The 60948-nt window shown below is 37.8% G+C and overlaps 2 protein-coding genes and 2 long non-coding RNA genes across 8 annotated transcripts; 1 reads left to right on the top strand and 3 right to left on the bottom strand.

Annotated features, from left to right (window-relative positions):
• Positions 1-12418: 12418 nt before the first annotated feature.
• On the bottom strand, positions 12419-14430 carry LOC131539415 (gastrula zinc finger protein XlCGF8.2DB-like). Its single transcript, XM_058774002.1, has one exon. It carries the CDS (start codon positions 14368-14370, stop codon positions 13432-13434), a length of 939 nt encoding a protein of 312 aa, XP_058629985.1. The 5' UTR covers positions 14371-14430; the 3' UTR covers positions 12419-13431.
• An 11256-nt stretch (positions 14431-25686) lies between these two features.
• On the bottom strand, positions 25687-44979 carry LOC131539436 (gastrula zinc finger protein XlCGF8.2DB-like). 5 transcript variants are annotated; one of them, XM_058774051.1, is made up of 5 exons: positions 44937-44969; positions 28074-28208; positions 27428-27989; positions 26542-26861; positions 25687-26418 (listed from the first exon to the last, which is right to left on the bottom strand). In XM_058774051.1, exons 3-5 carry the CDS (start codon positions 27448-27450, stop codon positions 26132-26134), a joined length of 630 nt encoding a protein of 209 aa, XP_058630034.1. In that variant the 5' UTR covers positions 27451-27989; positions 28074-28208; positions 44937-44969; the 3' UTR covers positions 25687-26131. The 5 variants fall into 5 exon arrangements, 4 of the variants coding, with proteins under 4 accessions (XP_058630034.1, XP_058630033.1, XP_058630031.1 ...); XR_009270850.1 differs by lacking the exon at positions 44937-44969 and having other exon boundaries at positions 28074-28676; XM_058774050.1 differs by lacking the exons at positions 25687-26418; positions 26542-26861 and having other exon boundaries at positions 27335-27989.
• Positions 44980-50788: 5809 nt separating this feature from the next.
• Positions 50789-54209, top strand: LOC131539468 (uncharacterized). Its single transcript, XR_009270873.1, has 3 exons — positions 50789-51956; positions 53846-53923; positions 54190-54209. It is a non-coding gene; the product is annotated as an uncharacterized LOC131539468 (long non-coding RNA).
• On the bottom strand, positions 52117-55236 carry LOC131539465 (uncharacterized). The gene is made up of 3 exons (XR_009270870.1): positions 53777-55236; positions 53601-53674; positions 52117-52134 (listed from the first exon to the last, which is right to left on the bottom strand). It is a non-coding gene; the product is annotated as an uncharacterized LOC131539465 (long non-coding RNA).
• Positions 55237-60948: the final 5712 nt, after the last annotated feature.

Below are 60948 nucleotides of genomic sequence, written 5' to 3' on the forward strand. Positions count from 1 at the left end.
TCTAATTGAATGCCTAGAAATTCGATGGATGTGGTTGGGCCCGAGGTTTTGTCCTGGGCGAGCGGAATTCCGAGTTTGGAAAAGACTTCCTGGACTGTCGAGAGATGTGCGGCTGGGATGGAGCCGGGCGGCGAGATAAACAAAAAATCGTCCAAAAGATGGACGAGGTAAGGGATTGCGTAATTGTTGGAGAGGATCCAGCAGATGGCCTCTGATAGCATGTCGAAAATGTTTGGGCTGCTTCTGCAGCGTGCCAGCGTATGCCGAATAAATGCCAAAAATCTGGGTGGATGGGCATTACCTTGAAGGCGGAGGTGATGTCGACTTTGGCCAGCCACGCGCCCCGACCCGCGTCTTTAATCAGGGTTATAGCCTGGTCAATGTCGTGGTAGTGGAGAGAAAATTCTTCGAGCGGAATGAGGCTGTTAATGCTCGGGAAGGGGGAGTTATGCGGGGATGAGAGATCAATTATTAGACGTTTTTTACCTGAACATTTTCGGGTAGCGACGCCAATCGGACTTACGAAAGCAAGGGAAGGGGGGAACATTGAAGGGGCCGATCATGAAGTTTGACTCGACTTCTTTTTTAATTAAGAGATCGACTGTGTCGGGTTCGGCGAGGGTGGACTGGAGGTTGGCACAAATGATGCTTTGTCGCGGGAGGCTTTCGACGCCGGGATTAAAGCCGTAGGTGAGCCCAGACAGCAAAAAATCAGTAAAGTTGGCGTCAGGGTGATGAGACAGTTCAACAGACAAACGGTAAATATGCACAGGAGTCGATAAGTAGGGTTTATCATTTTTAATGGTAGATTTAAACACCGGGCATATGATCCGGGCGTGTGCGCCGCCACAAAAGCTGCAGACGTGCATATAGCGCCAGCGCTGCCTTGAGCACCTGCCACCGTTGAAATTGGAGCAGACCTGGTTGTTGGAGAAGGAAGAGGGGTGGTGTCGGTGGTCTGTAAGGGAGGGTGGTGGGTCGGCTGTAGTGTTTAGGTGGCGTGGGACGTAGCTGGTTGATTTGCGCTGGGGCGGTCCGGGGCAGGGAGGGATGGGCGGGGTGATGAGGGGGCATGCTGTGGTGGAATGGGCGACAGATCGGCAGACTGAGCATGTGACGTTGCGGCAGCCCAGGAAAACTCTATTGTGGAGTTCAGTGTCCAGGGCCCCCCAGTAAGGACACTGGTTCCACTGGGCCACCCGGATGGCGCATTTTGCTGAAAACAGCTTGTGATAGGTGTAGAAGTGAGTGCCTCCGTAAGATAATGCGAGCTCGGCGACTAGTGCGAGATAGTCGCTGAGCTCGCGTCTCCTGAGTGGAAAAACTGAGCAAATTACTTCGGAGTAACGGGTGAAGGCGATCGTGAATTCGGAAAATGATAAAATGCGTGACGGATTATGTGCTGCATTTTTTAGTGTGACGGAGAAATCGCCACAATCAATTTGGCGGTCTGAAGACGGTGGTGAAAGTGGTGACAGGAGAGAAAAAAGGTCTATGTCCGCACCTGCTAGGATCTGTGTCCTGATGCTGCCAGCGACTGGGGGTGGTTCCAGGGCAGGGGCGTTCGGTGGGACGGGCATCGGTATGGCGGATGCCAGCGTGAACGAAGGGTGAGCCTGAGGAGGAGGAATAGAGGCCATTAGAGCCGCTTGCGGAAGTCTCGGAGGAAGTCTGGGCCTGCGCCGCTAACGGAGGCAGCCTCACGCTAGGATTTGACGGCGGGGCCGCAGGCCATGGGCCGGGGAGAGGATAGAAGAAAGGAGAAAGGAAAGACTGTGGGAAAGATTGTGGGCGGGCCGGAGATGCCGGCGGAGCCATGCTCGCGCCGCTTGCGGCTGGGGGGGCCGGCGCGGTGCCGGGGGCAGCCGAGGGCTGAAGCTCAGCTGAGCGGAGAAACGGGCTAGCGGCGACGGATTCCGGGGCATGGCCCACGCTTGCCGAGGGCCTGCTATGGCGGCTTGAAGACCGGAGGCCCTTCCTCGCGGGCGTGGTATTTGGAACGGGTCGTGAGTACGGGCTGCTACGGGCCGGACTTGGTCTGCCGGCGGTTTTTGAAGGAGGAGTGAGAGTCGGTGATGGCTTTCCTGGCTGGAGAGATGAATAGAGGCTGTAGAGCTCTGCCTTGTTCATCCGCCGTGAGAAGTAGACGTCGGCGTTGATCAGAGTTTGCCTTAGGCTTAAGACTGTCCACTTCTCGATAGCGGGGATGGAGGAGCTGCCTGAGGCATAGGAGGATGCAGGAGAAGGCGGAGGGCGCCTGGAAGGGGGAGTCAAGGGTGTACCTCGGTGTCTCGAAGAGCGAGAGGCGGCGCGGGAGGGCCGGCGGCCCCTCGGTGTAGCCGCGGGTTCGGTCGCGGTGTCTTGGCGGGCGCTGGTGTGCTGAGCGGCGCCGGGAGATTCCGGCGGACCCTGGGCGACGAGGGAGTCGTCGTTTGCAAATATTTCGATCTCTGACATCGTGGCGATTGGGAGTACCAATGTTGCAATACTGTAGAGAGGACGAAGGTAAGATAGCTTGGCTATTTATAGAGATCTCCTCTTGGCTGATAGGATAGGCTGTGTGATTGCTGATGGTGTATTGGCCGTGTTAATTATCTGCGCGCGCTCCTCCCGAAATTTGTTAATAAAACATCACTTGGCGATCACCTTTATACCGAAGTAGGCCTCACCATCCTGGTTCATCACCTCAGGGAAAAAAAGCCTGTGTCATTATATCTTGATGCACAGGAGGTGTGGTATCAAAGATCCCAGAGCAAAGCAAAAGAGTGCTGTATTATGCACTCACATTGCCTGGAGGAGGCAGAGATGCTCCACCTCTTCCTGTGTGTGAGATGCTCAGCAATGAACACCGTATTCCACCACTTACATTTTGGCTAATGCAGTTTCAGCTGAAACTGTCGAAGTACACCAGGCTCAAAGTTCAAAAGGTGGAAACGGACTACAGTTGGGCGTTACATAGCATTGACGCATACCTGGAGTGGACCCATGCCGTGTACATGAAGACCAAGACATGGGCAGAGATTAAAGGAATTACTGTTTTGCATCTCTGTTCAGCCCACATCATCAAGGCCGTCAGTGCCACCATTGGCAAGAAGACTGACGACAAAGGACTAAAAGAGTTTTCTACATTTGTGTTTGCCAGGCTTCAAAACACAGTAATAGTGGAAGCAGCAAGTGAAATCTTCAAGCACTTTTGTGTTGTGCTCCTGGCCAGATATGAAAGTGCAACAGTCCATAAAAGCCGTCAATTTCTTGATGACCTGATTAGAAACAAACAAGAAGCCATAGAAGACTTTACAGATTAAGAATACATTGACATGTAGGAGAATGAAGAAGAAAGAAGTTCAGCCAATACAATTGTGGGCCGATCTCCATATTCAAGGATGTTCAAAAAAGTGTTTGAGGAAGCAAAACACACCGTGGATTCTGAGGAACATGGAGATGAAGATAACAGGAATGTTTACCACTGTCCAGAAGTCCCCATTGTCCTGATGGATAATTATATGGGAATCTACCCATTGTGGAATGGTGCATTTCTAGGAGATTTGAGGAAACATGCATCGGACAAGGAGAACACCAGCCACACATCAGATTCTGGCAAGACAAGGGACACCAACTGCCATGTGGAAACATGGTTCGGCATTGTGAAACATTCAATTCTTCACAAAAAAAAAAATTCAGGGGAGGGGAGGAAAAAAAAACTTGTGCCTAACTGTGGTGAAGCAATTACAAAATTCCTTTTTTAGAAATTCTGTTTAAGTGCTCTTTGTACTGCATTTCTAAATATTTTAATGTTTATGTCTTAAATCCTATAGATGGCAAAACAAACAGTTTTACAATTTCCAGATATTCCCGATGCCTTTGACATAAATCCATCCAAAACTGCCATTTCAAAGCTCCGAAAAGAAATGGCTGCATTCTTGCTTTCTGCCTCAGGTGATGTGAAGAAACAATTCATACATTATACGATAGAAGTTAAATATTGTATTACAAAAAGTTTTTACAAAATGTTATTTTTTTACTCTGTAAATATTATTTTTTCTTCTATTATAGATTCATTTGATGAAGTCTGTGTGTTGTGTGGACTATACCAGCTTCCACAAAGCAAGTAGACTGTAAACACAGCCACTGACTGGGTAAATGGCCTTTATTGTATTATGTAACATCTGTTAAATACAGTTACACCTTAGGAATTGTTAGATTTATGCTTTATAAATGTGTAGTGTTATCATCTTTCAAGCCATTTTTTCCCCTCTTTTTGGCAGACTCAGTGCGACAGTTGTGAACACTGGTTTCACAATTCCTGCCTGACTTCACCTGTCCCTGATGAAAAATCTCCATGGCACTGTGTCTTGTGTGGAGGAATAGGACATGTTCCCTAGAAAAAGCATAGGCAGTGTAATTTATATCCAAATGTATATATTTTTACAATTGCACTATTTTCTGTTTTATAATTGAATGCTTTTTTTTTTTTTTTTTTTTATTCTTTGGCACTGTTTTATATTGTAGAACTGATTGTTTTTTAAAATGATTTTTTATATACTGTTCCTTTAGAAAATCATTTTAAAAAGTGCCCTTTTTTGTACAATTGCACTCTTTTTGTTTTTAAAATGTAATGTGTGTTGTTATATACACTTTTTTTTGCACTATTTTGGGTTTTGTAACTACTATTTTGTATATGAATCTTTTGCACTATTTTCTATTGTAGAACAGATTGGGTTTTGATTTATTCTAAAATTGTCTCTTTTCAATACTGTTCATTTAGAAAAACATTTATAACAAATTGCACTATTTTGTGTTTTAGCACTGTTTTGGGATTTATAACTTTTGTGTATCATTCTTTTTGCGCTGTTTTCTATTGTAGAACTGTTTTTTTTTTTTTTTTTTTTTTTGGACCTTTTAAATACTGTTCCTATAGTAAATTATAAAAAAAAAAGAAAAAAAAGAGTATTCTCAGAAATGTACAGTTGGCTTAATTTCTTCAGCTCAAACAGTGTTTAAGTGTAATGGATTTATACCAGTTTTACTGTATATATAAAATAAATCAAGGGTCAGGATGTATGAGATTAATAATCAGGAAAAAAAGCCTTCTGCATCAGCCAGAATAATATTCAGAGTAATTTACAGTTGTTTTGATTAACTTTATCTCAAACAGTGTCAGAGTTTAATGATCTTAAGTAGGTACAGTATATACAACATATGAAAAATATGGATCCAGTACTGTATATAAAAACAATAAAGTTATAATATGAAAAACCAAGCCTTGTGCATGATAGGGAATAATATTTAGATATTTTTACAGTTGGGTTGATACCTTTATTCTAAACTGCTTTAGCGTTTAATGAATTTAAGTGGGTACAGATGTATAAAACATGAAAAATATGGATTCAGTACTGTACATAAAAACAATGAAGGCATGATCTGAAAAAACAAGCCTTGTGCATGATAGGAAATAATATTCTGAATATTTTACATTTGGTTTGATACCTTTATCTTAAACGGTGTCAGAGTTTAATGAATTTGAGTAGGTACAGTACATAAAACATGAAAAATATGGATTCAATACTGTACATAAAAACAATAAAGGCATAATCATAAAATGTAAGACTCGTTGGCGAAGGTCCTGAGGAACATAAGTTTGATCGTTGGGGCAATTCGGTGGAGTAGGGTCATTAGCTTGAGCTTCTGTGATTTCAGTGAGAATATCCCATTGGACTGGAGCTACGATTAATGTTGATGGAATGATGGTTTCATTGATGCTTCCCAGAGAAGGTGAAGAGTCATGGAGTCTTGACAATGCATCGGCTTTGCAGTTCTTGGACCCGGGTCTGTAGGTGACTTTGAAATCGAAGTGTGAAAAGAACAATGACCATCTGGCCTGCCGGGGATTGAGTCGTTTGGCTGAGCGGATATGCTCTAGATTACGGTGATCTGTGAGAACAGTGAAAGGAACTTTAGCACCCTTTAGCCAATGTCGCCATTCTTTGAAGGCTGCCTTCATCGCCAGCAACTCGTGGTCTCCAACGTCATAATTTCTTTTGGCAGAATTCAATTTGCGTGATTAATAAGCACATGGGAACAGCTTAGGAGGGTTGCCCTGACGTTGAGAGAGAATGGCTCCAATGCCAGTGTTGGAAGCGTCAACTTCAACTGTGAATTCTAGATCTGGGTCTGGGTGATGAAGGATAGGAGCAGTGGTGAAGCGATCCTTGAGCTGTTGGAAAGCATTCAAAGCTGACGGTGACCAGTTTAAACGCTGTCTCCCCCCCTTGAGCAGCGAAGTGAGCGGAGACGCTATAGTGCTGAAGTTACGTATGAATCGCCTGTAGAAATTGACAAAGCCCAGGAATCGTTGCAGTTCTTTCATAGTCATGGGTTGAGGCCAGTTTAGCACTGATTGTACCTTGTTATTGTCCATAGTGACCCCGTCGGCGCTGATGATGTAACCCAGGAAGGATACTCGTGTTTGATGGAACTCACACTTCTCCTCCTTAGCATACAGCTGATGTTCTATTAGACAATTTTAACACTGCCCGGACCTGTTGAACGTGCGTTTCCAGAGAATCTGAGTAAATTAGTATGTCATCGATGTAGACTACGACCCAGCGATTGAGCATGTCCCGAAACACATCATTGATGTAGGCTTGGAAGACAGATGGACTATTGGAGAGACTGAACGGCATAACGAGATATTCATAATGCCCAGTGGTCCTTGAGAAAGCTGTCTTCCACTCATCTCCGTCCCGGATGCGGATTAGATTATAGGCGCTGCTGAGATCGAGCTTGGTAAAGTACTTGGCAGTACGAAGTTGTTCTAGGGCGGCTGGAACCAGAGGCAGTGGGTAATGGAATTTAACGGTGATGTCGTTGAGACTTCGGTAATCGATGCATGGTCGTAGACCCCCGTCCTTCTTTTTGACAAAGAAGAACCCAGCTGATGCAGGAGAGGTGGATGGTCTAATGAAGCCCTTAGCCAGTTCCTCCTCAATGTATGCTTTCATAGCCTCTGACTCAGGTTGTGATAGGGGAAATACTCTGCCTCTCATTGGCATAGCTCCAAGAAACAGATCGATGGCGCAATCACTGGGTCGATGTGGAGGGAGTTGAGAGGCCCTTGACTTGCTGAACGCTTCAGAGAGATCTTGATATTCTGCTTGGAAGATCTGATATGACTGGGGTTTCTGTCAACAAAGGAGATTCAGGGTTTGTGGCATGAAGCTGGAACTGCAGGCATTTCTTTTGACTCTGACCATTTTTGAATCTGCTTAGTGGTCCAGGAAATACGAGGGTTGTGTCTCTCCAGCCAGGGTAAGCCGAGAATCACTGGATTCTGTGGTGAATCAATGGCGAAGAGACGTATGAGTTCGGTGTGGAAAGAGCCGACTTTTAGAGTGAGGTCTTGGGTGGTAAATTTGATCAGTCCTGTGCCCAATGGGCGTCCATCTAACACTGCCACTGCCACCCGGGATTCACATGGAAGGAGATGAAGTTTGTGAGAATTAGCAAAATTAATATCAATGAAGTTTCCCGCTGCCCCAGAGTCGATTAGAGACATCGTCTCAACCGTAACGTTAGCATTAGCTAGAGAGACGGGTACATCTAAAATATTGGGAGAAGCACTCACCGCAGTAGTATCTTTGGTTGATGGTCGAGTGGGGCAGTTGACTCGCAGGTGCCCTCAGTACAGGCAGAGGTGGTTTTGCATCCTTCGTTCCCTTTCCTCCGATGACAAACAAGTGACTCCTACTTGCATGGGCTCAGGTTCTGGGGTAATAGTGAAGGTGGACGTTTGAATGGGAGAGTGTTATGAAGGACGTTGTGAGCGCAGTAGATTGTCGAGGCGGATAGCAAGATCGATAAACTGTTCCAGCGTTTTTCCTTCATCACGACATGCCATATTTCACAGGCTTGGTTAGGAGTTTAAAGGCCAGGGTCTGGACCAAAGTCCAGGCGTGGTTGTGCACTGGCCATAGTTTAACTGACCACTTTGGACCCCTTTAGAAACCAGGTTAAGCCTCAAAACAAGAACCTCCAGTCACAGTTTGCTACACAGAGAGTCCACTTATTAGTGCTTGTTTGACTAAGGTCCCAAGGAATTTTAAATGAGATATTTATTGTGCTGTTTTAAATTTTTTGACTGTGATATACTATATTAAGTATATAGGTGTTATAAGTACTGTTTAAATGTATCCTTTTGTTTTAACCCTCTGTGTGTTCCTCTTTCTCAATCATGTGTCAGTTAAAATGTAGTTTTATAAAATCATGTTATTTATTAATATTTACTTATAATAAAATTAGGGGGGTACCAGCACAAGGGTTCAGACATTTAGGGCTAAATTATTATAAACAAACCAAGAACCAATAGGAGCACCGAACCTGATGATGCAATTAGCGCAACAACTTCAAACTTCCTCAGGGAAAATGTCGAAACAAGTCAGGTGGACAGTACAACAAGAAGAGAAACTTATTGAGTTATGGAGGGAAAAGGAGCGTTTGTATGACCGCTGTATCATGATACATCTAAAAAGTAAGTGGCTTGGAGAGAGATTGCTTTGGAAATACAAAAATCAGGTGAGATACCTTATCACCGTTTGACATATGCCTGCTAAGAAAAACAATAGAAGCCCAATAGAAACCATCACAGAAATTCCAATGGTTTCCATTAAATTACCATTATAAACATTCCTTTTTGTAGTGTGTTTTGGGCATTTTTCCAATAGGATTTAACATCGCACCAATAGAATCCATCACATACCAGTAGACACCATTATAGTTTCCATTAAACTATATTGGGTTTCAACAAGCTTGGCCCCCCTAAATTTGTAGTTTGTCCTGTAAACTGTAAAAAAAGGAAAACATCACCAGCTGCTAAATTCAAATTTGCCTTCCGTGGCTGGCACACAGCCAGAGAAATACAGTACATGCTTTTACAGAGCTGCGCATTATCCAATCACCTACGATTTTGTTGAGCTTATGAATGCAATGACCAATCAGAGGCATTCAGATGAGTCATCGTCGCTGACATGCCACTGTTTTGTTCACCACACACGCTCGCTGACTGAATTCTCTCATCAGAAACAACAAAGTGCAGATGTACGAATGTAAGTAAGATATTCATTCACAGTGTAATCAGCTTTAGTGATTATAATGTGAGTTTGTGAGAGTGCTTGAATTCGCTAGACTGAAGCAAAGTCCTTTTCAAGGAAAGTCTGTTCACTCGGCGGCCATATTTGCAAAGCCTCCGGGCAGCTCAAACAAGACCAAGTCCTATTTAAATGAATAGGGGAATCCTGAAATCTCAAAAACTCTTGCTGAACTCGCGATTAAATTACAGATTTCAAATCAGCAACAAAATCTGAAATGAACTGCCCTATGAATGTTTCTTATGCTCAAATAGCGTTTAAAAAGCTTATTTTTCAGGCCAGACCTTCCAACGTGCTTATGACTGCGCATCGGCTGGTCCAGCCTCAATTTTCTATGGGAACCAGAGCTTCTAACGGCTGCTGCAGTGACAGCAATGACTTTACCAATTAACAACTGGCTCTTTCATTTTTCATTTCATTTATTAGGCGGAACTATCCCGCCATATTGCGCATTGCAGTTTCTCCCATTCATAAGTATAGGAGTGAATCGTCTTTGTTATTATTTCAAAACTGCATTTTGAATTTACTCGGGTTATCTTTGTGTAACATTAAAATTAGTTTGGTGATCTGAATCTTTTAAGTGTGAAAAATATACAAAAAAAAAAAACAAGAAGGGGGCAAAAACCTTTTCACAGCACTGTAAATGTCAAGCCAAAACAAATTAATTTAAAGTGAAACTGAAGCCTTCTATCATTAGGCATGAATCTAAATCCATATTTGCCACATATTAGATATACTTACTTCACTCACATTTTTGCCCTAAAACATCATTCACATATAACAGCACTGTGAGGCTGTGGTCACACTGAATGGTACAGATTTTAATGACATTGACATATATATTTTTCAGTGATTTTAATAAGAAAACTACAGCTAGCCAATTTAACAATTTCATAATAATAATAATCTTTATTTTCTAGCACCTTTAAATGTTACATGTCAAAGCACTTTACAAAAATTAAAACATCAAAATACACCATTAAAGACTATGACATAAACAAAAAGATGAGAAATGCGTTCTAAACACTTGAAAAAAATAATAATATGGAAATAAAATCATTTTCAACCAAAAGAAAGATAAAAATTATTCAGAAAAACATATCCACCATGACCCTCACAAAAATCCCAAAAAATATTACAGCTGTTACAAGTCAGTCCCTGTCTCCATTCTCTTTGGACTACAAATCCCATAATCCACCACACAGCACTAATTACACCTACACCTGCTTCCTATCCGGCCCCCTATAAAGGTTGCACTCACCCATAGTTAGGTTGCAAAATATTGTTAACTCTGTTACATACCAAGCATCTGCCCGGTTACCTTGTCTAGTCTAGTCTCGTTCCTGTGTTTTGCCGTTGCCTGTTCTCTGTTTGATGATCTCTTGCTGCCTGCCCTGACCATTTGCCTGTTTTCCCGAATTACTCTACTGGACCGCTCTATTTGACTCTGTTTGCTGGTGATTCGATCCCTGCTTGTTCCTGACCACGCTGTTTACAATGAAAGTCTGCAGATGGATCCACACTCTGGTTGTCATGCTTGCTCTGTAATAACAGCCACAGTTTTAGAATGGAATTGTTTATTTATTTGGTATGAAATATTGACGGTTATAAATAAGAGTTTTGGCACACCTGACTGAGTGGCATTGTTCTAAAGAGTTTTAATTCACACAAGATAAATTAACCTTGGACGAGCACACCGGCGTATTCACTTGAATTATTTTCTTATAATAGCATAAGAACTTAAATAGTTATTTTTGGTCATAATAGTAGAACATCATTCATATAGCTACTTTTGTATATTAGGCAGTTTGTAATATGGAATTGAAATAAACCATCAAATCAAAAACAAAATATAAAACGTTATGCAAATATGCAATATTTTTAAATGTACTTTTAGATTAAAGATTTTCAGATAAATATTTTTAATATATACACATTACATATTTTTCTTAAATGTATACATGTATGTGTGTATTTATATATACATAATAAATATAGACAGTACACACACACACACACACACACACACATATTATGTAAACAAAATCTTTTATTTTGGATGTGATTAATCACGATTAATCATTTGACAGCAGTAATATATTATATAACGTTATAAACACTATTCTCTCACTTCTGTTAACTGTCGTAGGCAAAAGCTGTTCCGTCGGATGACGTTGGTGTAGTGACGAATGCCGAAGAGGATGGTAAGCAAAAAATGAGGATTTGTAAAGTAAAATGTTGGAGGATTTCAATATAAGCCAAGAGGAGACTGGTTTTCCTTTGGTAAGGAAACTTTGCTTCCTTTTGCTCCTGTAAACAAACGTTGGTTTTCGTGAGACTCACACGCGCATGCGCTATGCCTACGTCTGCCGGAAAGGCAGTCTCTCGTGTACGACAGTTAGCGGAAGTTACAAAACTGCTTATGTCGTTTTAAATATGGATTTTTCTTTTTTACAAAAATGCCTATGACTATGTGTTCCTTGGCTACCATGCTGACCAACTTAACAATAGTCGCTTAACAATTGCTACCACAAGCATTAGCCAAATATTTTAATGTTGAGCAGCGAGCTTATTGGCTACCGATACAGGAGAGAACCAATCAGCCGTGACATGTGATAATGATATATTGAGTTATATCTATCGGACTGCGCCATCTAGAGTTTCATGCCAGAACTTTGTATTTATTTATATATATATATTCCCCTTTTGAGCTAATTTGCTACAGGACTGCAGGCTATACAGAAAGCGAGTAAAGAACACCCTTTTTAAAATAACTGAAGATGACAATTATTTAACTACAATCAATGAATCTGCCAAATGAATCTCTTATTTACATTGTGTGTGCACTTTGAATTTAATGAGATTTTTTATTAAAAAAATGTATAAATCACACATTTACACAAACTACATGTAAGATGTTTGAAAGATTTTTGTGAATATAAATCAGAGTATAAGTTTGTGAAGTTAAACAGATTAGCACAGGCAGAGGTTAATGTATTCCTCAACTTTAAAGGGCACCTATTATACCCCGTTTTACAAGCTGTAATATTGGTCTTGGGTGTCCCCAGAATGTGTCTGTGAAGTTTCAGCCCAAAATACCCCACAGATAATTTATTATAACAGCTGGAAAATGTCCTTTTTGGGGTGTGTCTAAAAAAAAAGCTGATTTGGAGTGTATGACTTTAAATGCAAATGAGCTGCATATTCCCGCCGCGTATACGTCTCTCTGCATTGCAATAAACAGCGAGTATAAGCAACATAACTGAGAGCGAGAGAACTGGTGTTAAGCCGTACATATGGGAAGTCAAATGTACTGAAAGTGGGACAAAACAGCGCAACGTTACAGAGCTTGCGCCGTGCTGACCTGTCATCGGCGCGGATGCGCTACCGAACAGTGCGAACTAATCTCACATGCACAGCGCTGATCAGTTAAAAATACTTAATGTACGCACACAAATACGGTTAAAACGCTAAGCACTATAACGACATGACATTCACAAAGGAGTCTGGAGTGATACACGTATTTAGGTAGATTTTGAGGCGCATTATCTTGAAAAATTAAAGTAACCCACTGCGTCCTCAGCAGCTCAGATGTTGGGAGAAAATGAAGACTCTTATGTTCATTCTTGCACACAAACACAGAGCACCGGGATTGCTTGCGAGACATTGTTGACGTTACAGCTGCTCGAGCACGGAGAAAATGAAGAACAGGGTAACTGCTGAGGGAGGAAACTATAGCAACGCAGGGCTGTCAATCAACCCCGTGGCCCGGCCCTCCGAAATGTGATGTCACACTGCGAGAGAATCAAAACAGCAGGCCTAGTGAGACTGAATTGGTTTAAAGGGGATTAAAAAATGAGGAGTGGGTGGATTTTTATTATTGTAGGGTGGTTGTGTTCACACACTGCCAACACACATTTATGTCCAAACACCATGTAAAAGTGGATTTTGCATAATAGGTGCCTTTCAAGTCACTTTGGATAAAAACTTCTGCCAAATGAATATAACTAAGAGTGCATCTATTGTACACTTAATTTGCCCTCATAGTGACGCTGTGACCCAATCGCACTTCAAATGTGGCTTCACTTTGGGACGCAACTAATGTAATGCTGATTGAGTTAGAATAACAAACTGGAAGCTTTAAAAGGAAGGTGGTGCTTGAAATCATTGTTCTTCCTCTGTTAACCATGGTTATTACCTGCAAGGAAACACACACAGTCATCATTGCTTTGCACAAAAAAGGGATTCACAGGCAAGGATATTGCTGTTAGTAGCAATCACACTGGTTCTACTTAACATCCAAACTCTGATCACATGTAAACGGCTTCTTTTCAGTGTGAATCTTCATGTGTTTCTTAAGGTTTCCTTTTTTAGTGAAGCTCTTTCCACACTGGCAGGTGAAAGGTTTCTCTCCAGTATGAATTTTCATGTGGCCATCGTGGTTTTGTTTATGTGTAAAACTTTTTCCACATTGAGAACATATGTAAGGCTTCTCTCCAGTATGAATTCTCAAGTGGTTTTTAAGGTTTGATTTTCGAATGAAGCTCTTTTCACACAGTTTGCAGGAGTAAGGCTTCTCTCCAGTGTGAATTCTCATGTGGTCATTAAGGTTTCCTTTTTGAGTGAAACTCTGTCCACACTGTTGGCAGGTGTAAGGTTTCTCTCCAGTGTGAACTCTCATGTGGCCATCAAGGTGTTGTTTATGTGTAAAACTTTTTCCACATTGAGAACATGTGTAAGGTTTCTCTCCAGTGTGAATTCTGACGTGGTTTTTAAGATTTGATTTTCGAACGAAGCTCTTTCCACACAGTTTGCAGGTGTGAGGCTTCTCTCCAGAGTGAATTCTCATGTGAAGATCAAGGTTTCCTTTTTCAGTAAAACTCATTCCACACTGTTGGCAGACAAAAGGTTTCTCTCCAGTGTGAACTCTCACATGGTATTTAAGGTTTGCTTTTCGAATGAAACTCTTTCTACACAGTTTGCCGGTGTAAGGCATTTCCACATTGTGAACTTTCATGTGGACTTTAAGGTTTCCTTTTCTGCTGAAACTTTTTCCACACTGTTGGCAGGTGAAATAACTTCTATTTGCTGTATTTTGAGCTCTTTTTTGTGTCTTTTCAGTATTTGAGAAACTAAATGATTTTTCTCCAGTCATGAAGCCATATTTCTCATGGTGAGCATTAACTTCCTTTTTACTGAATTCTTGACTCTTCTCTTTTGTTGTCATCAAGTCTAATGCAAGAAAACAAACAAAAAACAAATCCAAATTAACACCATTTTTAATGGCACAAAGAACAAACATCAAAACCAACAACATTTAGGTCTGACCAACACTAAGCTATTAAAGGAGGTTTTAAATGTAATCTCAAAAACTCTTCCCATTATTCGAAGTGATAATAAAATGAGCAAAGTTTATTGTATAATCTTAGTTGCATATTTTTCAGTGCTCATTTTCGAGGTAATGGATGTGATCCAGGGGCATATAATTAGGGGGTGACGCTAGGGTCATGTCCCTAAAAATATCCAGCAACTACCAAATTGTCCCTAGCAATAATTTTGATCAAACAATTAAATATGTATATGTTTTTGTAATTTCGGATGCATCTGAAATATATCATACTATTGATATTACCTAAGAATTTTAAATAAATACGTTAGAAAACTGTGCACTTTTTATATATTATCAATTTAATACATAGATGGAGTAAGAATGTAAGGCAGTCGCACACTGGACAAAAAGCGCAGCGTCGTGTTTACAACAACTCACAGGTAGCCTATTGCACCCAGTTCAAGACAGCAGTCCAAAACCTTAAAAAAAAAAAGTTCAATTAACAAAGTTGCGTTGATGAGTTTGAAATACTGTGTTTGACAAAACAGCAAACAGAAAAACAAAGTGTGATCTATGGGTATTATAAGCTCTCTATATAAAGCATACAGACAGAAAGACAAACGCTGTGCTGAAAGATACACAACACACAGTCTTCCACCCTAGGATGAAGTCATTATGTACATTAACATTAATTTGGGACAATTATAATGTGATTTTATGGAAACTATGCGAGTGGTGCTCTGCGGTGTGGCAGGATTTGGAAGAGCGTCTTGGATCGCTGCGAACTTTAACTTCAACTGAATGTACAAAGTTAGCTGAAATATTATCAAAATAAAAAAAAAACACTGAAAGAAGAGTGTGCGCTTTATCTGTCAATCAGATGCCCATAACAGTTTTGTTATACAACAACAGTAGAATTTCTTTCAGAATCATCCTGGGTCCAATTCGATTAATATTAAAATAAAGTTATGCGTAATTAAGACACCTATGAATTCAGATTTCATAATGAAAACCAACCTGTTTGTTCCTCAGTATCTTCATGTTTGACTCTGAATGTTTCTTCAATCTGCATGTCTTTACTCTCCTCTTTAATAAATGCGATCTTAGTTTGTTCCTCAGTATCTTCATGTTTGACTCTGAATGTTTCTTCAATCTTCATGTCTTTACTCTCCTCTTTAATAAATGCGATCTTAGTTTGTTCCACAGTATCTTCATGTTTGACTCTGAATGTTTCTTCAATCTTCATGTCTTTACTCTCCTCTTTAATAAACGCCATCTTTACAATAGTGTCACGTGGATCTGTAAGAGATGAATCACAGATTCCTCAAGTTATAAGCAAGTGTGAAGTGCTCTCAATTCACTATTAACTGCAGAGCATTTGTGATATTTCTAGTTAAGAATTAAGTATCTTTATATGAGCTTTTTTTTCAGAAGAAAGAAATATTCACTGATTAAAGCTGTACATGTTCAGTTTCATCAACCAGCAAAAGTATGACAGTATACTCAGGTGTCATGCTGCCTTCACATGCAATCAGAAATTTCCTATTTCCCACATAGGAAGTCATGATTACGAGCTTGTCGTATTCAAGTGCTTTAATGTCGTAAAGAATAAAATGTAGCATCCCACTGGTTGATAATCATATAAACAATCACCGTGCTATACATGCAGTTTGCTGACAATTCTGGAATTTCGGTCAAATACATGCTTATTTCACTGCTTATAAAATATACAATATGCTTCGCGTGATCGTTCATATCTAGCCTATAAATACACTACTTTAGCAACAAGACAAAGGGATATAGTTGTTGTGAGAACAGCATTGACAGCATCAATGGTTGTTCCCTCCACCATGTTTAAAGTTTATGACCCACCCAACTCGGAAACTCTGATATCGAAATTATTTCTGAATTTCCCAGTAGTAAATACGACTTGAGTTCACATCCAATTTCCGATTAGGAATCTCGTATTTGGGCGTTTCTTCAACTAGGGTCACTTTTAGCTTTTTTGAAGTTGAATAAAAAAAACAGTAAGTAACACAGTCTCATAAGTTTAAATAATTTGTCTAGTTTTAAGGTCTGTAAGAGAACAAACTTAGATTACAAGAGAAATTGTTAATATTTTAAATTTTTTCCAACCTGCAATGAACAAATGTCATTTCCACCACATCTCAATATACAGCTGTTATTTAAAAATAGAATAACTTATGCCACTCAAGAATTGTGTAAGATCATTTTTGTAACTAGTTTTACCAGTTTTTCCACAATGTACAATAATTATACATTTGCCAATGAGATAAATTAACTGCCCTAAGGACTAACTGCTGAACTGTACACCTGTCACACTCTGAAATTTAATATCGGTTTGGGTAAGAGCTTATTAGAAAATAAATATAACTTAAATAACTTGAATTTTTATATTAAGTAGAGCATGATCTCATAAATTGTGGATACATTTTTAATGTGCGATGAGAACTTTTTCAATATTTTTTTACAAATATGTGTGGTGGTGGAAATGACAGGGTATTGTGGAAATGACAATGAATTAACGTGAATGTAGAGAAACAGCAGAAATATTTATTAGAAAAAGTCTTAAACTCATCACACTCATTAAACTCAATTCACAAAGTCATTAAACATATCAACTGTACTTTGTTACCATAAATGTCATTTCCACCACAGAGGACAGTGTGGTGGAAATGACATTTCTGTAGTTTTTTGTGAAAAAATGGAAGATAGCTTCACTGATTAGCTTTGAATTAATACTTAGCATTTCATGTATGCAAAATACTCTTATTTAACTTACAATTTTTAGCTTTTTAAAAACACCCTTGAAAGTACAGAATGTTTGGAAATGACGTAGAATTTAGACAAAGATATTAACTGATCAAGAAATATTTACCTTGATTTTTCTTCATTTGTTGTTGATGAAAATTTAAATTTCCTCCATGTCCAACATGTGCTCTGATGTCACTGAACATTTCCATAGAAACCACCTAAACAATCTTTCACACAAACTTTTTAAAGGGACATTACAGCGTTGTGGTGGAAATGACACCAATACTGTGTGACAGCTATATTTTGTATAAAAAGTAATATTGATAGTGGTCTCACATTAAATACTATAATGTATTTTAATTATTTTACTAGTGCTTCATTCAGGTACATTAATTACATTCTAAATACATTCTACTAACAGTACGATTTTGACACCTATAAGGAGTTTGAAAAGTATGAAAAAATCATAATAGAAAGGTACTAAATAGTTTTTAAGGTGGTATTATTGTTAGTTTGACAAAGAAAGAGGAATTTGTCCAAAATTATATGTATTTTAAAAAACATGACCAAAGAACATAAAATTGCCCATAGTCTAAGAATCACTAATTTACAATAATTCCGATAGCACGTGAAGGCTGCATTACTACTTATCTGTCATTGTTAGGAGTGAATGATGTTCAGTTTCTATATGTAAGATACATTAAGCAGTTTGTTAGAAACACTTAAAAGTATAGAAGTATATCCGGTAACACTTTATTTCAATAGTCCACTTTAGACATTCTACTAACAGTAAGTAACTTTGCAACAATATGTCTAGCAACTAGCAGTCATTAGAGTATTAGTAGACTGTCTGCTTAATATCTTCTAACACTTTACTTTGATGGGTCCACAACATACAACATACTGAGTATGAGAAACTTTGCAAGTATATGTCAACTTATTCGACTAAACCTACCCTACTGAGAGTTAGTACACATGTAGTTGCAAAGTTACTTATATTTAGTAGAATGTCTAAAGTGGACTATCAAAATAAAGTTTAACCATACATCCTTCACATGGTATTACAAAGTACAAATAAATTTGATTATATTAGTGAAGTTATAGTTTTAAGGCAAAATACCTACAAAATCCAAATATGCCTGTAGGAAACTTGGAAGTGAAGATCAGGAGTCTGAGTGAGTCTTCAGCAGGTTCTTGATTGAGATGGTACTGTGTGGCGCTGCAGTCATCAAGACTGACTAAAGCACTGAATCACTGCAGTTTATACAGATTTCAGGAGGCCGTCATTTGAATATAAAGTATGCAAATGATGTAAGCAGTTACAGTAGTTTGCTCAGATTTTCAGCAACTCTAATCCAATCAGCATAACTATAACACTCATTAACAAAGAAATCAGGGAGGGTCACACCTACAGGCATTACATTCACACTCAACCCAGAGACTGATTAGCATGAACAATGATGATCACTTAAAGTAATGGGACAGAAGCAGCGAGAGGCAATAAAGACAAAAGGCGACAGACTCACTTACCGTGATTTTACATCTGTATTCACACACACCTAAAATAAGAGATTCATTTTAATATTTATATCCAATTTATCTTTCTGCTAACTTTCTATGGCTATGGTTTAATTTTGATCAAAATAATAGTATCTTAATTCATGTGCATTTGTAAGAAAGTAAATATGTATTATTTGGAAGTATTTTGTAGAATACAAATATACATTACATAAATTAACAGTGATTAAATAGTGATTATATAAATTATTCTTACAAAATTACAGTAACAAAATATACCACCTGTTGCATGTGTGTGTGACATCAGCACTATTTAAAATATGTGACCCTGGATCACAAAACCAGTCATAAGTAGCACAGGAATATTTGTAGCAATAGCCAAAAATACATTGTATGGGTCAAAATGATCAATTTTTCTTTTATGCCAAAAATCATTAGGATATTAAGTAAAGATTAATATCCTTATTATAGTTTTTCTTGATTGCTAACACACTATAACTGATTCATTTGGCCCAATTTTCCAAACCATTCATACAGTTCCCAAAACAAAGACACGTTTCTCAAAACTTTTAACACATTTCACCTGCTTTCACACACGTTCCAATTTGCTCAGTGTTTTCTGCAAAACTCTACACAAAAACACCATCATTTTGCACAGGTTTAACCATGTTCTCGTTCAGAAAACACAAACACATAATATAATTAACTCAAGCTGTCACAAGCTGAGCACAATCAACACACAATTATGCACGTGTTAACACTAAGTAGCAAAATTGATGACACACACATCAGAATATCAGGTAATATAAAAAGGGCCACAGGTGATCATTTGCTTTGGAAAATGGACCCTAACGGTGAAAGAGCAGAAAGAGGTGGGAGACAGAGAGGAAGAGGAAGAGGAAGGGGCCAAAGAACATTTGTTCCTGACGAAATACGGGCAACACTAGTTGACCATATTCTTGTGCATGGGATGACCGTGAGGGAAGCTGGCCAACGAGTTCAGCCGAATGTGAGCAGATTTACAGTCGCGTCTATCATTCGAACATTTAGAGAAGAAAACAGGTACCTGATATTTGCCAAAGACACTACAGGGTTTTTATACTATTTAGACATACAGTTACAAAAAAATTTAGATAAGAGAACCTTCATTGTTCTTCTGTGTACAGAACTGTATCATGCTGTCAATCCTTAAACTCATAACTGTTAAATTTGTGTTGCTCAGTATTAGTTGTCCTTCTATCTACTGTATTTTTGCAGAGTTGAGAGGTGACTGCCTGGGGGAGGCATACAACGTCTTCTGACAGAGGACCAAGAAACTGCAATTGTAAATATGGTCATTGCTAATAATGCAATTAGACTGCGTGAAATTCAGAGAAGAATTATTGAAGATCAACAAGCCTTCTCAGAAATTAATCATATAAGTATTTCTACAATTGACCGTATCCTGCATCGTAACAGACTTCGAATGAAACGGGTATATAGGGTGCCTTTTGAAAGGAATTCAGAGCAAGTCAAGAATCAGCGAGTGCAGTACGTACAGGTACTAAGTGTAACTCACTAATGTGTTATTTAGTGCTTACAGGTAAAGTTATTCTTATTGCTTGCACATGTACTCAAAACATATTTTTGCAGAACATGTTCAAGTTTGATGGAAGAGATGCCCTGCATGAATATATATTTATTGATGAGGCTGGGTTTAATCTAACTAAAAGGAGGAGAAGGGGGAGGTCCCTGGTCAGCGTGGGGGCAATGTGACACTGTGCGCTGCCATCAGTCACCATGGGGTTCTCCACCATCATGCAACCTTGGGCCCTTACAACACACATCTCTTGGATTTTCTCAACCATCTCTATGGTTCCATTATCCAGCATGAAGCAAGAGAGCCAGGTCGGGCCGAGCAGCCTCAGTATGTTGTAATTTGGGATAATGTAAGTTTCCATCGTGCTGCTCTGGTCCGCAATTGGTTCAATGACCATCCCAGATTTTCTAACATGTTTCTACCAGCATACTCCCCATTCCTCAATCCCATAGAGGAGTTTTTTTCTGCATGGCGGTGGAGAGTATATGATCGAAACCCTTACGAATGGGCAAACCTTTTGCAAGCAATGGAAGAGGCCTGTGGTGACATATCTATAGAGTCGTTCCAAGGCTGGATAAGACACAGCAGAGCATATTTTCCCCGCTGCCTTACAAGAGAAAACATTTATTGTGATGTAGATGAAGGTATGTGGCCTAATCCTGCCCAGAGACGTGATGGGGTGTCGAGGGTTCTAATCAGTAACTGATCAGTGGTTTTTTTTTTTTCTTTTTGCGTGTGTACGGTAACTGACAGTAAACAGTCTTTTGTTGCATACTGAGTTCATACTCAGTTCTTTTTTTTGGAAAGTGTATATACATATTAAAGTCCTGTAATAAAAAATAAAAACAATTCTAAATGCTTCTCCTTTTATTTTATTGTACCTCCACCCTTCCGCTGATTCCTGATTACCAGTAAGAGGTTTTAGTAACGGTGTTTTGAATTGAGTGCAAGTTGGTGTGTAGTTTTGAGATTGTGTTTATAGTTGTGAGAAAATGGTGAATTGTTTCATGAATTGTGTGTTAGCAATCGAGAAAAACTGTAATGTTCCATGAAGATGGTTTGTAAATTTCCTACCGTAAATATATTAAAACTTAATATGCATTGCTAAGAACTTCATTTGGACAACTTTAAAGGCAATTTTCTCAATATTTTGATGTTTTTTTTTTTGCACCCTCAGATTCCAGCTATTCAAATAGTTGTATCTCAGCCAAATATTGTCCTATCCTAACAAACCATACATCAATGGAAAGCTTATTTATTCAGATTTCGGACAAATTTGAAAAATGTACCCTTGTGACTAGTTTTATGGTCCAGGGTCACATGTGTCAACACAGAATTGAACTTAAAAAAAATAGGACTCTTACTTTCCACCTTTTATTTCCTTTTATGGAGTGATGTGACCAAACTGGAAATGAATCCAAATTTTGGAACCAAAAAAGGCAAAACTCATGAGCAGAACAAACATGGGGGTGGACCAGTCAACACAGGGGTGTTATGCTGCTTCAGGAAGGGCAAATCTTGACTGCTTGAAGGGCATCATGGATTCTTTGAAGTTTCAGGCCATTTTGTCAAGACTTGTGATGCTTTCAGTGCAGAGACGGAAGCTTGATGATCAATTGAATTTCCTGCAGGACAAAGTACACATCCAAATCTAACTATTCTTGGTTCAACGATCAATCGAAGAATGTTCTTGAGTGGCCAGTTCATTCTCCAGATTTAAATCTCAGTGAAAATATTTGGTGGGATTTGAAAAAAAAAGAAGTGAATTTGAAAACCAAAGATTATCAGTGACTTTGAAGTTTTTTCAAGTGAGGAATGAGCCAAGATTGCAGTAGAGAGTCTCAGAAGCTTCTAAGCACTTACAGGCAGTGTTCATTGGAGGTTATAAAGGATAAAAAAATAATTATTTATTAGAGCTGATTAAAAAACACATATACATACACATATGTACACACATTCCTATGTATCAAATAAAAATAAGCATAAAAAAGTATAATTAATAAAATGTATAAACTAATAATTGCCTGGAGTTAACTTCAACTTTTGAGAAGATGTTGCATCTTAATAAATTTGCCTTAATGTAGAAAGAATTGATACATAGTTTACGATATAATCGCTATTTGTATTCTCCAAAACACTTCCAAATCATACGTTTACTTTCTAACACAGGCACATCACAAAAAAGTCTAGAAATATAAATGATGTTTAAATTCTAAACGTCTCTTTTGCTTTTGGTGTGTAAATACAAATGTAAAATTACTCATTTGTCTGTTAAGCTCTTGGTGTTTCTGTCTCATTTCTTTAACTGGTGTCATTGTTAATGCTAATCAGTATGTGAATTAAGTGTGAATGTATCTGAACTTTACCTGATCTCTCTGACAACGAGTGCTATAATTGCTCACATCCTTTGCACACTGTGTTTAATCTGGTGATCTGAGTGCTTTGTCTTCAGCTGTAAGAACAGCCTCCTGAAATCTGTATAAACTACAATGATTCAGTGCTTTAGTCTTGATGACTGCAGCGTAACAGTACGGTCTCAATTAAGAACCTGCTGAAGACTCACTCAGTCTCCTGATCTTCACTTCTGAGTTTTCTATATGCTTAATTGGATATTGGTCATATTTTTGGCTAAATGAAGAAACTGAACAGGCACCGCTTTAATCAGTGAACCATATATTCCATTCAGCAAAAATTATATTAAAAACTAAATTCCTCATATAAAAGAACATTAAATCAGAGAGATCAAGCACAGACTATAATTATTACATTTGGATTTATTTTTCTGTCTGTTAATTATTCTGATCTTAAACAGGACAAAGTGTTCAAACACAGAAAAACTCCTGGTGAATCGACTTAGATTCACGTGACACACTATTATAAAGATGGTGTTCATTAAAGAGGAGAGTGAAGATTGAAGAAACATTCAGAGTCAAACATGAAGATACTGAGGAACAAATAGGTTGGTTTTCATTCTCAAAGCTGAACTCACTCATTTGATCTTTATTAAAATGTCCAGCTCTACAGAAATAAAGATCTAAAATTAATACATACATAGCCTAAACAAAACCATTATATTGTGTAACATTAAACTCAGTATCTACTTTTGAGGGGAAAAAAATTAAAACAATCAGCACCACAGTGGAAAATGAAACCGTATCTATGCTGACTGGCCCAGATCGGCACGGAATGGAACGGTTAAGCAAAGAGAAGATTTTGGCCCAATAAGCAGCTAAAGATGCTGCATACATGCAGCATGAGCAGTTTTTAATCTAAATTAGATTTTATCATTTCAAAATTTCAATCAAAAACGGAATCTGACTTCAGTTTTGTGAAACTATGCATAAATATCTGTAGAAAACAAAAACAGCAGACGGGCTGAATGAGACGCAAATTCACTCTCTGACAGTAGGTGGTGCTTATGGAACAGCAGCAACATAATATGAGGCGCCACTTAGGATTTAAATCAAACTTCGCTTATCAATACATGCATACAACACGTGCATATACACCTACAACAACACACGCACATACATATAAACTCGCTGCACGCAGACACACCTATACATACTCACAAATCCATGCATATACACCTATAAACACTCGAACATAAATATAAACTCGATGCCCGCATATACATCCGTGAAACACTCGCGCATACATACAAAATAAAATTCACTAACGTATACAATTCAGATAAGAAAGACGTATGCTTTAGTCGTGCATTCATATATATATGCAAGTGATTTCATATGTGGATGTGCGTGAACTTTTCAGTGCAAACGGAAGGCATTTCAGTGTAAAAGGAAGTCTTCAAATTATGTCTTCTTCATGCCGATCGACATGAATTTCAGAGTGACCTTAATAGCTGTGACGTTTGTTAGTGCTTTATTTGCCTGTGCAAGTTGCAATGAAGACGATACAGTCGATTTCTTTAATACCGCATTACAGTGCCTAACGCGTATACAGCAAGAGCCGAGAGACACACTTTATCGAGATTTAGATAACCTCGTAACGAGCCACGGACAAAAGACTATTCTCGAGACCTGCTGGAGCTAGACTAGGAGCAGTCCCACCACCTACATCTATCACAGGCCACAGAGGTCGTCCGAGATATGACATTTCGCATGAGCAGCTGTGCCATTTTCTGCGGCTTGGGTTTAACTGGCAGGGAATCGCATCCTTATTAAGAATAGACCGCCGCACGTTGTTCCAGCACAGGCAGCGTCTTGGAATCAGACCGTTGGAGTTTGCAGAACTGTCTAACTATGAGTTGAACACACTTGTCAGACAGATTTTGCAAAGAACCCCAAATGCAGGCGAGACTTATATTCTGGGCAGTCTTCGGTCTCGCTCCATCCGCATCCAGCGTTGGAGGATGAGACAAAGTTTACATGAGATAGATCCTATTGGAAGGTCACTCAGGCGTTTATTTATTTACGAAGAATTTATTCTGTGCAGACTCCTAACCAACTCTGGTATGTCCAGCAGTTATTTGACAACTTCATTAAATTATCCCTTAAAATGAACTAATGTTAAAGAATTTATGAAAAAAATATATATATATTTTTTCAATGTATTTACGTTATAATATAAATCATCCTGGAAAAATCATGTAAGCAACACTCTAAAGTAAACGATGGTTAATTTTCCTATTCCACATGATTATAAAACAATTAGAACAGTACAATTAAACACTAATATAAAATATAAATATAAGCTACTAATGAATTATCTCTCTTAACAGGCATATAGACGGAAACCATAAACTGGTCAGATGGAGGCTGGTTTTCCACGGGTGTGTTGATGGATATAGCTGCACCATTATTTATCTCCACTGTCTGAACAATAATAGAGCATTAAGTGTTCTGTCTTTGTTCCAAGAAGGGGTTCAAAACTTTGGATTACCAACAAGGGTTAGATGGTATCGGATCCAGAGCGCAGTTAGGAAATTTAGGGACATGTGGAATAATCATGGACTTTCAACTGAAAGAGGACAAACCCCTCGGCAGTTATGGCACAGGGGTATTGTTAGTCATATTGGAATCAACAACACAGCTGGTGTTTTGGACAATGATGAACATTTTGACATTAATGAAAACAGACCAGATCCTGAACTACAGACCAGGAATAATATAATAGTTCCTGAAAACATTTTCAGTCCAAATGACACTACCATGGAAAACATTCGGGAAACATTTAACCCATTACAAAATGACGGAAATCATGGAATTGATCTGTTTTTGGCACTTGTACAATTATTGGGAAGACAACAGGCTAGAACACAGTAAAAGTGCTTTATTGCGATTGTTCTGAATTAGAACTCATAAACAAGTGTTGACAAATGTTGCATTAAGGCAATGCTTGTAAAAACTGCAACGGTTGAAAACTGTTAAATTCTACAGTTAAGGCTTAAACAAGTACTGTTTGATTCTAATATTGCTGAAAATTATTTAATAAAGTGTTGTCATTAGACTAAAACAAATGTACAAAAGATTCATCCAATGTACAGTGTATATTTCTGAAGTCCTAACAAACCTTTCAAATGGTCCACGAACACGATTCACCACCTGAAACATCAGTAAGTCTTCAACCAGCCTGTCCCTGTCGGCAATGCTTCTTAATGGCCTAAGACAACCTGCGTTGGCAAGGTAGTCCATAATGGGCTCAGTTGAGTGTTGTAGCTCTTCAAGAGTTGTGGCTTCAGAAACCTGTATGTGAGCAAATGGCATGTGCATTTCAAATTTAAGTTAGAAATATTTCAGAGAAAGTTTTCTATAAACAATATTGTTATACTAAGCTATGGCTTTTATAATGGAACACATTTTTAAGTAAATCTGAGAAAGCATGATGGTATAAGTAAATGAAACGTTTATACTGCAGTTTTAAGCAAACCTTTTTGATTTTATTATAAAGCTCGCAGTCAGCTATATCGTCCAAGACAGGTATGCACATGTCTGGCCCCTGAACTAAACTGTCAAATAGGGTCTTAGAGAAACAACCTGGTGCAGGTCCTCCATGTACAAGGCTGACTGCAACTGCTCTCCCTGCTATGAAATACCTGTCCTCCCTGATTGCTGACATAAAATTAGAGAACATGTCAATACAACAGCCTTCACAGATCCTTAAAATCACAATTATGCAATGTAGAAGAAAGGTTCTCAAATCTGTACAACAAACAGCACAAATATAATGTATACCTTGGGAATCAAGAGCCAAGTTGAGACTGTCCTCTTTTCCCTCAAACATTGATGACTGCATTAGTGCCACCAGGAGTAGCCGTAAAAATTCTCGCCTTGGACCACCCAGATCAATATCGTCTTCATACTTTCCTTTATCATCAGAAAACCTGATCACCATTCTGTTATTTGGATTGTATGACAGTCTTGTAAATCCCCGTACAGCACCATCCAGCACAGATGCACAGTTGATATTAAACTTGCAGGTTTGATTGGAGTTTATTTTTGTTGCAAGTTCTTCCAATATTTGCTTGATGGGGATTTCCACAACAGGGGGGCTTCTGAAGAAGTACAGGTTTTATTATTTAAAATTCATTACAATACAAAAACATATCAAATAATATCAATATATCACAAGTTACACAAAAGGGCTGCATGGTAGGGAATGTGTATTCCAATCACTATTGAATCAGACTGATTGAAAAAAGGTGCAAACTCTGCAGGTACTTAGTGAGTTGTCATGTTTTTCCATAGACTGATAAAACTATTTGTAGTTAAAGTTTTTTTTTTTTATCAAATTCTACAATTATATAAATTTTGTAGTTTTAGAAGAGAATAACATTGTTAAGTGAAGTTACAATGACTGAATCCTCTGTTTAGTAACAATGTAACTACTGGAATGAATCAAAAAACAAGGTGTAACCAACATTTATGGTAAGAAGTATCAAAAAAATTCAATAATTGAGAATCCTATCACAACTGAACTGAAATATCAATAATAAAGGAAAATACACCTAAAGGAAATGGTGTACTTTGTAGTGTAATGGTTTTATTCATGTCCACAATTTTGACAATTAAAATTTAGATTTTAAATTAGAATTAGACTGAATAACTGAATAATACTCACGTCTGGTCCTCAATGCTTGCCATTATGGCACAGCAAAGATCTTCATCCTCTTCCTCATCTTCAGACGCTGCCCGAATAAGGGAAAGGTAGGTATTATAATCACCATCCAGGAAGTAGATCTGAAGGACTGGTCATTGTGCCATTGTGAGTTATGTCTTGTGCAAGGCTGGCCACTGGCGGAGGACTGCGCACCGATGGAACTGGCAGAGAATTGAGCTCTTGTGGGGGACTGAACTCTGGTGGAGGACTGAGCACCGATGGAACTGGCGGAGGACTGAGCACCAATGGAACTGGCGGAGAATTGAGCTCTTGTAGGGGATTGAACTCTGGTGGAGGACTGAGCACCAATGGAACTGGTGGAGAATTGAACTCTGGTGGAGGACTGCGCAACGATGGAACTGGCAGAGAATTCAGCTCTTGTGGGGGACTGAACTCTGGCGGAGGACTGAGCACCAATGGAACTGGTGGAGGACTGAGCACCAATGGAACTGGCGGAGAATTCAGCTCTTGTGGGGGACTGAACTCTGGTGGAGGACTGAAAAGTAATGCTGTGAACTGAAAACTAAGAAGAAATTAAGTAAATGTACATTAGACAAAGACCAAAAGTGCTAGATAAGAATTGAACCAAGTCAAAGAAGGCACTCACCGAGTTTTGTGTGGAAGACTGGTCATTCAAGTCAATGGTCACATTCTCTTCAGAAGCAGGACCTGATGACTGGTAGACCCCTTCAACAGGCATGTCAACCTCAAAGCAGCTGTCATCAGAGCTGTCGGTTTCAGCCTTGGAAAATAATACAGCACAGATGAGATCTCTTGTTTAGCAATGTATTTTGCATAGTTTGTAGTATTGTTGCCACTTCACAAGAAGCTTTCAACAGTGACTACAAATGTGAAAATGAATTAAAAAAACAGAAAGCTAAAAGTAAATTATCAAGTATAAACAAGTTAACATTGCATAACATACATTTAGACACTACAGTTGTGCTCATAAGTTTACATACCCCTTGCAGAATGCGCAAATTGTTAATAATTGAAACAAAACAAGAGGGATCATGAAAATTGTTATTTTTTATAGTTATTTTTTATTTAGTACTGTCCTGAATAAGCCATTTCACATATCATATAAACTCCTACCCCTAACTGTATCTCGATTTGTTTAGCATCTCAACTGATTTGAATAGTCACACATTTAAATCGATTTTCGGCTCGCAGTGCATCATTACACCCCAAATATTAACCATACAAACTAGTGTTAGTTTTGTCAGGTATTATTACATTTTTTCTTAGTCTTTGTCAAATGTCTTTTGTGGTTTTTACATCATATGTAGTCATCCTATCCTGTTTTTTCTTTATTGTTTTTTCAAGTTTTAGTTGATTATAAGTCTGGGAATTTTAGTGTAGTTTTAGCCAGTGAACATCAAAAACAGTTAAACATAATGGTTAAACTGATAATTATTTTGCTCAAAATTGTAATTGTGATTATTGATCAAGATTGTTGTCATTTGAGATTTCTTTTTATATCAGAATTATTGTACTTAATAAAAAAGAGTGGCGACTGCAACAACAACAGACACAGATTGTCGCGCACTTGTGCGAGAGGGTACAAGATAGCCCAGCTTTAGTTTGGTTTAAGATTTTTTACGGAGTGTCTATTTACACTAAGTGCAAATAGCCCGCCTTGTTGGCAGAGACTACAGGTGCATCTCAATAAATTAGAATGTCGTGGAAAAGTTCATTTATTTCAGTAATTCAACTCAAATTGTGAAACTCGTGTATTAAATAAATTCAGTGCACACAGACTGAAGTAGTTTAAGTCTTTAGTTCTTTTAATTGTGATGATTTTGGCTACATTTAACAAAAACCCACCAATCTCAACAAATTAGAATACTTCATAAGACCAATAAAAAAAAAACATTTTTAGTGAATTGTTGGCCTTCTGGAAAGTATGTTCATTTACTGTATATGTACTCAATACTTGGTAGGGGCTCCTTTTGCTTTAATTACTGCCTCAATTCGGCTTGGCATGGAGGTGATCAGTTTGTGGCACTGGTGAGGCGGTATGGAAGCCCAGGTTTTTTTGACAGTGGCCTTCAGCTCATCTGCATTTTTTGGTCTCTTGTTTCTCATTTTCCTCTTGACAATACCCCATAGATTCTCTATGGGGTTCAGGTCTGGTGAGTTTGCTGGCCAGTCAAGCACACAAACACCATGGTCATTTAACCAACTTTTGGTGCTTTTGGCAGTGTGGGCAGGTGCCAAATCCTGCTGGAAAATGAAATCAGCATCTTTAAAAAGCTGGTCAGCAGAAGGAAGCATGAAGTGCTCCAAAATTTATTGGTAAACTGTAGCCACTGTGTGTGGTGGCTCTTGATGCCTTGACCCCAGCCTCAGTCTTGAATCGATTTTGCTTGACAATCCTCATAAGACTGCGGTTCTCTCGGTTGGTTGTGCATCTTTTTCTCTTTTTCTTCCACACTTTTTCCTTCCACTCAACTTTCTGTTAACATGCTTGGATACAGCACTCTGTGAACAGCCAGCTTCTTTGGCAATGAATGTTTGTGGCTTACCCTCCTTGTGAAGGGTGTCAATGATTAGGCTTGTTTGAGATGCGCCGCGCCTCGCCTTGCCTGAAATGTAGGCGAGAGCAGGTGGCTGCAGTGAGGGGAGGAGTGAAATAAGCGCAGTCAAGACAGACAGTTCAGAGCTCTCGAAGTGGAACGAGACCAAATGAGATCAAAGGCAGATATCGCGTTATTCTCAATCATATGCTGTGCTGCTGATAAACATGATATAATTTCAGTTCTGTTGCTTTTATATGAATATAAATATGATGAACAAGACACTCAAAGTGCTTGCTATTTAATTCCATACGAAAGGCATATTTATCCTCCATTTTTATTTTAATTCAAACATGTATTTTAGATTTTTATAGAAAATATGACAACAATCACATCTCACACAGAGATCGCACTATAGTGTTTGGGAATATTCATGCACAATTTAAATACATAATAGCATGAAATCAGATTTAAAAAAATAAAACATTTTAGAAGAGAAGGCAGCATCACGGTTGTCTGAACCAATGAGCATTAAGCTGTGTCATCAGTCAGTCGTTTCCCATCATGCTTTGATCAGCGCAGTCGGTGGAGAGCAACTGCGCGCGACTGCTCAATCCGACACAGCCGCCTCGCCGCCGCGAGAGTTTTTTGGCACACGTCAGCATGACATCAGAGCAAGGCGGACGTAACTCGGACACTTTTCTAACCGGCATGCATCTCGCGGTGATCAGTTCTGCGCAGATTTTGCTCGTCTCAAACAAGCCTATTGTCTTCTGGACAACTGTCAGATCAGCAGTCTTCTCCATGATTGTGTAGCCTTGTGAACCAAACTGAGAGACCATTTTGAAGGCTCAGGAAACCTTTGATTAAAAACCTTGATTAGCTGTTTGGCATGTCACCATATTATAATTTGTTGAGATAGTGAATTGGTGGGTTTTTGTTAAATGTGAGCCAAAATCATCACAATTAAAAGAACCAAAGACTTAAACTACTTCAGTCTGTGTGCACTGAATTTATTTAATACACGAGTTTCACAATTTGAGTTGAATTACTGAAATAAATGAACTTTTCCACGACATTCTAATTTATTGAGATGCACCTGTATTTACACTAACTCCACCCACCAACGTGTGATTGGGATAGTCAACACTGAAAAAAGACGCTCGTTGAACATAAGTTTCAGTGGCATAGATGGTAAGATGCATGCTTTGTAAAGTGATTGACCTGAGTTCGAACCCACCTTTTGCCAAACTTGTTTTCTCCCTTTTCAAATCTCATATTGCATCGGAAAAGCATTTATTTTCAATAAAAATTAAGGAAATAATCAAAAAGTTGAAAATAAACTATCGGGTAAGGTTAGGGTAGGTGTAGGGAGGGCTTTATTGTCCCAATAACGTGGCATCCATTTAATCATTTGATTTAAAATGATACATTTACACTACGTTATTATTGCATACTGTTTTATAATGTACTACAATACTGAGGTGCAGATAATTGCCACTATTTGCAATAAGTGTTAAAATAGCAAGATTTTCTGCTATTTATACTAGTGTAAATAGAATCTAATTGCTATTTACACTTGCAAATATTAGCAAAAATTTACAGTGCAAATAGCCGCTGCCTATTTTTTTTTTTTATCCCAGTGCAGGAACGAGGAACAAGGCCAAGAAGAGAGAGCTTCTAGGATAAGACTACACAAAAACCAACAATCTGACAACACAGTGAAAGAAGCAAGGGAATTAAATAGAGTAACTGATGAGCCACAGCTGCTGCTGATCAGCTTATCAGCAGAGGTGTGCGCGCACACACACAAGCTGCATCCCAAAGTTAAGGGTGCGCACTTTGAAGGATTTCCTAATTGCGCCACCAGGGGTTCCCAGTTACCGTTCCTGTCGCATAGCAACAGTGCAAGAGGGATACCTGTCAACCCTCCCATTTTTCTGGGATTCTCCCGTATTGTACCTTTCTATCCCGCTAACATCCCGTTTAAATATTTTCCAGTATTTTCAATCTTTCTATAAAAAAATCCTGCTGGGCGTACATGATTATCATACTCGAAGCGCACTCATGCAGAAAGTCCAAAATGACTCATCATTTATGATGTTCCAGGAAATCCCTAATATGGACAAAGGCATCCAGCTATCGCTGTAGATGAGCTTAACAAAAAAAATGTAAAGAAAATTGCAATTGCATGCATGCAACATTATGTGTGTTTTTCAAGACATCTCCAGGTAATAAATAATGTATCTGGATGTTGCAGTGCTAAGTGACATAGCATTTATTACAATAGCCATAGAAACTATAAAATATATTTTCTATAATATATTCTGTGATAAAAATGTTAAATAAAATGTGTAGTATATTAAAAAAAATCATAAAATTGCCATTAGGCATATATGAACTATAGGGAAAAAAATAGTACAGAATATAAATTGTTTTCAGAACAATACTGTACATACTTTACTTTTACTCTCAATACCTGAAGTCTATTGGAGTATGCAAGATAATACAGGTTTGGAACAAATTTAAGGCGAGTACAGGTTTTTTTTTTAACTGTTTTTGTCTGAACAGGGAGGCCCTGACAGTGCTGCTGGATCTTCTGAGAAGTGAACGGCAACACGGATGGGGTGCTACAATCGAGACCATGGTGTTTCTCTTCTGTCTGGCCAGTGGTAAATCATACAGAGTTGTCTCCGGAGTGTTTGACATGCCACTGTCTACCGCATTGTCCACCAAGTCACTGAGGAGGTGCTGGCCATTCGCCAAGTGATTCACCTCCTGATGACCCCAAAAGACCTAGATGCAGTTTGCCGTGGGTTTGCAGGGCTGGGCTTAAAAATTAGGTTGTTTTTCTGATGTTAAACCTAAGTTATGTTGTAAAAAGTACTTTGAGTAACATATAGAACTAATGTGTAAAAAAATATTTGCAGGACAAAAAAAAAAAAAATGTACACGTGAACATGCATGACCATAAATACAAAATGTACAGAAAGTATTCAGGTTCATTTACAAATAAATTACATTACAAAAAGAATAACATAGACAACTTCAATTTTAACTTGCATCACAAAAAAAAAAAAAAATTATTATTTAACCATTCTCTCAAGTGCTCTTCTCTCCTCTGTCTCTCTCTGAAATTTGATGTCCTCCCTGAGTAGCTCACCAGCTTCCATTCACTCCCTGTTTTTTTATCGTTTTCTATATGGATATTTTTCTTACAAAAACCCATCGATTTGCTACAGGAGGCCTTTACTCACCCCCCGGAGCCGTGTGATGCGGGTTTTAATATGGATGGATGCGCTTTATTTGACTACTTTTGGACTGTTGAACAAAAACACCCGCCCATGCCACTATAAAGCTTGAAAGAGCCAGGACAATTTTTAATATAACTCCGATTGTAATCAACTGAAAGAAGAAAGTCATAACACCTAGGATGCCTCGAGGGTGAGTAAAACATGCACTAATTTTCATTATTGGGTGAACTAACCCTTTAAGTAGCACAGTTGGGAAACTACTTATAACTATTACATTACTAATATATTTTAAATAAAGTCAATTCAAACTTACAATAACTATATAAAAGTGTACTAACAAAGCAATTGTAGCACACTTTTAAGCAATGCAATTGTAAAACACTTCTAGCACTTTATCTGACAACACTTAAAATCAATTTAAGTGTTAGTGCTAATTAGTGTATTTATATTAAGTGTACTTAATCAGAAGATCAGGATCAGAATGAGCTTTATTGCCAAGTATGTTTACACATACGAGGAATTTGTTTTAGTGACAGAAGCTCCACAGTGCAACAATGACAGCGACAAGACAAAGATAACAAAAAGAATAATATACAAAATAGAAAAAAAGACAATATATAATATAGACAATTATGTATGTACAGTTATGATATGTACAAATTTGAAATATAAATAAGTATGTGATAAATAAATAATGTATTATAGTGTTGTGTGTTCTGCGTTTATTGTCAAGTGTTCCTGAGATGGATTGCCTGAGGGAAGAAACTGTTCCTGTGTCTGGTCATTCTGGTGCTCAGAGCTCTGTAGCGTTGACCAGACGGCAACAGTTCAAAGAGGGAGTGTGCTGGGTGTGAGGGGTCCAGAGTGATTTTGCCGGCCCTTTTGCTCACTCTGGATGAGTACAGTTCTTGGAGACTGGGGAGGGTTGTACCAATGATTCGCTCAGCAGTCCGGACTACCCTCTGTAGTCTTGGTTTTGGTTTTGGTTGCTGAGCTGAACCAGACAGTTATAGAAGCGCAGAGAATGGATTCAATGATGGCGGAGTAGAACTGTTTCAGCAGCTCCTGTGGCAGGTTGAACTTTCTCAGCTGACGAAGGAAGTACAACCTCTGCTGGGCCTTTTTCACAATGGACTCAATGTGATTGTCCCACTTCAGGTCCTGGGAGATTGTGGCGCCCAGGAATCTGAATGACTCCACTGCAGTCACAGTGCTGTTCATGATGGTGAGTGGGGGGAAAGCAGGGGGGTTTCTCCTGAAGTCCACGGTCATCTCCACTGTTTTGAGCGTGTTCAGCTCCAGGTTGTTGAGACTGCACCAGATAGCCAGCTCTTTAACCTCCTGTCTGTAAGCAGACTCGTCACCGTCCTGGATGAGGCCGATGAGTGTGTCGTCTGCAAACTTCAGGAGCTTGACAGAGGGGTCTTTAGATGTGCAGTCGTTGGTGTAAAGGGAGAAGAGCAGTGGGGAGAGAACACAGCCCTGAGGGGCACCAGTGCTGATCGTACGGGTGCTGGATGAGAATTTTCCCAGCCTTACTAGCTGCTGCTTGTCTGTCAGGAAGCTGGTGATCCACTGACAGATGGAGGTGGGCACGGAGAGCTGAGTTAATTTGGGCAGGAGGAGTGAAGGGATGGTGTTAAAAGCAGAGCTGAAGTCTACAAACAGGATCCTCACATAAGTCCCTGGTCTGTCCAGATGCTGCAGAATATAATACAGTCCCATATTGACTGCATCGTCCACAGACCTGTTTGCTCTGTAGGCAAACTGTAGGGGGTCCAGTGATGTCCTTCAGATAAGCCAAAACCAGTCTTTCAAATGTTTTCATGGCCACAGACGTTACAGCCATTAAGTCCAGTAATTTTGGGTTTCTTTGGGATGGGGATGATGATGGAGCGTTTGAAGCATGAAGGGGACTTCACACAGCTCTAGTGATCTGTTGAAGATCAGTGTGAAGATGGGGGCCAGCTGGTCAGCACAAGTTTTCAGACAGGCTGGTGTCACACCGTCTGGGCCTGGTGCCTTTCTTCTCTTGTTCTTTCTGAAGACCTGGCACACATCTTCACTGATCTGTAGTGCAGGAGGGGGGGGGGAGAGGGGGGTTGCAGGAGGTGTGAATGGTGTTTTTTTTAAACCTGCAGTAGAACTCGTTCAGATCGTCTACCAGTTGTTGATTCTCCACAGTGCTGGGGGATGGTGTCTTGTAATTAGTGATGTCTTTCAGACCTTTCCACATCAGTGTTAATTTCGTTGACGAACAATGTTCATCATAATTTGTGTCAACGACATTTTTTTTTCACTGACGACGAGACGATAACGAACGAAAACTCTTTTTGAATGACAAAATTATGACATAAATCCACTGACATTTACGTCAACAATTAAAAACGACACGAAAATGTCAGGGAGGGATGATTTGGGAAGAGATTCATTCAGAAAGAATCTACTGCATAGGAGGTTAGATGCGAACATCTGAACCGGCGGGACATAAGCTAAAATACACTTGCTGCACGGCGCATAAAACTTTCAAAAATGTCAATATGTGGGAGTAAGAGAAGAGCAGGCACATGGATAAATCTGAAGACGCAAGAGAGAACTTTATTCGGTCCGGTTTTCTGAGCACAGACACCGAAGCATACACACAGAGAAAGCGCATCTCACAGCGCGTGAGTTCTCTTTCACGTCGCATGAACGGAGAAATACACACAAAATGTTTTGACAAGCATTCACGTAAACACAGTTGATTACGTCTTAAGTGAATGTAAACAGCAGGGAGAACGTGTATCAGTACATTGCATCAGTGCATTCGGTTTTAAAGGGACAGCAGCCTAATTTAGTCACTATTGTCCGAGTCATTGTTAATCAAACAAAAGAAAGACAGAAAATCACTCACTGCTCTTGACTGAATCACTTTAGTAGCCCTAAAGATGAATCTACATTTATTTATAGAATAAATATGTCTGCTTGAAAGAATGAAGAATATGGTAAACAAGTTGTTATAAAGAATGCATAATTAGCCTATATAACCATTAGTATTTCATTAAAAAGACCATGTTCTTGTTCGAAGTGGTTTTATTTAATTTTAACAAAGGCATGTTGTGTGTCACCGCAGTTAAATCACAGTCTATAATGATAAAACCTTAATATCAAACCTATATAATGAGTTTAGAAATTTTAGAGAAATGCTTAATAAATGCACTGTAACTAAACCCATTCGATTTTAGCTGACTAAATTTACTGTAGATTTAGTCGACTAAAACTAGACTAAAACTAAAAACAATTCAGATGACTAAAATACGACTAAAACTAAATGGCATTTTAGTCAAAAGACTATGACTACAACTAAATCAAAATTTGCTGTCAAAATTAACACTGTTCCACACTGAAGCCGTGTCACTAGAAGAGAACTGAATCCGTAGCTTTTTGGAATAATTCCTCTTTGCCACTCTGATCTCCTTTTCCAGTGTGTATTTGGCCTGTTTGTACAAGACTCTGTCCCCATTCCTGCAAGAATCTTCTTTGGCCTGACGGAGCTGGCTAAGCTTTGCAGTGAACCATGGTTTGTCATTGTTGTAAGTTAACTGAGTCCTGGTAGGAATGCACATATCTTCACAGAAACTGATATATGATGTTACAGTCTCTGTGAGCTCGCCCAGATCGGTGGCAGCAGCTTCAAAAACAGTCCAATCAGTGAGAGAAACAGGCTTGTAATTCCCACTCTGCTTCATTAGTCCATCTTTTTACAGTCCTTAATACAGGTTTAGCTGATTTCAGTTTCTGCTTGCAGGTTGGTATGAGATAAACTAAACCGTGATCAGAGAGTCATAAAGCTGCTCGTGGGACAGAGTGATATGCATCCTTTATTGCTGTGTAACAGTGATCCAGTATATTACTCTCTGGTGGGACATGTAACATGCTGTCTGTATTTTGGCAGTTCACGGGAGAGATTTGCTTTATTAAAGGCCCCTAGAATGATACATTTTCTTCATTTGTTTACGCTTTGATTTGAACAACAACAGCGTATCCTTGTGGTGTGGCTGACACAGAAAAGCTTACGCAGTTTACGTCCAGCGGATATTCTCCAAAATGGTGCAAACTGTTTTTTTTTTCTTTGCGTACAAAAAGTATTCTCGTAGCTTCGTAACATTACGGTTGAACCACACATTCTGACGATGTTTTTTATACTTTTCTGTGCCTTGACAGTGTTAATTGTTTGGCAGACAAAGGGACAGTCACAAGCCTCCCGGTTTTCATTCAAAAATATCTTAAATTGTGTTCCGAAGACGAACAAAGCTTTTATGGGTTTGGAACGACATGGGGGTAAGTGATTAATGACAACATTTTCATTTTGGGGTGGAGTAACCCTTTAAGGAAGTGGTCTCAAACTCAACTCCTGGAGGGCCACAGCTCTGCATAATTTAACTCCAACTCACACCTGCTTGGACGTTTCTAGTAATCCTGAAGAGCTTGATTAGCTGGATCATGTGTGTTTGATTAGGGTTGGACCTAAACTGTGCAGCACTGTGGCCCTCCAGGAATCGAGTGTGAGACCAATGTGTTAACGCTTCTTTCTTGTGTGAATTCTCATATGAGCGTCAAGGTTTCCTTTTTTAGTGAAACTCTTTCCACACTGTTTGCAGGTATAAGGCTTTTCTCCAGTGTGAATTCTCATATGAGCATCAAGGTTTCCTTTTTTGGTGAAATTCTTTCCACACTGTTTGCAGGTATAAGGTTTTTCTCCAGTGTGAATTCTCATATGAGCGTCAAGGTTTCCTTTTTTGGTGAAATTCTTTCCACACTGTTTGCAGGTGTAAGGCTTTTCTCCAGTGTGAATTCTCATATGAGCGTCAAGGTTTCCTTTTTTGGTGAAATTCTTTCTACACTGTTTGCAGGTGTAAGGCTTTTCTCCAGTGTGAATTCGCATATGGGCGTCAAGGTTTCCTTTTGTAGTAAAACTCCTTCCACATTGTTGGCAGTTGTAAGGCTTTTCTCCAGTATGAATTCTCATATGGATGTCAAGGTTTCCTTTTGTAGTGAAACTCTTTCCACATTCTTGGCAGGTGTAAGGCTTTTCTCCAGTATGAATTCTCATATGGATGTCAAGGTTTCCTTTTGTAGTGAAACTCTTTCCACATTCTTGGCAGTTGTAAGGCTTTTCTCCAGTATGAATTCTCATATGGGAGTCAAGGTTTCCTTTTGTAGTGAAACTCTTTCCACATTCCTGGCAGGTGAAATTACTTCTATATCTTGTCTTCTGAGCTCTTTTTTTTGAATAAGTCTTTTTAGAGCGATGTTTCTTATAATTATTTTTGTCTTCCATTTCATTCAGTTGTTGACTCTCCTTTTTTAGTGGTATCAGGTCTAAAGCAAAAAGAGACCAATCAAGTTAATGTGCCATCTGAATGGCACAGAGCAACAAACATCAATAAATTTATACATGTATAGCATAAAAATCAACAACATGTATAGCTAGATATCCACTAAGCCAGAGAAATAGGTGTTGCCTGTAATCCTCTTCACGATACGGTTAACGTTTTGCTTCCTTTAGGAAATGTCCCAAATATTTTTCAAGCTGGCAGTTCTCAAACCCCTTATGAAAATGCTTGACTCAGGAGAACTGGTTAATTATATACATCTCAAATTTGCCATTTAAGTGTAAAATATTATAGAAAATATTGTCCTCTCAGCTATGTTCAGAGATATTGTATTTGTGAACAATTTACGTCAGGATTTATGCCCCATCATTGTACAGAAACTGTTTATTAAAGTTACAAATGACCAGTTTTTGGCATATAATCATGACTTTATACATTTCCTTGGGTGCTATTAGATCTTCTGACAATACAATATAGATCATGACATTCTAGCTTGAGAATATCCTTTCTTAGAGTTGATATGCTGGACGACCAGATCAGTCAATGGCAATTTAATTCTGCTACAGTTATCACTGTCAGCCGATATAAATAATTGTAATTAATCATAATTAATTGTAATTATTTATATGCAATTCCCTTTTAAGCTAATTTGCTACACAAGTATAAGCATGGTTTGTGTTTCATATATCTGACTGCTACCACTTCCCATTGTGTAAATGTGGAGACATCTCATCAAACAAGCATGGAGTGCCACTAGGCTCAGTAATAGGTCCTCTGCCTTTTATACGTGTATATGTTTTCGTGCCACAGAGAATAAACTGTTACTATATGCGGTCATGTGAAAAAGTTAGGACACCCTAATGAATTCCACGGTTTTCTGTATCAGGGCATAGAAGAAGAAAAAGAAAAAATCTGGTCCTTGGCAGGTTTTAAATTTTGGAAAATATAACCTCAGATGAACAACAACACGACATATTGCACCGTTTCATTATTTATTTAACAGAAATAATGCCAAAATGGAAAAGCCATGTGTGACAAATTTAGGACACCCTTACTGTTAACAGAAGTTAAGAGGGTAAGTAGCAATCAGACACTGCTAATCAAATGCCTTTGATTAACTGATCATCAGCAAGTGTGAGCACCTCTATAAAAGCAGAAGTTTTAGCTGTTTGCTAGTCTGGAGCCTTCAGGTGTGTGTTAACAATGCCAAAGAGAAAAGACATCAGGAATGATCTTAGAGAAGCAATTGTTGCTGCCATCAATCTGGGAAGAGTAATACAGCCATTTGCAAACAAACAGAAGCCCATCATTCCACAGTGATGAAGATAATTCACAAGTGGAACACATTTAAAACAGACCCCAATCCTCCCAGGAGTGGACGTCCCAGGAAATTCACCCCAAGATCAGACCATGTTAAATGGCAGACGACCCAAGAACTACACCTCAGACTCTACAGGCCTCAGTTAACATTTTAAATAATAAAGTTCATGACAGCACCATTAGAAAAATATGGGAAAATAATGGTATGTTTGGAAGGCTCGGCAGAAGAAAGCCTCTTCTACCTAAAAAAACATGGCAGCACGGTTTAGGTTTGCAAAGTTAAATTTGAAAAATCCGTAAGACTTCTAGTTTTTTGAACAGATGAAAGCAAAGAGAAGATGTTTTGCCATAATGCACAGCACCACATTTGGTGAAATCCTAAAGAGCATATCAGCACAAACACCTCATACCAAAAGTCAAGCATGTTGGAGGGCTGATGATTTTGGGCTTGTTTTGTAGCCAAAGAACCTGGGCACCTCACAGTCATTGGTATACAGAGGAGTTCACAGTCGACTCAAAGTATTCTAGAGTCAAATGTGATGCCATTCGATCTGACAGCTAAAGCTTGGCCAAAACTGAGTCATGCAACAGGACAATGATCCCAAGCACACCAGCAAATCTACAACAGAACGGATGAAAAGAAAATAATCAAGGGGTTGCAATAGCCCAATCATAGTCCAGAGCTCATCCTGACTGAAATGCTGTGGCGAGAGCTGTGCATAAACAAATACCCACAAACAATAATAAACTGGAGCAAACGTTGTAAAGAAGAGTGTGCTAAAATTCAATAGGGTGTCCTAACTTTTTCACATGACTGTATACACATACAGTCAGGTCCGGAAGTATTTGGTCACTGACTGAGTTTTTGTGCTTTTGCCTTTATACACAATGGATTTGAAATGAAGTGCAGACTTTTAGCTTTATTTTAAGAGGTTCCACAAAAACATAACATTTACCATTTAGGAGTTACAGCCATTTTAATCAAAGTACCTCCATTTTCATTTTCAGTATTTGGACAAAGTGCCATAATTGTAAACATAAGCACAATTTTAATACTTGGATGAAAATCCTTTGCAGTCAATGACTGCCTGTAGTCTTTGAAAATTTTCTTGTATTTCTTATTAATCTTTTTGTAATCTTGACAAAACATATCATTGGAAAGGTCTGACAGTCAAGGATCCATATTTGGTGACTGTTTTGTAATAGAAGTGATATTGTGACAGAAATGGATTGATTTGATGCAGAAAACTGCATATAAAGAAATTAATAAAAAAAAAAAAAAAATCAAATGGTTATTTTTGGTATAGTGCCCAAACAACATCTCGCAAGAATCACAATTTTTGTTATATCAACTTCAAATTTGGAACATAACTTTGTTAAACACATGGCTTTGATTTTATAGCAATTTTAGAGTGCAACATTTTATAAACTATTTGATATAATAAAATAGAATAATAAAATATGCTGTGTGTCTTCTTTAAAAAGAGACCAACCTTAGGTCTGTATTCAAAAGCGTTCAGGAATTACAACCATGTCCTTACAAGCACTGATAAACAAGTGTTCTGTTTTCAGTAAATTTATACCCCCAAATGGGTGGTATAATCAAAAATAAGAGTAAAGTTTGGAAAAAACACAATCATGAAATTGTACTATTAACACGAGAGTCCCCACACCCCGGATCAATAAAATAAATAAAGATCACAGCATTTCACATACATTTCAACATGTGACCTTATTTTAAAATAGACTAATATGTATATGGTGTATTTTTGTTGTTGTATAAACCATATTTCTTTTTTCCTTGTACATGTTAAAGAAATAAAAAAAATAAAACTAACACTAAATTGTATAGCCACTAGATGTCTGCATAGCCTTTTATATAAAAATATATACGGGCTGTAAGATCTAGATGGTGAAACATGACACGATTTGTAATAGTTTCAAATAGTTTTTACTATTTTAATTTTAAAGTCATAATTAAAAGTACTTTGACATTGCTTTTTTGACTTTATATACATATGACTTAAAGGAATCCAAAAGTAATCAGATTACATTACTTTCATACTGTTGTACTTGGATTACATTACAGACCACTTTTTTAATGAAGTAATTTGTAACTGCAACGGAATACATTTTAAAAGTAACCCTTCCAGCCCTGCTTATTCCGATTTATTGGATGGGAGGTGCCCTTCAATGCACCGTCCATTAACTGAAAACAGCCTAGACTAATCGATTCTTGGAATTTAAGAATCAATATCGTTTCATAAAAATGAGAATCGATTAAAATCGAGATATCGATATTTTTACCCAGCCCTATTCTTTCGGCACACCCATTGCTCCAGGCTGTAGATACCCCTGACTGCACTTGGCCAAGACGGACACTTGTCATATCTTGTAGTGGATCAACCATCTACAGTTAACAGATATCATGTTATTCATGCTTTGTTCTTTTGCTCTTTGTAAAATGGATGTAATTTAATCATATTTATTTCCATAAAAAAATCTAAATCATTTAAGAGACATACAAATACGTATTTAAACAGTTATTTGTTATTTAGTTTAAACCAGAGCAGTAAAACAGTTCAGATATAGAAATCTTCCTAATGTTATAACACCACTTGAAGAAAAAAAAAATAAATGAAGCTGAAATATTTTCAAAAAAGAAAGGAGAGAAAGCTGCGGGAGGCCAGAAAGTGTACAAAAACACCTGCAAATGGCAAATGAATCAAGAAAATGCAGAAGACAAAATAGTTCAGCTTTCAGAATGAAAACCAACCTGTTTGTTCCTCAGTATCTGGGTCATTCTACAGAAACGTCCACTTTTCTGTCCCTAGACTTTACAGAAATATTACAATTAAAATACACATTAGGGTTACAATTTTTGTATATTTTAAAATGAAACAATATGTTATTTAAACAATTACACCTTCCTGAGCCATCAATGTGGCATTATTATTTTTTTATTAATTATAAAGAATTCCAAGCACCACAGAACTGCTCATCCCCACAGCCATGTACAGCAGTCAAGTGCTTTATTTTGACGTCAAAAACAGGATTTTCTACCATGTAAAATACAAAAGTCTATTCATAACTATCAAATATATGATATAAATGGCATAAAAAAAACAAAATGCCAAATAAATATTATAAAATATATAATGAAAATAGTGGTCCCCTGGAGTTGTGTAACTGGTGTTACCGCTTAACAAAAGTATTTTATTTTGGAAAAAACAACAACAACAAAAACAAGAATCACACTGATGACATCACTAAACTTCCTCCTTCCTATTTTCTAAACATCTATGAAAAAAGGCCCATGTTTAGTCCACGGTTTCTTTTCAGTTATCAGAAATTCTCATTTATCTCGTGATTTCATATGATGCTTTTAGTTGACCTCACTGGTACGACCTATTTATTGTTATTTTAACAATAAATACATATAAACCTGTAACATATAAATACTGGTATGACCATTATTAAATGAAAAAAAAAAAAACTATAATACAAATAGTTTAAACTAATTAATTTAGTGAGTATACCATGGCTGACAACATGTGGTTTGATACCTTGCAGCAGACATTTTGTAAAATGCATTTTTCATGAAAATGGTCACTGGTGTTACCTTCTTTATGGATAACACCAGTGAAGATCAGTATATCAGGTCTTATGTATGTCACTGGTGTTACTGTGCTGTGTTACTGTACTGTTTTTGTTTGTCACATAAATAAAAAAAAATAAAAAAACAATCTCCTTATTTCGTGCGTTTTCATTATTTTTCTGTAACTCTGACTACGTGCTGAAAAAAAAAAAAACTTTTAATATTGCTAAAGAAGGTAACACCAGTGACAAAAAAATTATAAATGTGGTCTTGAAATAATTGCACAAAAAAGCTTAAAAAAAAAAAAATTAAGCTGTCATGTATATGCATTCATAAAGTCAAAAGGTAATCTAATAATGTGGTCTAAATTTAAATGTTAAAAAAAGAAATAAATGAAGACATCTTGCCATACCAAAAGTGGACGTTTCTGTAGAATGACCCATCTTCATGTTTGACTCTGAATGCTTCTTCAATCATCTTGTCTTCACTCCTCTTTAATAAATGTCATCTCTGTTTGTTGCCCGGTATCTTCATATTTAACTCGGAAATGCTTCTTCAATCTTCATGTCTTCACTCTCCTCTTTAATAAACACCATCTTTATAATAGTGTGTCTTGTGGATCTCAGTTGATTCACCTGGGGCATGTTTCATAAAACAAGTTTACCAAATAAGCTGGGCTTATTTCAGTTAGTCTGACTTATTTTGAACCAAATCAACTGGCAATAAATCAGACTAACTGAAATAAACCTGGCTTATTTGGTAAACCTGTTTTATGAAACAGGCCCCAGGAGTTTTTCTGTGTGTTTGGACGCGACTGATATAATTAACTGAATGATAAATAGATGCAAACTAAATCTCTGGCTAGCGTCTCAATCAGCTCCCTAGTTCAGTATAGTCAGTGCACTGGTAAGAGAGTCAGTCAGAGTGATGGGTAATTGCCTTAAATGGTCTGATTAGCCAAAAACACTCAAATTTTAACAACAAACAATAATTGAGCAAATTAATCAAAGAATACAAATTACACAATTCATATTATTTATTACTACATTTCATTTAACAGATTACATTTTACAAAAAATATATTATTGTTTGTAAAAGTCAGTTACACATGTCTGTTGTTCTCGTTTTGAACAGCAGTTTCGAAAAAAAAAATAATAATTCTCCCATCACTGAATTAAATCGTGTTTAAGATAATATGGTTCACTACACAGGGAGCAAAACGAGACACCTTTTCTGTCACTCGTGTGGATGCACTGTACTCAGACAAAATAACGTTCATTAATGTTAAAGTATTACAATGTCACATTTAATAACATTTAATTAACTTTACAACACTTGTGAAAACAACAACGTATACTGAACGCGTTGTATCAATTTAAACACTTTATGATTAAGACCACAAACCTTTCTTCAGCTGAAACAAAAGCAGGAGTGCGACGCAGCAATATGGCGTCACATCGCCATATCAAAATAAAAGTCCTGTTGAATATCTCTCTCTCTCTCTCTCTCTCTCTCTCATTTCAATTCAATTCAATTCAGAAAGCTTTATTGGCATGACAAAACATACATTTTGTATTGCCAAAGCATTAAAACAACATAGAAAATGATTTAGAATATCTGAACATTAGTAAAGCCTAGAGAAAATAATAGTAATAATGAAACTAAATAAAAAAAGGCAATATTATATAAACACATGGCTAGATTTAGCAAAAAATAAATAAAATAATAGTATTAATAAAATAAATAAAGAATTGTAATAATAAATATAGGATTGTACTACAGAAATCATGTAACAACTGAACTTAGAAATTTGAACATTGTATATATTATATACATGTGTGTAGGTCTAATGGGTGTGTGTTTATTGGCTGTTTGTTTCTCTCTGGCTGAGAGAGGTGACAAGATGCTACAAATCTTGCAGCTATTAGAACATTTGGCTTCTTGGTATCTTTATATTTTGTGCATTCTGTGAGGAAGTGCAGCTCCGTCTCCGTCACTCCCAGGATGCAGTGTGAGCAGAGTCTGTCCTCACGAGAGAGCCAGGTCTATATGCGCCGGCCCGACTCTACGGCCAGACTGTGTTCATTGAGTCTGTACATCGTCAGTGTTTTCCTGAGTCTCACATCACTCACGGTGCTCAGGTAGATTCTCGATTTAGGGCCAAATAACATTCCAGTTTGTGCTGGTTTTGGTTTGTCCCATGGGTGATGTACTTGTCTTTTTCTGTGTTTATAATGTGTGTGGGCCGAATGTGTGTGTGTGTCCTGAGGCTGGCTGATCTTTGTGTGTGTGAGCTCAGTCAGTCTCAGCACCAGCTGGCACAGGGGACTCTTACTTACGCTCAGCTCTTGGTGTTTTAGGGCTTTGTAATGGTATGTGTTGGGGTCGCTTGTTTTTAGGCGTTTCCAGAATTTCAGGGCTCTTTTTTGGATATTTAGAAGGAGAGGGTATTGGCCTAATTCTGCCCTGCATCCGTTGTTTGGAGTTTTTCTTTGGACTTTAAGTATTCTCTTACAGAAATTTAAATGTAGGGTTTCGATTGGGTGTTTTTCCCAATTTAAGAAGTCAAATTTTATAGAAGGACCCCACACTTCACTGCCATATAAAACAAGTGGTTCAATTATAGATTTGAAAAGTTTGAGCCAGATTTGGACTGGAATGTCAATTTTAATGGATCTTTTTATGGCATAGAAAGCCCTTTGAGCTTTCTCTTCGAGTTCAGTCACAGCCAAACTAAAGTTACCAGTTGGAGTTATTTTCAGGCCGAGGTAAGTGTATGTTTTTGTGGTTTCAATGGTTCTGTGTGATAGTGTGAATGTGTGTGTTGGTTCCTGAGATCTAGAGCGTTTCTGGAACATCATTGCTCTAGTTTTTTGGAGGTTGACCTTCAGGGCCCAGGTCTGACAGTAATCCTCCAGCAGATTCAGGCTGTCCTGAAGCCCCAGGTCATCTGCGTAGAGAAGACACTTTATCTTTGTGTCGTGTAGAGTGAGACCTTGAATGGGAGCGTGTTCTAATATGTTAGCCAATTGATTGATGTAAATGTTCAAGGGGTGGGGCATCCCTGTCTCACTCTGCGCCCCTGGGGGAAGAATTCGGTTCTTTGGTTTCCAATTTTAACCGCACAATGGCTGGCTGTGTACATCAATTTGATCAAATCGTAGAATTTTCCCCCTATTCCACTGTCGATAAGTTTTAAGTATAATCCTTCATGCCAGATTGAATCGAATGCTTTCTTGAAATCAACGAAACAAGCACAAATTTTTCCTTTGTTTTGATGTACATATTTGTCAATTAGTGTTTGTAATGTAAAAATGTGATCGGACGTGCGACATTTTGGAAGAAAGTCAATTTGGCATTTATTCGAGGCATTGTGCTTCATAAGGAAGTGTAACAGTCTGGTGTTTAAGATGCTGCAGAGAACCTTCCCCAGGTTACTGTTCACACAGATGCCTTGGTAGTTGTTGGGGTGTAGTTTATCTCCGTTCTTGTGAATGGGGCTGACGAGGCCCTGGTTCCAGATCTCAGGGAAGAACCCGACACACAGACCATCATTGAACAGTTTTAGTTTTTTCCGCCGGAGTGTGGCTTTATATTGTTTTAGTGCCTCACAGTAATGAAGGTGGAGGTCCAGATTGTCTGGTTGTCTGTGTTTTTGATTTGATACATTTCTGAGTTTTTTTCTCAGAGCCTTACAGTCCAAATCAAACCATTTGTCAGTATCTAAATATTTTTTCTTTGTTTTAACAATGGTCAAATTACTTTTTTGTGCTGTTTTGTATAATATGTTGTTTAGATCTTGTACTTCCTGATTGATGCTGAATTGATTTTTAAGGTATGCCTGTGTTTGGAATGAGTGTAAGAGGGACTGTATTTCTGCAGATTCAACAGCATTGATGTAATTTGTGGCGCTGTTTTCTGTCCATTTGAGTGACATAATTTTGATCATTTGATATGGTGTCCTAATTGGTGTGGGTGATGTTTCAGATTGCTTTATATAGAGTGTGATTTGGCTGTGGTCTGAGAAAGGTTTCAGGGTTTGACTGTGAATGCTCTCATAGAGGAAAGGTGGAGATCTGTGATGGTATAATCTGCAGTGCTGTTACCGAGAGCTGAGCTGTAGGTGTATCGGCCGAGCGAGTCTCCTCGCAGTCTTCCGTTGACGATGTACAGAGCCAGTCCTCGGCTGAGTTGCAGCATCTGCAGTCCGTGAGTGTTCGCTGTCTGATCACAGTTTTCTCTGGCGGGGTAAGAAGGGTACAAGTCATTATTGCCAGTGATGAATCTGGTACCGTGTGATTCTAAGAAATCTAATTCTTCTCCAGTTCTTGCGTTTAAATCACCCATAAGCAGTACATTTCCCTGGGCCTGGAAATGGCTGATTTCTTGTTCAATGTTTTGAAAGTTTTCCTCTTGGAAATACGGAGACTCGAGGGGGGGTATATATATGGCACAAAGGAAAACAGGCTGAGATGCTGATATTATTCCTTTTTGTATTTTCAGACACAGGTGGTATTGATCTCTTTTAACTAATTCTATTGCCAGTTCAGATTCAATCCAGATGATCATCCCTCCCGAGTCTCTTCTCTGTGTGACTGATGTGAGTTTGATTGATGGTAATATTATCTCTCTGTATCCCGAGGGACAGCCAGTGAACACATCTCCTCTTCACCAGGTTTCCTGTAAGATGATGACATCTATGTCTTCAAGTTCTTTCATAAAGTCAGAATGTCTATTTTTTAGTCCAAAGACTGAGGAGTTTAGACCTTGGATATTCCATGTAGAAAAACTAAGTGATTTCATCATAAACTTTTAAAATAATCGGTATGGTTTGTTTGCCATTTTGAGAAAAGAGAATGATACAAAAAATACATTAGAATTTTTAAAATAATGAATGATGGAAGTAATGTTATGGTAGGAACATAAAAACATCAACAAATCCATTTTAAATTACATGTACATTTACAATAACAATGTGGCTTGGTAAATTTTTAATTTTTTTTTACCACTGTCTACTGTGTGTGAGTAAGTGAGATCAGATGATACTCAGCATGTGTTGGATGTCGTGGAGTTCAGCGTTAGCTTGGCTCACTCCTCCGCTAACAGCTTGGGCGTAGCTCGGTCTGTCTGGCTGGGCCGGGCTCTGCTGTTGACGGGCTTCAGCCGCTGTAGTGGTGGGGCTGTTATAGGACAATCTCTGTCTGTACGGATCCACTCTGGGCGCTGAAGCTCTGTATGGACCCCTGGGAGGTGAGGCTCTGGGAGGTGAAGCTCTGGGCGGTGCTCTGGTCAGGGCTCTAAATGAGGTGTTGGCTGGGATGTAATTTCCTGAAGTGTGTCTCGTTGGGTTGGCTGGGTTAGGGCTGGTTCTGCTTGTCTGGTTGGTCCTGTTTAGAGTGACGTCTTTGAGTCTCTTTGCAAAAATATGTACCAGGTTCTTATAAAGCTGGACGTAGTCCTATAAGCAGTCGGTGTACAGGTCTGCATGGTGGGCCAAGTGTACGTTGGGCAGGAGGGCACAGTGTCTGGAGATGCTAGAGTTTATTTTATTAATTGTTTTGGGATGGAAATCTTTCCTCTGGAGTAGAGTGGACAGGGTGATTTTTGAGTTGGGGAAGGTTTCTCTAGCTTTTTCCACGACGGCTCTATACCGTATTTGGGCCGTACTGAAATCTCTTTAAACCATATTCGTTCACTACTGTATTAATATTCCAACCGAATCCTTTACTTTTTCGTTCTTGCAAATACTCCCAGCAATCACATAAGATCTCTGTAGCCGGTTGTTCTTTCCCAGATCCTTTTAACTTAACCCAGTATAGTGGTAATGCTTTAGTTTCTACAAGTAGCGCCCCAGATAGCAAAAATCATTTGGGCCAGATCTGGTCCAGACCCATCGGACGTTCTGGCCCAGATCCGCATAACGGACTTGGGCCGGTGTCTTTTGGCACAACGGGCCAATACCGGCATGGATCCGTTTTTTCCGGATCTGGGCCAGAACTGGGCCAGCTCCAGACCAGATGCGGATTCCTTTATGGTGATTTGGCCCAAATGTGGGCAGGATCTGGTCCAGTACCATGCCGGATCTGGGCCAGCTCATTTTGTGTATTATATATATAGGCCTTTATACACACACACACACACAAATAAGTTGTATACATATCTAGAATTCAAACACAATTTGTTTATTTGTACAGTGCTTTTCACAATACATATTCCAATGCAGCTTTACAGAAAATGCATTTAAAAGAGTATTGCATTTAAAAGTTACAAATAAAAGAGTAATGTCCATATGCCACTGTATTTGTACAGTTCCCAGATAATACAAATCATACAAGTAGATAATGACTATTTAAGTAGAAATGATAAATACCTTTAAAAGCAATGATTACAAGCATCTTACCCAGACAGCAAGGGTGTCAGCCCAGATCCAGCCCACAACTGGCCCGCATGGATTTCACACGGGCCAGATGTGGGCTGGATCTGGGCCGACACTCCTTGCTGTCTGGGTACATAATACATAATTAAATATCTTTCTTTTTCCCTTAAGGTATAATATCAAGGTCTTAGACAACAAAAAGTTTAAAGAACTGATTTAGATGTACAGACAATTACTGTCCTGAACACTACTAAAACAATATTCATATTAAAACAATTGAATTACTACACAAAACATCTTTTACTACACTACATCTTTTCTTTTGATAATTTTTGCATCAAAAGCAAAATTAAAGTTAATTTAAAACTACCCCAAGTAGTACAAGTCTCTACTTCTAGTGCTTACTGTACATAATATTCACTAAGCTTAAAACAGTGCTACACAATGAGAATGAGAAGAATCTGAATAATTACCACAGGGAAATTTTATATCACAGGGAAAGGTCTTACAAATGTGTGTCACCGTTGTGTGCTTGAGTTGGTTCTAGTTGTTCGAGTCTTCTGCAATGCTGTTTTTGAGGTAAATGCGAGCCCTCCATCTGACTCCACAGCTTAAAGACAGTTCCCCCCTTTTCGTTGTCTCTAAAAAAAAAAAAGATTAAATATCTTTTTAATATTAAAATATTAATATTAAATATATTATACACACACACATACATACAGTACATATATACACAAACACACACATAAGGTCAGAAGTTTACATACACCTTGCAGAATCTGCAAAATGTTAATTATTTTACCAAAATAAGAGGGATAAGATATTTACATATTGTCCACAAGAGAAAAAATGTTGAATTTATAAAAATGACCCCGTTGTTTACATCCACTTGATTCTTAATACTGTGTTGTTCCCTGAATGATCCACAGCTGTGTGTTTTTGTTTAGTGATAGTTGTTCATGAGTCCCTTGTTTGTTCTGAACAGTTAAACTGTCTGCTGTTCTTCAGAAAAATCCTGTGCTGTGCTTTTCCAACATTTTTGTGTATTTGAACACTTTCCAGCAGTGACAGTGTGAAAAGATGGATCTCAAAATCATACAGAGGACAACTGAGGGACTCATATGCAACTATTACAGAAGGTTTAAACGCTCACTGATGCTCCAGAAGAAAAAAATAATGTATTAAGGGGGTGAAAACTTTGAAGTTCATGGTAAATTGAACCATTGTGGGAAACATGTAACCCAGACAGCAACATAGTGTTGGCCCAGATCCGGCCCACATCTGGCCCGCGTGAAATCAATGCGGGCCAGATGCGGGCCACATGTGGGCCGGATCTGGGCCGACACTGCTTGCTGTCTGGGAAGTATCTTCTGTAGCTTCTGAAGGGCAGTACTAAATGAAAAAAATATTTAGGCAAAATAAGAAAAATGTACACCTTCATTCTGTTTAAAGTTTTCACCCCCTTAATGTATCGTGTTTCCTTCTGGAGCATCAGTAAGCATTTTTCACTTCCAGTTCTTTTCCACATCATCAATGTTATCCATGGTTAGCATTTTTTAATTTTCCTGTAATCGAGTAATTTTGTCCTGCTTTGTGTGTAACAAAGATCATGTTCATTCTGCTTACTGCCCATAGGTGTGAAGTATAATAACTGATATAACAGAAGAAAAGCAAGGAGAACCTGTGCCACCTGTTTTATATTAAAAAATACACAACTAATTGCATATTACACAGATATGTTATGAATGTATTTGTTTCATTTAGTATTACAAAGCAAGGAAGGCAATGTTTAAGCCTTACACATAAGAGTCACAGTTTATTAACATGCTCCACTGTGGAAATTAGTGCATGGGACATCAGTGTCATACACACTTCCTTTAATCACCGACTTGAGATGAAAAAGGGTTTGTACCCAAATGACACACAGACTATAGCATTGCTAGAAGACTATGACTGTTATAACAGGTATATTGTTCAGGATGAGTGTGAAGTTATTTGAAGGAGCATTTCTCCAGAAAGCTGCAAGCCTCAATCGGCCCCAACAAACAGTATGTTTTGAACAGCACAAGTTGTAACATTATCAGGCACTCATTATTATCAATACTCAATTATAAATTGTGGCATTCAAATAGCTTGAATAACTCAAACTCCACTGAAAACTAAAAAAACAAACAAACAAAAAATGGACTCACCTTACTATTCGACAGTCCGGCTCTCAGGTGGAACCTGAAATTGAAACAGATCGTTATATAGTGTTGCTGGACAATTTCTCAGTTCATTTACCCAATTAACATGGAGCATACCGTTAACAGAAATAAAAGCATATTTTGGCAAAGATTTTATAAATAAAAACCATACCAAACAATATAATGTAATACATGTATATCTCCTCAGTGCCCCTCTGTTTCTATCATTCAGTGTGCTTGAAAGCGTTCTGCCTGCTTATTCAAGGGGACCGGGCTCGTCAAAAGTTTGGACACATTACTGTTTTTAATGTTCTTGAAACAAGTCTCTTATGCTCATCAAGCCAGCATTTATTTGATCAAAAATACAGAAAAAAAAAATATTGTGAAGTATTAAAAATAATGAAATGAAATAAAATGGTTTTCTATTTTAATACACTTCAAAATATAATTTATTTCTGTGATCAAAGCTGAATTTTCAGCATCATTACTCGTCTTCAGTGCCACATGATCCTTCAGAAATCATTATAATATACTAATTTGATACTCCGTTGTTATCGATGTTGGAAACAGTTGTGCTGCTAAATTTTTTGGGAATCTGTGATAGTTTTTCAGGATTTATTGATGAATAAAAGTTAAAAGAAAAGCATTTATTTATTCAGCTTTGCCATCACAGAAATAAATTATATTTTAATTACAATTTTAAAAGTAATTATCAGTTAAAATGTTTTTTTATGAATATATTGTAAAACGTAATTTATTCCTGTGGTCAAAGCTGTATTTTCAGCATCATTACTCGTCTTCAGTGTCACATGATCCTTCAGAAATCATTCTAATATTATTATTTGCTGCTCAAGAAACATTTCTGATTATTATCAGTTGAAAAACAGTTATGCTCCTTAATATATGCAGAAACCATGATATACAACCATTCACATGTTTGGTGTGTGTTATTTAATAGAAATGACTTTTTATTTAGCAAATAGGCATTAAATTGATAAAAGTAAAAAAATTTATAATGAAGCAAAAATATATATTTCAAATAAATGATGTTCTTTTGAACTGTCTATTCATCAAAGAATCATAAAAATGTTTCCAGAAAATGTTAAGCAGCAAAAACTTTTTTTTTTTTTTTTACATCTAATAATAATAATAAGAATCATTACTGATAACTGAGCACCAACAAAAATCCAGCACTAAATCAGCATGTTAGAATGATTTCTGAACGATCGTGCACTGAAGACTGCAGTAATGATGCTGAAAATTCACAGGAATAAATTACATTTTAAAATATATTCAAATGATATTTCACAATATTACTTTTTTAATTTTATTTTTGATCAAATAAATGCATGCAGCCTTGAGGGTTAGCGCTTAAACATTAACACTGCTAGCCCACCATGACAGGCAGCAATCTTAAACATTAAATTTTAATGGAAGCAGTCAAAATTACTATAGTTTAAATTAAGTAATTAAGTTAAAATTAGTTAATTACGTATAATTACAGACCTCTGGACCGTTTTCTTCATGTTAGCAAGTCCTCTGATAACATAGGCCTAAGTGTTCGCCGGTCCAACACCGATCTAAGGAGCAATAAAAACACCAAACCTTTAAGTTATCGTGTACACAACATAATAAGAAATTAATTTGTTAGTAGAACAGTGTGATAACACGGTGTGACATACCTCAGTGAAGTTTTAACAGCGTGCAGTCCGTCTGCCTCGATCTTCTTGATGTCTTCTTCTTCTATTAAGGTTTATTGGCGGTTGGCAAACAACTTTTTGGTGCATTACCGCCACCATCTGGTATGAGTGTGGACCAGAATGTTGTGTGTAAGCATTGTTTAAAAAAAACTATATCCTTCCACTTAAATTGGTTTCTCTAAGATACTGAAACAGTATATTACAACACATTTTTTTTACTCTTTCCGCAAAATGATAATCAAGCCAGCATTTATTTGATCAAAAATACAGGAAAAAAATGTAATATTTAGAAGTATTACAATTTAAAATAATGGTTTTCTATTTTAATTTACTTCAAAATACAATTTATTGCTTTGATCTAAGCAAATATCTTTGACGTCTTCTGTTCTGAACAGGCGCTCGTTTCGGACGCGGCCCGGATCTGCTCTGCGACAGTAGTTCCCGCCCACTGAAACCGGGCCCGGGCTGGATCCGTGTTACAGCACTGAAACGGATGTGACTGTAATACGGATTTGCCGGTTTGAAAACGGATCCGGCACAGAGTCAACTGCTGTCTGGGGCATTAGTAGAAGTTGTTTTAATAGCACCAATACTAAGTCTAAGATCTTTGAACTGTATTCTGTCTAGATTTTTCCAGGACACTCTTAGCTGCCGCTCCATATACCATACACCCATAATCTATACATGATCTTATTAAGGCCCTGTATATATCTAGTAATGACTGTTTATCTGCCCCCCAATCATATCCCGAAACTGATCTCATAAGATTTAGTACTTTAATACATTTAGTTTCAATCTGTTTAACATGTGTCTTCCCGTAGATATTTCTCATCAAACCATAATCCTAAATATTTGAACTTTGTTACCCTTTCCATACTTTGACCATATAGTTTAAGCTGTATATTTCCTAACTTTCTTTTCCTGGTAAAGAGCATGTAACATGATTTAGCAACTGACATCTTAAATCCCCAGTCATATGTCCATCTTTCAATTCTAATTATAGCATTCTGAATATTATTAATCATATGTCTAATATGTTTCCCTCTTTTCCATATAGCCCCATCATCTGCATATAATGAATACCCAATACCTTTACCAGCATTCTCAAAGATGTAATTTATCATGATGTTAAACAGAACTGGTCTAATAGCACTACCTTGTGGAATACCATTTACTATATTAAAGTCATTTGAAACATCATCTTCAACTTTAACACGAAATGTCCGATTTGATAAGTCTAAAATCCAGTTATACATTCTTCCACCAATACCCATATTATGTAATTGAATCAATAGTCCTTCTCTCCACATTGAGTCATATGCTTTCTCTATATCAAAGTATACTATAACCATGACCTCTTTCATGCTAATTGCTTTTTCAGATTCATTACTAACTTTCACTAGGGCATCTATTGTAGATCTGCCTTTCCGAAAACCACTTTGTTGTGCACAAATCAATCCTTTCTCTTCTAAATAATATGACAGTCTACGAACTATTACCTTTTCCATCCATTTACACAAGTGAGATGTTAACGCTATAGGCCTGTAATTCCCTGCATTGTCTGGGGTTTTACCAGGCTTACTAAAAGGCAATATCAGAGCACTTTTCCATTTATGAGGCAATTTGCCTTCTCTCCACATCTTATTAAACAGTCTTCGTATAATTTCCATAAATTCATCTGGTAATTGTGTAAACATAGCATTCCACTATGAATACTTGCAAACTTCTTACCTAATTAGTCAGCTTTCTCCTTGGTTGTCATTGCCAAGTATTCTCCATCTACCCACACAGGGATTTGAACAGATTTCCTTTTCCCAGTCATCTTTTTAATCATTGACCATACATCATTCAGATCTATTTCTCTACCAATAGCTGAACAGAACTGTCTCCACTCGTTCTTCTTTGATGACTTAATAATTTTCCGTGCCTTAGCTTTCTTTCTTTGATAATCAATCAAATTGTCTTGACTCAAATGCTTCCTTAGGACTCTAAATGCACTATTTCTTTCTTTTATTGCATTTTTACATTCATTATTCCACCATTGATATAGTTTTAGCAGATTCCTTGCAGCATACTCTAAATTTCTCCCATTCCGCTTTAGTAAAACACCATCTCTCTATTCTGTAACCTTCCTGCACATGTAGTTCAAAATTAATTGTGCATAATATCAGGTGATCACTTCCTGTATTAATGTTATTCAATATAAGGGATACGTATGGCACTACTGGGCATGCACACATCAATACATCATAATTTTTGACACACTGCAAAAAAGGGACCATTATGGTAAATACAATATACATCAAATTGAAAAAAAAATACAGTAAATCTCGAACTGAATAAAAGAAATCTATAACAATCTAATGTTAAAACAAGAACGATGGCTAGTCATCAACAGTCTTATTTAAAGTACTAGTGTTAGTAACCTATAACTCCAGATGTTAAATTCCTCACCTGGGCTGTTACTAACCCACGTTAACTAACTCCAAACCAGAGAAAATTACATTAACCAACTTTAACTAAACTTTGCCCCTGTCCAAATACGTCACAGGCTCATTCATTTTGAAACAGGAAGAAGCGTCGATAAGAAGATAAGTTGTATTGTTTGCCAACTGCTACAAAAGGATAAACTGTTTGGCGTGTCGGTAAGTAAAAATAAAAGATCTTTGGTCTTTACCAATACTTAAAACTTTGACAACTTTAAGAATGTGTGCGTCGTTTGTGTGCATAAACAACAGTTAGGCACGTTTAGTATGGGTTTTGAACTTCACATAGGCACGTATTACCAGAGCTGGGTAGTAACTGATTACATATCTGCATCACGTAATCAGATTCCAAAAATTAAGTACTTGCAATTAGAGTAAGTTACATTTTAAAATACTCGTAATCAGACTACAGTTACTTTTTTATTGATTACATGATTATATATTATTCACACAATAGCAATAAATGATTCATCATTTATTGATTCTCTCTATTTCCTCTTTTCTAAAATAGTCTATCGCTTATATACACTCAGAAAGTCCAGTTTTGTGGACATTCACACAGAGATCAGTCATTATTCAGGTGGCGACACAGCATTTGACCACTGGATTTACAAAAATCATTTCAGGTTTAAGAAGCGTTTCAACATTGCATCAACTACTGATGAACACATTCATTTTTATTTGAATTATCACTCAGTAGGTTATTTAACCATGTATTATTATGTATTATTGAAAAGCTTTTGTCTTTCAAACTCATTAAAATGCACAAATTCTCAATATTTCTTATTTGCAGACATTCTCAAACTTTTTGTCATCACCGAATATATTTACTTTAAAGGGCTGGTCATAACTTTGCAGATGTTGTTTATGCTCAAACAGCAACATTACACACTAACCAAAGTTGAAAAAGTGAAATCATAATCAATGACCCCCTTAAGTACCCCTGAGATTTTAAAATAAATATTTTAATAATTAAGTATCACATTTGCATGTTCACGGTTCTCTGACGTTGGTTAATGGTCATATGGCGTGCAGGTAAATAAAAAATATCTTCTTTTTTAGTAAGTGAATTATTTTGATTGTTATTTAAAACGATTTATTTTAATTTTACATTTTATGATTCAATTACTTGTTAGCCTTTCATTAAACTCACAAACCCCCTGCAGTTTCTTTACGAACCCCAGTTTGGGAAAGCTTGACATACTATAATGTTTAATGCACTTCATGTTGTTAATTACAATAAAAGGAATATATTTTCTCACTCTTTGTATTTTTACATCATTATATACAAGATTATCCTGTTTAAATCAATGTGATAAACGAGTTAGGTCAAAAGTAATCTAAATGTAATCAAAAAGTAATCTGATTATATTACCTAAAATGTGTAATGTAATGGATTACGTTACTGACTACAATTTTTGTCATGTCATTTGTAATCGGTAACGGATTACAATTTGTAAGTAATCTACCCAGCTCTGCGTATTACTAGCTAGCAACAAATATACATATGTGAGTGGGTGAGATGAGTGTTGTTATGTGTTGGGGGGCAGGATATAAAAAAAATCACGTTCATTCAGCATTCATTTTATGTCATAGGAACTTAAGAATCACTGCATTATGTGTGTGTGTGTGTGTACGTACACATGTACTTACATCCCCCCCACACAAAACACTCAGTCACATACATATGATATTTTAAATGATACACACAGATCTCAGTACGATTGCACAGTAATTCGGTTGAACATCTGCATCATGTCTTGTTGGAGAATGTATGTGACAAATTATCTTTGTATCATTCTATATTAATGGAAAGATCACAATGTTTGTCAGTGTTTGTTTGTCATGTTTTACAGCATTCTACGCATTTTTGGTCCTAGCCTGATGCAGAGCAGTTCTGCCAGGATGAGGGGTCCCTGCTGCAGTTTCACCAGTAAAGAAATGTACTCGTTACAGTTCACTTGGAGGACCACATAAGCAATGCATTGGTGCATGGAGGTATGTGAGATCATTTCTCTAGATATTGATTGATTTTTGTGGTTTAAAATCATAAATATGTGTGTATGCAGAATGATGAGGTAAATACGTTTTAGTGGACACATATGTATTCTCTATTTTTTAACAGGAGCGCCAAGAGGACTCGTTCTTCCCTAGTCACAATAAAGATTAGTTCAAAACGAACGAATTGTTCAAGAACGACCCATCACTACTTGGAAATGGGCGGACCAAGAAAAGAAAAACATAGGGTGGAATTTTTAAACCAAAACATAAGAAAATAAACGGAAGATGGACATCACCCTGGAAATGGACACGCGAAAAGTCATCAACATTTTATTAAAAAACTTTACAGGACTCCCGCATTCTGAAAGAGGAAAAAAAAACAAGTTGTGGACATGGCAAGCAGATGGGAAATTGCTGCAGACAAAGTTAAAGTTAAATTGGAAATGTAGCATGGAATGAAATGTATGTACTTTTGTTGTGTAACAAGTCATGCATTCACAGCGCTTCAGTAAGCCTCCTCTGACAGCATGGGTCATCCTCAAGTCGTCAGGTGAAGAGTGTCCTCAGCCCACTGCATGGCACTCAAGTTAGAGCCCTGCTCTTCAAGGTTTCTTCAACTGTCTGGTGCAGGGAAAACGCCACAGTCACTGAACGACCAGCCTACTGGATGCTGCCAAGCAATGTTAAAATCCAATTTTTGAAGTAGAGTATCAAGTTTTGAAGCATCAATTTTTTTTTTTTTTTTGTGAAATGTTGGCTTTGTTAGTTTTTGCATTCATTTTTCTACAGTCAAACCTTGTACACAGAGAAAGACATTTTGTTATACATGGCATCAAAATTCAACAAAAAAGTAATACAACTGAACAGGAATGCTGTATCAGAGATTAATCAATCTAATCAACCTGAAGTTTTCTGGCTCAATTTTGCCATATTGTTACAGCCACACCAGTTCAATTGTGTTTAGAGTGTGTGAGTCTGTTTTGTACTTGTGATGCTTTAGAGCAGCACTTCTCAAAGTCCGGACTCCAGTCTGGATCTGGAGGGAATTCAATCCGGACCCGCCTCCATTTCATATTTGAAGAGCACTAATTATATTTCCTACTTTGATAAACGCATGTTAAACTTGTAAATCATTTGTTTAGTTTTTTTCATTTGTTATTGACTTTTTGGATACAATCCGAAATGAAAGTGAAGGCGAGATATTTAAAGTTTCCTGCGTGACATCCAGTGAGCATTTTACTTTTTAATCCGGACAGTGATACATTTTGCCCAGGGTATGTCATGTTCTTGGAAGAACTCATCGATTGCTTTGAAAATTTCAGAGCATGTTGTGCATTCAGGCAGCTGTTTACAGAACAAAAAATCTTCCTTCATTTCATTTACATCTGCAAAGCGTACAAAAGCTGCCCATCATTTGAGACATCTGTAACCTCATCCAACTGTAATGCAAAGGCCTCTGCCAGATTCAGTTTTTCTGCCAATTGCACCCTCACATCAGATGCCATTTTATCAATCCGCTGAGCAATGGTTGTATCCGACAACGGAATGGTTTTCAGTTTATTTACACAGTCATCATTCCCAAACATTGTTTTGCACATATCAGTGGCTACAGGCAATATCAGATCTTCTGCTATTTTATATGGTTTTCTGAGCAATCCTAAGAGCCACCTGATTTCAAAGCAAAGCTCACCAACTTTAGCTGATTTTCTCATTATTGTCTGTTGCCCTTTGAAAGATTTAAGGTTAGCCTGAAAGTATTCCTGTGGTTTGTCACGCAGATGACCATGGTTTGTCTCCAAATGACGCTGAAGCTTCGATGGTTTCATGCTTTCGTTTGACAGTACATCTGAACAAATAACAGTCACCGGCAATTGAATCCAAACTTTAGATATGTTTCTGAGTACTTTCTGGACTTATCTCGTTTGCGTTTGGCTGGGGCTTCTGCAGCAATTTTTTTTAGCATACATCTGAGTTTGCAACAGCTGTTTCTGAAGAGGTGGATGAGTCGTTACTCTGGGTGTAGATATTACAAAGCGATCCATCCATATAAATTATTATCCATTAACTTTTCAAATTAGCATGCTCCTAGCTTTTTTTTTTTTTCTACGTTGACGAATCGTACATCCACATGACTGTACATGGATGCAAGGGTTTTATTAAAGCTGTTAGTGTAGTAATTCTAATATTTCTTTTAATTAAATATTTTATCTTTGAAGTTTTTACCCATGTTTATTCTTTTTTTTTAACAAAAAATTATTTGTGATCCAACATTAATTAGCGGACCCCCAGTTGAAGGCCCATGATAAGTATTAGCATTAAAGTGTTAGTTGACCCAAAAATATAAATTCTGTTATTAATTACTCACCCTCATGTCATTCCAAGCCTGTAAGACCTTTGTTCATTTTCAAAACACAAATGAAGATATTTGTATTCAAATCTGAAGGCTTTCTGTTCCTCCATAGGCAGCTATGCAACTTATACATTCAGTGTGTAATGAGGATGAGTAATTAATGACAGAATTTTAATTTTTGGGTTAACAAACCCTTCAAAGCATTTTAAAACTATCTATCTGTCTGTTTAATTATTTGACCCCTTAGGCTGACGATACATTGGGCAACCTTTCGAGCAATGTTGCTGTCAACGGGCAACCAGGTGAGACACAATGTT

This window comes from Onychostoma macrolepis, chromosome 04 (genome assembly GCF_012432095.1).
Source record: "Onychostoma macrolepis isolate SWU-2019 chromosome 04, ASM1243209v1, whole genome shotgun sequence".
Taxonomy (NCBI): domain Eukaryota; kingdom Metazoa; phylum Chordata; class Actinopteri; order Cypriniformes; family Cyprinidae; genus Onychostoma; species Onychostoma macrolepis.

What these genes read in the sequence shown, in the direction of transcription:
- LOC131539415 (XM_058774002.1), bottom strand. Translation starts at nt 14,370, where the DNA reads ATGACAACAAAAGAGAAGAGTCAAGAATTCAGTAAAAAGGAAGTTAAT.
- LOC131539436 (XM_058774048.1), bottom strand. Translation starts at nt 38,559, where the DNA reads ATGGAAGACAAAAATAATTATAAGAAACATCGCTCTAAAAAGACTTAT.